General features: G+C 42.3%; 1 protein-coding gene and 1 long non-coding RNA gene across 2 annotated transcripts in view; one reads left to right on the top strand and one right to left on the bottom strand.

The window, feature by feature from the left end:
- Positions 1 to 16,346: 16,346 nt before the first annotated feature.
- Positions 16,347 to 47,103, bottom strand: LOC129620598 (aromatase). Its single transcript, XM_055536396.1, has 9 exons — positions 46,959 to 47,103; positions 43,630 to 43,780; positions 30,384 to 30,538; positions 27,170 to 27,346; positions 24,590 to 24,704; positions 21,717 to 21,831; positions 20,898 to 21,060; positions 18,238 to 18,479; positions 16,347 to 17,061 (listed from the first exon to the last, which is right to left on the bottom strand). The coding sequence occupies exons 1-9, from the start codon at positions 47,101 to 47,103 to the stop codon at positions 16,813 to 16,815; spliced, it is 1,512 nt and encodes a 503-aa protein (XP_055392371.1). The 3' UTR covers positions 16,347 to 16,812.
- A 22,755-nt stretch (positions 47,104 to 69,858) lies between these two features.
- The window catches only part of LOC129620597 (uncharacterized), a 23,940-nt gene continuing 21,709 nt past the window's right edge, over positions 69,859 to 72,089 (top strand). The window contains exon 1 of the long non-coding RNA XR_008698589.1: positions 69,859 to 69,948. This is a non-coding gene — a long non-coding RNA (uncharacterized LOC129620597). The remainder of the gene's footprint in view (positions 69,949 to 72,089) is intronic.

The raw sequence follows: 72,089 nt of genomic DNA, 5'->3' as shown, positions 1-72,089 counted from the left end.
GCTGACATCATAAGAAGCAGTGGATTGTCTGTCCACTGAGACACCCCCAAAAGGTCATTGCCATGGTGAACTAACCATCATCCAAGTTTTAGGCTCTGCTTTATGGGCTTGCAATATGTCTCCCTCACTGTCTCAGCACCAATAAATCCACCCAGGCTAATGGAGTTTGTGAAGACAAGCTCCAAGCCTGAAAGTCAGTGTGCTGATGAAAATAAGAAATTGTAACTGCCAGATGGACTGCACATTCAGGGCTCTCTGTCTGCAGGTACACAGAAAGGCAGATGAGAATCAGAGTATCTATTGCTGAGCTTAAGAACGGGGAGAGAGGATTTAATTATAGGATATGGGTTCATTTAATGGCACCAGATCTCAGCAACCCTCTGTCCCCAGGAGGGAAGCATCCTTCCAGGTGGAACAGAGCTGGTGAGGCCTTAACAAGGCTTCTTCTCTACAGAGCTTGGGTGAACCTTTCCAGGCTTTCCGTGGCTGACCAACTTCCTTCAGATCAGTACGGTCTTTCTGAAACTATTTTAATACCATCTGGTTTGTTTGCATTGGAACCAAGTCACCTAGGGCATCTGTTGTGGATCAGGAAAGCAGACTCACAGGCAGAGATGTACGTGCACTGGGTTACTCTTGGGATGAACACCTATGGTGGTATGAAGACAGCAGGGTGGGGAGAGGGAGTTGAAGTGCCATGCAGATGTGACAGAGGTCAGCCAATCCCACGGGAGGCCCTGGAGCTGGAACAGTCCCTTCAAGTTGTTCTGTATAAAGGTGGGAGGCCCAGGCTTTGTTCCCTGCATCCATCCCTGGATGTGGGTTATCTGTGGGAAGGGGTCATGACTTTGAATGAGGCTGTTCTCTTCAATGGAGAGCAAATCCTAGAGGAAAACTCATCTGAGCCATCAGATGGCAGTACTCCTGCAGCTGGTCATCGGTGCCTCAGTCTAGTACGTACACCACCTCAGTCCACACTATGACTTGTGAATATGAGCCTTGATCCCAGAGCCCGATTCTCAGTGACTGCTGAGCCCCATACAAGCCCAGCCATATCAGTGCAGTGGTGTGTGAAATGAGTCAGAAGCGGCTGCATGAGATTTCATTCATTTGAAACCTTATTATTAGTTGTTATTGCCTCAGGCACCCTCCGGAATGATAAATCTACCCGGTGGAGGGAACATATGGCCATCACGACCATTCTGAGGTGGTCAGAATCTGGGTCATTACCCCACTAACTGTGCACCTCCTCTCCCACCATGGAGACGGACTGCAGTTACAGACTCCTCCGTTTGTTCTGTGTGTTTCCACTTGCAGCTCCCTTTGCCTGGGATGCTCTCTGCCTAGCCTTCCCCCACATCCAGCTGATACCCTTCTCATCTTTCAGGGTCCAGTGTGAATGTCACCTTCTCTTGGAAAACAATGCTCCCTGCTCCCCCCGCCCCCGCCCCCCCACCAGTCCAGCTCTTTCCAGACCAGTGCCTAGCAGAACTTCTTATGCCCTCTCTGGACCCCTAGAGCACCTGTTATCCCTGCCTCAGGCAGCTCCATACTTGTGGTTCTGTTGGTCTTTCTCCTTCTGAACTCCTTAAAGCCAGGAACTAGATTTCAACCCATCTGTATCTCTGAGCACAGAGCGAGACAGATTCGGTGGATAGCTGCCTGGATGAAGAGGGAACTTGAAACCTTTGACTCAAGAATGAAAGAGAGCAGTCAGGCTGAAGAGAAGTTATGGTGGATTGAATTAGAAAGAGTTCGTGTCAAGAGGCCCAGCAGGGAAGCTCCTCATCCTTCTCGACTTGCACAGTTTCACTTGAAATCCTCTGTGAATAAGCCCTCTCCCTGGTCCGCAGGTGGTGTTGCCTCATGTCTCTACCGCCTGCCCAGTGTGTGGCTGAATATACCAGCAGTCAGTGCACGGTCAAAATGTGTTGAATAAATGAGAGAATCCAGAATTCAAGGATAAAGGCCAGGATTGGGATGTTGCAGTAGGAGGGAAGGGTTAATTTAAAAATAGTTTGAATGTAGAAACGATAGCCTTGGATGACAGGCTGTAGCATCTGGAGAACAGGGAGGGCTCGTGCCAGAGGAGAAGGCAGTTTTGAAGGTGGAAGAGTCAAGTAAGTCAGGTTTGAACGTTGAGTTATGGTCAGCTCACATGGTCCATCCACTGAATATGAATACTTAAGTCAACAAAGCAGGACTCCGGGTAAGAGGAAATGTGAATATTATATTGTATAGCAGAAGAGAAGCATGGTACATAGGTCTCAGAGCTCCTGTTCTATTTGTGATGCTTCACTTTAAATACTTCGAGCAGTTTTTCAAGATTTTTCCATTCAGAAATGACAACTATGGGTTTCCTGTCTAGACTTCTCTATCCTCTCAGTGGCTGTCAAATGGAACCTTCCTTTGCTGTTTCCCATTCAGAAATGTTTCCTAAGTCGCAAGAGAGACTCACTTGCCTCCTGGCAGTTGTTCTTGAGTCCCTCAGTCAGTCTTTGTGACCCCATGGACTGCAGCACACCAGGCTTCCCTGTTCTTCACCATCTTCTGGAGTTTGCTCAGACTCACGTCCACTGAGTTGGCGATGCCATCCAACCACCTCATGCTCTGTCATCCCCTTTTCCTCCTGCCCTCAATCTTCCCCAGCATCAGGGTCTTTTCCAATGAGTTAGCTCTTCGCATCAGGTGGCCAAAGTATTGGAGCTTCAGCTTCAGCATCAGTCCTTCCGATGAATATTCAGGGTTGATTTCCTTTAGGAGTGATCCTGACCTCCTTGCTGTCCAAAGGACTCCCTGCAGAACACTTGCTTTTTGATAAACTACAAAATTAGCCTCATGGTATTTCAGCTCCATAAAAGCAAATTTCTCTTTGTAAAATACCACTCAAATCTTCATTATATACAACAGTTGAAAATTTACCAAAGATGTATTTAAGGATTGTAAAACCATTCAGAATAAACCTACAAACAAATGTAATGACCATTTTTCTCTAACCAGGCATTATCCACTATCCTGCCTGACTTTCCTGAGGAACTCATTCATATAGGAGTCCTGCTGCTACTGCTACTGCTAAGTCGCTTCAGTCGTGTCCGACTCTGTGTGACCCCATAGACAGCAGCCCACCAGGCTCCCCCATCCCTGGGATTCTCCAGGCAAGAATACTGGAGTGGGTTGCCATTTCCTTCTCCAATGCATGAAGGTGAAAAGTGAAAGTGAAGTTGCTCAGTCCTGTCTGACTCTGAGCGACCCCATGGACTTCAGCCTACCGGGCTCCTCCATCCATGAGATTTTCCAGGCAAGAGTACTGGAGTGGGGTGCCATCTGAGTTCTGCCCATCTATCTCAGCTTCTTTTCTAGGATTTTATGAAGTTTATCTCTGCCTCTTCTAAGGCTTGTTTCCACACACAGTAGGGACAAAGCCTTGTGATAGGGGTTACTTGATGAACCAGCTGGAGACAGACAGAGAAAGTTGTTGAAGCTGGCTGAGCAGAAGCATTGACTTTGTAGAGGTCAAGGAAGCCATACAACTGTGCTGATTTTATATTTCTTGAAAAATTAGAGTTATCGTAACATCTCCCTCCCCATGAGGTCATTTGAAGAATGGATAAGAAGAGGACAAAATACTGGTCTTTTGCCTTTGTGTGGAGCCCTAGATTCGTTTCCTACTTAGTGTGTTGGTGATTGATGTTGAAAGAAATAACATGCTCTTCCATTAGTGATATAAACTTATGGAATGTATAAACTCTTGAAGTACTTATAAACACTTAACTATATAGAAGCTGCAATTGCTTCTCACATACAACAGTGAGAAGCAGATAAAATATTCCCCAAATAAATGTTATCATGAAAGTAATATATTTCTGGATTAATTTAGGGAGACTTTACATCTTTTCACACAGATGTATCAGTATCAAAGTCTTTTCAAATCTGTAGAAGTTCAAACATATCAGACCTTTCCACTGCTCAAGACTTTTTTGGTATCCTCCTTGGTGTGGCTTAACATAGCATTCTAAACATGTTTTTGATGTGTATCTGTTTATATGATTAAACTCATATTTTTATGCATATAACCTGAATCTAAGTTCACATGAAAAAGAAGCATATTCTTAGAAAAATTATAATGAAAAGATACTGGTCAGACCAAATATTAAAATATTATAAATCTATGATAATTAAAACATGACTATATCACTAATATAGACTAAAAAGCAAGGCAAATATATGCTGGAATTTATTACATTATAAAAGTTGTATCAGGTAGGGAAAAGGTAAATTATTCATTTAATGATGTTCAGACAACTATTAAATACATCATTATATGAAAAGAAAAGTTGGATCTCTAACTCACTTTTAACAACAAATTCCAGATAGACCCAAAAAAATTCATAAAGAATAAAATTATAAATGTAATATGTGAAAATATGAGTGATTTGACTAATAATAGCAGAATGTGAAATAATCTTTTAACAAACCACATACACACAAATTAGTACTCTTGCCTGGAAAATCCCATGGACAGAGGAGCCTGGTAGGCTGCAGTCCATGCGGTTGCTAAGAGTCCGACGCAACTGAGCAACTTCACTTTCACTTTTCACTTTCAAGCATTGGAGAAGGAAATGGCAACCCACTCCAGTGTTCTTGCCTGGAGAATCCCAGGGACGGGGGAGCCTGGTGGGCTGCCGTCTATGGGGTCGCACAGAGTCGGACACAACTGAAGTGACTTAGCAGCAACTACATAGAAATAACAAAAACAAGTGTGCATGAGAAAGAATTTTCAAGCAAAATTAAAAGAGAAAGGGCAAACACAAAGCTGAGAAAAATACTTGCTACCTGTGTAACTGATAAAGAGCTATTTTATACAATAATTACTTCTGCATATATAAAAGTGAGTGCAAGTCACTCAGTAGTGACTGACTCTTTGCAACCCCATGGACTGTATAGTCCATGGAATTCTCCAGGCCAGAATACTGGAATGGGTAGCCTTTCCCTTCTCCAGGGGATCTTCCCAACCCAGGGATCAAACCCAGGTCTCCCGCATTGCAGGCAGATTCTTTATTAGCTGAGCCACAACAGAAGCCCAAGAATACTAGCGTGGGTAACCTATCCCTTCTCCAGCGGATCTTCCTGATCCAGCTACTGAACTGGGGTCTCCTGCATTGCAGGTGGATTCTTTACCAACTGAGCTATCAGGAAAGCCCATATATAAAAAGCATCCTGCAAGTAAATGTGAAATGGAAAAATGATATGAACAGTTATCAAAAAGGAAATGTAAATGGTTCAAAAATGAAAAGATGCTCAACTTCGGTGTATAATAATAGAAGTGTAATTAAATGTATAATGAGATATCATTTTTGGTAGCCTATTGGATTAACAAAGATTGTTAAACTAGAAAAACAAGAGGCTTTATCAATGATGAAGTTTTGTGAGCAAGAGGGATTCTATGTCTCCGAGATTTAACCTGTAATCTGTTTGGATTTTGAACTTCTTGAAGAAATGTAGTTGTCTGTGAAGTAAACTGGCATTTAAAAATAGAGTTTGCAACAATAGTACATGAATTGCTGTAGGCAAAAATTATCAGTAGATGCTAAAAGTAGTGAAAAAGTTATGATTGAGATACAGAGTTTTTATTCAGCCTCATACTATCTCTCTATAAGCTACTTAGTAATAACAAAGTGAGAAGAAGTGACTGTACAGTAGTTAACCCAGGCAGCCACCATCCTGTAAGGAAGCCCAACTGGCCACGTGTATGGGATCTGAGGCTCCCGGGGCAGATGTATGTGACGTACGTGAGTAAAGGAGCCTTCAGAAGATTCTAGCCTTTGGGCTTCAAGTTTTCCAGCTACCTCCAACAACATCATGGAGCAGAAGCAAGCCATTCTTGAAGTACCTTGTCTAAATTCCTAAATCCCAGAATCCGTGAGCATAATAAATGACTGATTAATGGTGGTGAGTTTGGGGATAATTTGCACAATAAAGGACGGAGATGGTATGGACCTACAGAAGTAGAGAGATTAGGAAGAGGTGGCAAAAATACACAGAAGAGCTGTTTTAAAAAAAAGTCTTTATGAGCCAGATTACCACAATAATGTGGTTGCTCACCTGGAGCCAGACATTCTGGAGTGTGAAGTCAAGTGGGCCATATGGAAGCATTACCATGAACAAAGTTAATGAAGGTGATGGAATCCAGCTAACCTATTTAAAATCCTAAAAGATAATGCTGTTAAAGTGCTGTGCTCAATATGCTAGCAAATTCAGAAAACTCATCAGTGGCCACAGGACTGGAAAGGGTCAGTTTTTCATTCCATTCTCAAAGAAAGACATTGCCAAAGTATGTTCAAACTACCATACAATTGCACTCATTTCACATGGTAACAAGATTACACTCAAAATCCTTCAAGCTAGGCTTGCACAGTACATGAACTGAGAACTTCCAGATGTACAAGGTGGATTTAGGAAAGTCAGAGGAACCAAACATCAACTTGTTTTACTGATTTCACTAAAGTCTTTGACTGTGTGGATCATAGCAAACTGTGAAAAATTCTTAAAGATATAGAAATAACAGACCAATGTCAAGGCTGTATTTTGTCACCCTGCTTATTTAACTTATATGCAGAGTACATAATGAGAAATGCCAGGCTGAATCACATCCTGATTCCAGGATGAATCACAAACTGGAATCAAGGTTGCCAGGACAAATATCAACAACCTCAGATACACAGATAATACCACCCTAGTGGCAGAAAGTGAAGAGGAACTAAAGAGCCTCTTCAGGAAGGTGAAAGAGGAGAGTGAAAAAGCTGGCTTAAAACTCAACATTCAGAAAACTAAGATCATGGCATCTGGTCCCATCATGGCAAATAGATGGGGGGAAAATGGAAACCGTTGAGAGACTTTATTTTCCTGGGCTCCAAAATCACTGTGGATGGTGACCACAGCCATGAAATTAAAAAATGCTTGCTCCTTGGAAGAAAAGCTATGACAAACCTAGACAGCATTTAAAAAGCAGAGGCATAACTTTGCAACAATGGTCAAAGCTATGATTTTTTCAGTAGTCATGTATGGATGTGAGAGTTGGACCATAAAGAAGGCTGAGCACTGAAGTATTGGTGGTTTTGAACTGTGGTGTTGGAGAAGACTCTTGAGAGTCCCTTGGACTGTAAGGAGATTAAACGAGTCAATCCTAAAGGAAATCAATCCTGAATATTCATTGGAAGGACTGATACTGATGCTGAAGCTCCAATACTTTGGCCACCTGATGCAAAAAGCCAAATCATTGGAAAAGACCATGATGCTGGGAAAGATTGAGGGCAGCAAGAGAAGGGGACAACAGAAGATGAGATGGTTGGGTGGCATCACCGACTCAATGGACACGAGTTTGAGCAAACTCCAGGAATAGTGAAGATCAGGGAAGCCTGGTGTGCTGCAGTCCATGGGGTTGCAAAGAGTCGGATACGACTTAACTGATTGAACAACAACAACGAGTAGTAAATGCATTCAGCTATGTTTGTGAAAGGTGGTAAACTTGCCTGAGGGAAAGTGTTGATGGTCAGGGAAAGTGTTAATTTCCCATGGGAAGGGAGGTACTAGTGAGCCAGTCCAGCTCATGGATGACTTGGTTTGGTTGACACTGTATTTCGGAACGTTGAACCTGTGTTTGGTGCCTACAGGTGAGACATGCTCCTTTTTTCCCACAAGCTCTACTTACAGATCATAAGTGCCTTGCTCCTCTAGACATTCTGACTAGGGAACCCTTGTAACCTAGACACCACTGTACAGGTAGGAACAGTCTCATCTTTAGGTAAAGAAAATGCTGTTGTTTTGGGGGTATCTGGAAGGCAGAACCTCCTTTCCTTCCACAAGTCCTGCTTGCTGATGCTTATAATTTTCTTAAGCAATTCTTTGGGAAAATAGCTATGTTTGAAGGGAGGAAAAGATTTTGGATTTATGTATGTTTTATAACTGAGGTAGATAAGTTCAGCAGATCAATAAAAACTGGAGGGGGCAGGTGTTGATAAGAGAACCTGAGACACGGAGCATGTATGCTGAAGTTTGTATGGGGAGGTTTGAGAAACTCTACGAAGCAAGCATCTCAACTGGTAAAGAATCTGCCTGCAGTGCAGAAGACCCCATTTCAATTCCTGGGTCGGGAAGTTCCCCTGGAGAAGAGATAGGCTACTCACTCCAGTATTCTTGGGCTTCCCTGGTGGCTCAGACAGTGAAGAATCTGCCTGCAATGCAGGAGACCTGGGTTCGATCCCTGGTTTGGGAAGATCCCCTGTGGAAGGGCAAGGCAATCCATTCCAATATTCTTGCCTGGATAATCCACATGGACAGAGGAGCCTGGCGGCGTCCTGTCTATGGCATCACAAAAAGTCAGACACAACTGAGTGCCTAAGCACAGTGAACAGCTAACAAAGCTAGTAGCAAGAATTTAATGGCTGAAAGGGCAGAATTAATCTGTAAAATGGGGGAGATATCTGCTTTGTAGTATTGTTGGAAGAATTAAATGAAATAATTTTGTAAAGGGCTGAATACAATAAGAAAGTGCCTACAGTTATGATTGCTTTCTTGGTGTGAAAGAATGAACACACTTCACAATAAATTGAAATAAAGGCTGAAGAATGAAGTGTTCTCAGCTCCTAATCTATCCAAGCTGAACTAGGCTAGAAGAGAATACCCCCATGCCTATGTCTGGCTGGATTAAATATCTGGATATTTGGAAATAACCAGATAAGGAACTATTTCATTCATATCTGACATCTTTGCCAAAAGAAGAGTTGTCTTATATCTGTCTCCATCATAATGGGTTTCTTCAGTTCAGTTCAGTCACTCAGTCGTGTCCAACTCTTTGTTGGTTGAATCATGAATCACATGAATCACAGCACGCCAGGCCTCCCTGTTCATCACCAAATCCCAGAGTCCACCCAAACTCATGTGCATCAAGTTCGTGGTGCCATCTAGCCATCTCATCCTCTGTTGTCTCCTTCTCCTCCTGCCCCCAATCCCTCCCAGCATCAGAGTCTTTTCTAATGAGGTGGCCAAAGTATTGGAGTTTCATCCTCAGCATCAGTCCTTCTGATGAACACCCAGGACTGGTCTCCTTTAGAATGGACTGGTTGGATCTCCTTGCAGTCCAAGGGACTCTCAAGAGTCTTCTCCAACACCACAGTTCAAAAGCATCAATTCTTTGGTGCTCAGCTTTCTTCACAGCCCAACTCTCACATCCATACATGACCGCTGGAAAAACCATAGCCGTTACTAGATGGACCTTTGTTGGCAAAGTAATATCTCTGCTTTTAAATATGCTATCTAGGTTGGTCATAACTTTCCTTCCAAGGAGTAAGCGTCTTTTAATTTCATGGCTGCAGTCACCATCTTCAGTGATTTTGGAGCCCCAAAAAATAAAGTCTGACACTGTTTCCACTGTTTCCCCATCTATTTCCCGTGAAGTGATGGGACCTGATGCCATGATCTTTGTTTTCTGAATGTTGAGCTTTAAGCCAACTTTTTCACTCTCCTCTTTCACTTTCATCAAGAGGCTTTTGAGTTCCTCTTCACTTTCTGCCATAGGGTGGTGTCATCTGCATATCTGAGGTTATTGATATTTCTCCCAGCAATCTTGATTCCAGCTTGTGCTTCCTCCATCCCAGCGTTTCTCATGATGTACTCTGCATATAAGTTAAATAAGCAGGATGACAATATACACTTTGACTTACTCCTTTTCCTATTTGGCACCAGTCTGTTGTTCCATGTCCAGTTCTAACTGTTGCTTCCTGACCTGCATATAGGTTTCTCAAGAGGCAGGTCAGGTGGTCTGGTATTCCCATCTCTCAGAATTTTCCACAGTTTATTGTGATCCACACAGTCAAAGGCTTTGGCATAGTCAATAAAGCAGAAATAGATGTTTTTCTGGAACTCTCTTGCTTTTTCGATGATCCAGTGGATGTTGGCAATTTGATCTCCGGTTCCTCTGCCTTTTCTAAAACCAGCTTGAAATGTGGAAGTTCATGGTTCATGTATTGCTGAAGCCTGGCTTGGAGAATTTTGAGCATTACTTTACTAGAGTGTGTTATGAGTGCAATTGTGCAGTGGTTTGAGCATTCTTTGGCATTGCCTTTCTTTGGGATTCGAATGAAAGCTGACCTTTTCCAGTCCTGTGGCCACTGCTGAGTTTTCCACATTTGCTGGCATATTGAGTGCAGCACTTTCACAGCATCATCTTTCAGGAGTTGAAATAGCTCCACTGAAATTCCATCACCTCCACTAGCTTTGTTTGTAGTGATGTTTTCTAAGACCCAGTTGACTCACATGGGTTTCTTAGCATTTCTCAATTTGGCCAAAATGGAGAGGATTTTATGGCCATCATGAGGTCTGGTTTGCCCTCAAGTTGGTTTTAGAAAAGGCAGAGGAACCGGAGATCAAATTGCCAACATCCACTGGATCATCGAAAAAGCAAGAGAGTTCCAGAAAAACATCTATTTCTGCTTTATTGACTATGCCAAAGCCTTTGACTGTGTGGATCACAATAAACTGTGGAAAATTCTGAAAGAGATGGGAATACCAGACCACCTGATCTGCCTCTTGAGAAATCTGTATGCAGGTCAGGAAGCAACAGTTAGAACTGGACATGGAACAACAGACTGGTGCCAAATAGGAAAAGGAGTACATCAAGGCTGTATATTGTCATCCTGCTTATTTAACTTATATGCAGAATACATCATGAGAAACGCTGGACTGGAAGAAACACAAGCTGGAATCAAGATTGCCAGGAGAAATATCAATAACCTCAGATATGCAGATGACACCACCCTATGGCAGAAAGTGAGGAGGAACTCAAAAGGCTCTTGATGAAAGTGAAAGAGGAGAGTGGAAAAGTTGGCTTTAAAGCTCAACATTCAGAAAATGAAGATCATGGCATCAGGTCCCATCACTTCACGGGAAATAGATGGGGAAACAGTGGAAACAGTGTCAGACTTTATTTTTTGGGGCTCCAAAATCACTGCAGATGGTGACTGCAGCCATGAAATTAAAAGATGCTTACTCCTTGGAAGGAAAGTTATGACTAACCTAGATAGCATATTCAAAAGCAGAGACATTACTTTGCCAACAAAGGTCTGTCTAGTCAAGGCTATGGTTTTTCCTGTGGTCATGCATGGATGTGAGAGTTGGACTGTGAAGAAGGCTGAGCGCCGAAGAATTGATGCTTTTGAACTGTGGTGTTGGAGAAGACTCTTGAGAGTCCCTTGGACTGCAAGGAGATCCAACCAGTCCATTCTGAAGGAGATCAGCCCTGGGATTTCTTTGGAAGGAATGATGCTAAAGCTGAAACTCCAGTACTTTGGCCACCTCATGCGAAGAGTTGACTCATTGGAAAAGACTCTGATGCTGGGAGGGATTGGGGGCAGGAGGAGAAGGGGACGACAGAGGATGAGATGGCTGGATGGCATCACTGACTCGATGGACATGAGTCTGAGTGAACTCTGGGAGTTGGTGATGGACAGGGAAGCCTGGTGTGCTGCGATTCATGGGGTCGCAAAGAGTAGGACACAACTGAGCGACTGAACTGAACTGAACTGAACTGAATAGTAAATTAATAGCCAGGACATGGAAGCAACCTAGATGTCCATCAGCAGATGAATGGATAAGCAAGCTGTGGTACATATACACAATGGAGTATTATTCAGCCATTAAAAAGAATACATTTGAATGAGTTCTAATGAGGTGGATGAAACTGGAGCCTATTATACAGAGTGAAGTAAGCCAGAAAGAAAAACACCAATACAGTATACTAACGCATATATATGGAATTTAGAAAGATGGTAACAATAACCCTGTGTATGAGACAGCAAAAGAGACACTGATGTATAGAACAGTCTTACGGACTCTGTGGGAGAGGGAGAGGGTAGGAAGAATTGGGAGAATGGCATTGAAACATGTAAAATATCATGTATGAAACGAGTTGCCAGTCCAGGTTCGATGCACGATACTGGATGCTTGGGGCTGGTGCACTGGGACGACCCAGAGGGATGGTATGGGGAGGGAGGAGGGAGGAGGGTTCAGGATGGGGAACACATGTATACCTGTGGCGGACTCATTTTGATATTTGGCAAAACTAATACAATTATGTAAAATTTAAAAATAAAATAAAATTTAAAAAAAATAGTAAATTATTACTTTTTTCCTCCACTCTTTTTTTTCTTGCAGTACCACATGAATTGAAATTATGCAAAACTAAGAATGTTCCTAATGGTTAGGTAATAGCTTAATGGAATCTGATAATTTCCAGTTGAGGCAGCTGGTGCAATCCACATGTTAATACCATCACCTTATACTAAGTGAAGTTTTACAGCACTTTCCCATGAAACACCTATCTTGAGCATGAGCCTCCAAGCACTCATGGGAAGTGGGTAAGGCAGGTAGAATCATCCAAATTTTATGGATGAAGAAACCAAGATATTTCCTGACTTATTTTCTTTGGGTAATGAGATGAACATGAGGTGAAGTGAGACTTGAAAAGGGTTTACCCAGCATCACATGGGTGAGAGCCCAGAACCTGGGACTAGACTCCTCAGCCTTCCAGCAGTGAGTCCTGCTGCAGAGAGGCAGCATGATGGAGGGGCTGAGGGTTTGGAATGAGAAATGGGCAAGAATCGAACTCCTTTACTGGCTGAGTCCTTATGGGCAAGTCTCCTTTGTCTTATCATCTATACAGTGTGGGCCTTCCCAGGCAATCATACTAATGTGAGAGTTGTCAGGAAATTTAATGTGAGATCATGAATGCAGAAGCATCTGGCACATCTTCTGCTCCTCCAGCACATGAAAAGAGGTTGCAGAGTGTCATCATCAGCCTAATTACTGAGCATCGCCATTATCAGGTGCAAGGCTTACTGAGAGGTTGCCCTATACCAGACACTGTGCTGAGAGCGGCACCTAAATTATCCCTTGTAATTGCCACATCAACCTTCTGAGGAATTTATTATTCCTATTGGATTGATGAGAAAACTGAGATATGAGAAAGTAAATAAACATTTGACCCAAGTATACATTTGTAAAAAGACTGGGCCCAGAGTCAAGACTTTACTGCCTTCTTATTTGTAGATTTGTAGGTGAAAGAAACATTAAAAACACCTGGCATGCAGGCTCAGCTTCCAGGTCTTGCAACTTACAATTTTTATTACAAGAAATGTTTTATCAATACGTTAAAATGCTAAAGTCTGTGAAAAATTTGCTTTAGGCTGTAAGTACAGTGCATTTAAGATTATTCTTACAGTAATCATTCATAAGAACTTTAACTTTAATTAACTTTAACATAAAAACTCGCATAAGAATTTTAATTTGTTTTGTAGTCTGTAATGTTTGTTTCTTTTTATTTTATTTAAGAATAATTGCTTTACAGAATTTTGTTGTTTTCTGTCAAACATCAACATGAATCAGTGTCAAAATCAACATAGGTATACATATATCCCCTCCCTTTTGAACCTCCCTCCCATTTCCCTCCCCATCCCACCCCTCTAGGTTGATACAGAGCTCCTGTTTGGGTTTCCTGTAATGCTTTCTTGATAGAACATAAAAGAGACATGTATACCTGATGGGCTGGGTTTGATGACCAGATTGCCTTATCTATATGCATTCCTTTTGTCTTGTTGACCTGGTGGAAATGGTATGGCAGTGACTCCCTAGACATAGGTCAAAACCTGCTAAAAACTTCAGTAAGAGAATGAGTAATATCTTGAGTTGAGCCACAGAGAGTTTGTCTTTGCCCTTAGCGCTTGACTTTGTTTTTGAGCTGAGTTCAACTGAAAGTACCACAAATTCCATTCAACTCCATACTTTGACAAAGTTTAGCCAGTCTTTTTGCAAATACAGATGAGAAATTCAGTTCCAGAGACCAACTACTACAGGAGATTGAGGAGGGCCCAGCTAGCACTCTTTCCAGTGGGCCAGTGCCCCACACTTCTGTGAAATATTAGCACCATGAATGGTGAGGGGTGCTGCTTAGAAATAAAAAGTGACAGCTTCCAACTGGCATTTCCCATTATGTGGAGTCTTTCTAAATGAGATGATTTTCCATTTGGGGGAGGGAAGAGTAAGAGGTCGATGAAGATAGAGGCAGGTGTCTGGAACTTCCAAAGATGGGAGACTGCAGTTTTCCTCACAGGTTGAAAATGATAAGAGCCCTCATGTGTATGCATTTCACTAATAATTTTATACATTCCAGTTCTTTGAGAGTTGGTGAAGACAGAATACACAGCACATTCAGAGTCACAATTAAGTACTTAACAATAAGGCCAAATTCTGAAGCGAAAACAGGATTTTCAAATATACATTCATCAACCCAATGTAAAGTCAATGACATTCCATATTCCTTAAGCCAAGTCTGTACATACTTATGAGGTTTGTCAATACAGGGAAAAGAGTGACAAGCTGAACAATTACCCAGATAACTTGTTTCTGGGAGAGTTTGCTTAGATAACACTAACCAATATTTTCCCTCTCTCCTTGCCCCCACCCCACCCCAGTTTTCCCCGAGCATATTTTTGTATCTGCATTATCTATATACAACTATATTCACCTTCCATTTCACTTTGTATAGGCAGAGTATGACCTTGGCTGCATATATGCATATTAAATACAGTAGATGTTCAGGAGAATTAGACGGATGAAGTACAGGGATCCAAAGTCTGTTTTGCTCCACTATGTAGCTCCCGCCAAAGTAAACCATTAATAATCACCAAGTGAATTAATGAGGATCCGTTCTATCTAAAATCCTTTTCTTTCAAGCTTTTGAAGTGCTTGGATACTCATCTAGACCTGACTGCTTCCCTTGTGGCTCAGCTGGTAAAGAATTAGCCTGCAGTGTGGGAGATCTGGGTTCGATCCCTGGGATCCCTGGGAAGATCCCCTGGAGAAGGGAAAGACTACCCACTCCAGTATTCTGGTCTGGAGAATTCCATGGACTCTATAGTCCATGGGGTCACAAAGAGTTGGACATGACTGAGCGACTTTCATTTTCTAGACCTGACTACACAGATACATCCAGATACACAGATATATTTCTGCATATGTTTATGTCATATAGATGATCTAGATAATTTCAATTTCAAATACTTGCTGCTTTATTAATGCCCATCCTTTAATTTTTAGGATTCCTGCTTCTCCTTTACTTGATTTCTGGGTCAATTAGAATATCTCTGGGCCAGAGTGTCAATTCAGTATTGATCTTGAAAACAAATATGGGGAGTGAGAATAAGGGACAGGCATGGATTCCAAAAGAAAGAAAAGAGCTTCCACTCTCAGGAGCTTACATTCTCACTTTATACTCAGCTGTTGCCCTACTGCCAAACAGCAGGATGAGAAGAATATTCAGGTTGACTCAATGGCAAACATTTACATGTTTGTAAATGAATTTAGTGTTTTAGTTTTTATGTGGCATTCAGCAGATACACTTTTAAGGCCATATCAATAATACACAAGGAAAATACTATTAATACTTGGAAAATTCACTCATCTGTTTGATTTGGCACTAATTCCAAGATGAGCATTTTTCTACGGTTACATATAGTGATGATTCAGTAAATCAGGTTAACTGTTAAATCTCATAGGTAACTGTTAAATTGGAGCTAGGATAAAATGTGATTGTAGGGGTTCTACCCTGGCTGTGTTCTCTACTGATATGCTTGTTGCTCTTGGCTTAGGGTCATGGAAAGAAAGAAGAGGGAAGAAATGGTGAGAGAAAAGGATAATGGTACAAGGAGCACTCCTTAGAGTTTGAACCCACTGGGTTGTAGATTTAGATATACACTCCGAGTCTTACCCTCCCTTAAAATCACAGAAGCTTCAGTAAGAGTTAATAGGTGCCATTATCTAAATTTATCTCTTGGTTACTGCACTCCTGGAGCTAAGCAACTATGCAGACATGAAAAGAGGAATTTCATTTAATTTAAAATGTATTGTGTGAATTTTTTAGTATGGCAGATGAATGGTAGTAATTATATCTTATTCAGGCTATTAAAAAGTTACTTTTTTTCATATACCTGAATCTACACCTGTTGTATCAGAGGTAAGAGAGGAATAAATTGAGAAATTGGGAAAGGATAGTCTTCAATTTAACTTTTTCTGCAGACAAGTCACATGTAGAGAAACAAGAGTTAATTGAATATAGTTTGTAGGAAAAGTCAAATGCTGAATTTGTAAGCATTCTCCAAGGGTATGTAATCCCCACCCCACCAAAAAGCAAATGAAAACCGTTTTATTCACACTAGGAGATCCGAGATACATAGATGTTGGCCTGGCCTTTGTAATCAAATTGAGTGCTTCTGCCCCAGATGTTAAAAAGCTCCCAATTCAGTGTAGGACAGTAAGGAGCTGGGGTGAGTTTTGCTGGTGGCTTGTCTTTTCCAACTGAGAAGGCAATGGCAACCCACTCTAGTACTCTTGCCTGGAAAATCCCATGGACGGAGAAGCCTAGTAGGCTGCAGTCCATGAGGTTGCTAAGAGTCAGACACAACTGAGCGACTTCACTTTCACTTTTCACTTTCATGCAAAGCATGTTTTGTGGAATTGTGTCTTTAGGGCTGCAGTTTCCTGTACAAACTCTTGGCCTCTATTTTCTCTTGCAGTCTGGTGTCTGGTTTGGATCTGGTCAGATGAACCGTGTCTCCTGCCTAGCTGACAACCCACAGGAGGTAAGCCTATAAAATGGCACAGGCCATGGTTGTTCACGTGAGGAGGACTACCTGGCGAAGATGGGTGGTTCCCATGTGGAGTTCTGTTGAGCAGTGCTCTGGGGCAGGGACTGACCAAACTTCTTTAGCACTCGAGGCACTTGTCTGAATTTCTTGGGGTGAAAATCATTTCTAGCCGGTCGCTGGTCTCATCTGGATGCAAGGATAAGTCATTTTTCTTCTGCATCTTCTCAACGCACCGATCTTGCAAAGTCTGCACGTGGAAGCGTCTCAGAAGGGTGACCAGGATGACCTTCATCATCACCATGGCGATGTACTTTCCCGCACAGGCCCGGGGCCCAAAGCCAAATGGCTGAAAGTACCTGTAAGGAACCTGGGAAAGAGATCAGACAATTAGCCAGGGTAGTAAAGGCTAGAGTCATGCATCTCCGTTTGATTCGCCCTGAAACCACAGTCAGTCAGAATGCTCGGTTTTAGTGATATGGCCATACTGCTTCTTCACAGACAGGAATGACTATGACTCAGATAAGACTCTTTCTCCTTCCAGTTTGATTCACCCTTTGTGATACAGATACAACCTCAATAATCCCCAGTTACATTTTCATGTAAAGTACTCAGCTATCTCTGGGGGAAGGCCACATCTTTACTGCTGTTCTGCCAGTCACTGAGGCAAAGCCTGTTGTTGTCCCAGGCCATATAACCTGATGCCAAGGACAGATTTAGGCACTCCTAAAGTGTGCGCTCCTGTCCTATTAATGCCAAGAATCTAAATATTTTTTGTTATACAAATATTTAAAGGGACACACCTCTCTGTCTTCTCCCCATTTGGATTCTGGCATCTAATAGATGCTTAGTTATTTTAGACCAATTGGCAACATGGCATGGGTTGCTTACATACAAGCAAAATGAATTAGAGAACTGGTTTAACTTAGATCATATTTCTTCCCCATATGGCAATGGGAAAAGGGGCACAGAGGGAACTATATGGATAATTCAGATTTTTTTTTTAATTGCCTAGAATTTGATGTAACAGAGGCAGAATCTCCAGTACACCTTAATTAAGAACAAGATGGGAGTGCTTCTAATTACCACGTCCTGTTTAGAATAGAGACTAGTACTTGTGGGGCCATTTGGAGAACCAAAGGCAGACTGCAAAAAACAAATCATTTCTTCTCATTTGATTTCCATCTAATCATCATTGATGATGCTTCAGCTGAATCTACATGATGACAATGTGATAAGTTTAAATGGAAAAGTGGGTTGGTTAATCAAACTTCATCTCATTTTAGGCAAATTAAGGGCCTGAATTGTTCACACTTTGATCTCTCATGTGCCCTCCATGAAGACATTTCCAAGAGCTGGAAAGCCAGCCTCCTTGGCTCGAGGACAGAACTGATGGGTATGTTCTAGTCAGGGGAAATGTGTTCTCTCCTGGTGAGGCTGGAGGGGATGAGTGAATAGAATGAAATGTACAAACACAAATACAGAGGGGATTTAACAGTTGATGCTTTCAAGGGTGGCACGCTCAGTTTTAAGGAAGGACTCTTACATTCTTGGCAAAGTTTTCAAGAGTAAACTCATTAGGCTTTGGGAAAAACTCGAGTCTATGCATTCTTCCAAGATTCAGGATAATGTTAGTCCCCTTTTTCACCGGGTAGCCATCGATGACGTCATCCTCTAAGGCTTTGCGCATGACCAGGTCCACAACGGGCTGGTACCGCATGCTCTCATTAATAAAGTTTTCCACCACTTTTAGCTTTTGCATATCATCAATCCTTATGTCTCTTTCACCTGTAGAATAAGATTAAAAAGACACAGCTCATGTTAGTTTCAATATATGGTCAGTGTTTAAAATCATACATTTTCCACCGAACAGTTTGCCCTTAGTTGAAAAAATGTATATCTATAATTCTAATGTAAACCAGTAACTGGAGTAAAATATCCTGTGCTTGTTCTGTAGAATGTCTTATGAAAATTTTGATTTGAATTTTATTATCTTAACATCTAGGGGTTTCATAGTTAAGTCTAAATTTCTAGAAAATAACAAAAGCGAAAAACATTGGATCCACATCCCCACATGGCCGCAGCTGGCTGAGGCTGGGTGTCTGAGGAGCCCTATAGAAAAACTCTCTGCAGCATGATGTAGACCTACACAGTTTGCTTCAAACATTTATCTGCCACTACTGTGGTTCTTGAGTTTGGTTCCCTACTCTAAATTCTAGAAGATGTTAATTTCTTCTTTAGTCAAAGTGAGATGGTGAGTTTAATCATGTTCAAGGAAATGTTCTCTTCTGGTATCCTGTGCAGTCATCTGTCAGAAAATGTCTTTGATCATCCCTCCTCCCCATCTCATCCAGGACAACCTGGTGTGTTAAGGTGCCAAGAACTCCCTCTCCCCACCACACAAAAGGGGGTCCTGAGATAAGCCCTAGGTGAGCTGGGGATTGGTGGACACCTCTACAGTCTCAGTATGGCCCAACACTGGTCAGACAGGCTCAGATAACTCTAAAGCATTCTCAAATGGAGTATCAGTTCTGTAGAATGAAATTCAACCCAGAGTTCCAAGGCAGGTCTGTCTCCTGTATAACTATGCTATCCAGGAGAGGTCTACTTGGTCAGAGAACTCTACTGACCCAGCCCTTCATGTACTGCTCTTTGTGTTTAGCTGGGGTGGGGAGGTAGAGGGCAGATGATGGGGGAGGTAATCCAAGTCATTTCCTAGGAATGACCAGGTGTGTGGGGGTCTAGAGGGAGCACGTGCACATGCACGAGTGTTTGTCCCGGTTTTGTGTTTCAAGAGGACTGTTTTGTCAGGGAGACATCATGGAGCACAAGCCCTTTTCACCTCTCAAGGAAATTGTATTAAAGGCTTATGATGTCAAGAGCAATTTCCTCCTTGTTGCCTGCAGTCTGTCATTCTATGACTCTCCTTCTCACTCCGGTGAGCCTGCTTGTTGAGTTCTTTTCCTCATGATACTGAGAGCCCCAGGACTGCAGAGATGGCTCTGGCTCCTTCACCATGGTGACCCCGTACCTGGCACAGAACCCATAACCTGAAATGGGTGCTCGAGAAAACATTCCAGAACCAAAGCCTGGAGGTTATTGTGGTTCCTCGTTATCTACCTTCCCAGGCAGCTTTACTCCCACAACAGCACGTCTGCAGAAACCTTCTTTCACATATTTAATACTTGTATGAAATTTCACCTTATTGTCAACTATTTCAAGCAGCTCTCAATTGTTTTAAAGGTAAATAAGATAAAATTTTTTTTAAATGTATTGGCTTTTGTCAAAGAAATAGGTTGTTTCGTAGAGACTCTTTAAAGTCAACAAAGAAAAATCTATCATTATAGATATCTCTTCACATGTGTCTGAAATGTACTCCTAAAGAGATTACTTATGTGAAGCATGTTCCAAATAAAGCATTTCATTTTCTCCCAGAAAGCAATTCTGACTTGAATGTGGCAGTATTTTTAGGGGAAGGTGGGGATATCAGAAGCAATGCGAGAATGATGTGAAGCAGAGGCAGAGCAGGAGGAGATGGAGTTGGGAAGACCTGAGCAGGGACCTGGGGGCTCCCCTGCAGAGGAGGAGAGGTAGGGGAGGAAGGGCCAGCAGTCCAGGACCGTGGGGGAGGGAAACTGATTGTTACCTGCCTTTGCTATCACCCTCTCTTCCTGCCTCTGCTCCCAGCTGGAAGAAAGGATTGCTGGAAACCTGGAAACGCTGCCTTAAATGATAGCCATTTCCCTAAGTGGACCTTCAAAAGCCTTTGGTACTGACAAGGTAGCAAATCCTTGTGGATGATCTCATGTGTTTTAAACACAGACATATAAAACCACATGTATGTGCTTATGTCACCCTTTAAAAAGACCTTGAAGAATACACAAAATAATAACAGTGATTCCCTCTGGGAATTGGGATGAGGCTGAAGAGAAGAGTGGTTGGGTTCAGGTGACATTATTTTCTGCTTTATACATCTCTGCATTATTTGGATTTTTTCAATGAGTATGTGCTATTTTAAAATTAGGAAAACACAGGAAGAACTATCATTTTAACCTGTCTGGCATAATGAAAATACGACCCAATGACTTGCCTTATTGTTCTCTGAGCAGATTTTAACAAAGTTTTTGACATAAAAATTTTAGGACATAGAAGCTAATATCAAGAAATTATTTTCTGAGCTCTAGTGTTTGTTTGATAAATTCTTACCAACAACAGTCTGGATTTCCCTCATTATTGCCTCTTCAACCTGGGGATGCTTTGCAATGAGAAACAGCATGAAGAACACAGAAACAGACATGGTGTCTGGCGCTGCGATCAGCATTTCCAATATGCACTGGTTTACATTCTCTCTTGTAAGTTCACCACGTTTCTGAAGAATGGGAAGGGAGAGAAATATTGGGAAAGTGAGTGAGGTTCAGAACAGGAAGGGAGGTGGCACTCAAGGATCATTCACCTCAACAAAATGAAATCGTAGGAATTACAAGTCTCTGGAATTGACAATGGACAGTTTTATTAATAATCTTCAGCTCAAAGCCAAACAGTTTAGACATTTATCTATGTATTTCATGTCTTTGCACTCCCTGGTTTTCATGTTTTGTATTGTACAGACACAGAGATGTTTAAATCTTAAGGGTCAGTCCAATCAGATTATCTAATACTGAGCTATTTAGTTTGGGTATTATATAAACACTAAAGCAAACATTTAAAAGCAGAAACATGCAGCAATTGACAAGGGGGAATTTTTAGACACCTATATACAATCATACATGCTTTCCAGGTGGCTCAGCGGTAAGGAACCTGTCTGTAATGCAGGAGACCTGGGTTCAGTCCCTGGGTCAGGAAGATCCTCTGGAGGAGCAAATGGCAAGCCACTCCAGTATCCTTGCCCGGAAAATGGACAGAGGAACCTGGTGGGCTACAGTCCATAGGGTTACAAAGAGTAGGACATGACTGAACAACTGAGTACGCTTGCATACAGTCATACACATATGTTGTGTGGGAATTATGGTCAGTGTAAATCTGTACCTCAGCAAAAATCAACTCAGTGGCGAAATCTATGCTGTCTTCCAGCTTCTCTGCTATTGAAATCCTGTGTCTTTTTTCTTCTATGAGAATTTCCATGGCATCTTTCAAGTCCTTGCTGGAAATAAAAGTGAAAATATAATCTACCTGTTGTACTCAGTTAAGACACCAAAAAATGGATTTATTTGCCGTTTAAATAAAATGAAATGCTGTAGATGAAGCTATTAGTACTCATGAATAACCAAATTTATGCTTAATTATTTGCAAATATCCTTAAATTATGTATACATTACAATTCATATTAAGGAACCAGAGTTAGCCACATATCTAGCTACTGGTAGCAAAATCAAGGCTATAACCTATAGTTAAATGTTGAGAATTGTTACCAAAAGGCTAAATCCAATGTATTTTCTTAAGTATTGGCATGATAGAGAAAATACATACTGGCTTTCTCACTTGTATGTGGAATCTTTTTATTTTAATTCTATTTATTCATTTTGGCTGTGCTAGGTCTTCACTGCTGCCTGGGCTTTTCTCAGTTTGCAGTGAGTGGGGGCTACTTTCTAGTTGCGGTGTGGGCTTCTCATTGTGATGGCTTCTCTTGAGGCAGAGCACAGCCTCTGGGGCATGCAGGCTTCCGTAGTTGCAGCACTTGGACTCAGGAGTTTGGCTCCCAGGCTCTAGCGCACAGGCTCCATGGTTGTGGCCCACAGGCTTAGTTGCTCTGGCTCATGTGGAATCATTCTGGACCAGAATCGAACCTGTGCTCCTGCATTGGCAGGCAGATTCTTTACCCCTGGGCCACCAGGAGAGCCTCATGTGAAAGCTTTTTAAAAGTGGGATGGCAAAACCAATACGATATTGTAAAGTAAAATAAATAAATTAATTAATTTAGAAATAATAGAAGTGGGAGTTCATAGCCACATAGAGCAGATGGTTGTCTACCAAGGCATGAAGTTGAGGGTGGAGGCAAACTGGTGGTGGTGATTATTAAAAGATACAAACTTCAGGTTATAGTAAGTCACTGAGATGTCATGAACAGTATGTGTTCATATTACTGTGTTGTATATTTGTGAGTTGCCAAGAGGGATCTTTAAAGTTCTCATCACAAGAAAAATTTTGTAACTGTTGTATGGTGAAAGATACTAGACTTATTATGATGATAATTTTGCTGAGTATACACATATTGAATCATTATGTTGGATAACTGAAACATAATTTTATGTTATTGATATCTTAACAAAAAACAAATATTGGCATATTGCAAGGGCATATGGGGAAGAAGACTAAAAAATTTCTCTAGATCTTTACTGCTCTCGGTCATAGGAGATGTTACCTAGTTTGCTATCCATTAGCAAATTTTATATATTGAGAGAATGTTGCTGAGCCAATTTTAAAGAAAACAAAGAGGAACAGTCTCATGTGATAAGTTTCTGTGGGCCTGCTGACAATAGTGAAGATGAAATAATGACCAAATGTAGCTGCAGACCAGTATGACTCTTTAAACCACCACAAAATCTGACCAGAGTGAAGAGATGAATAATTGACCTTATTGATTCAAGTCACACTAAGCTCTGGTTGAGACAAAGAGAAGTGTTTAAAGGACCACGTGTCCAAATCATCCACCTGATACTCATCGACCAGTTGCGAACATGTAAGAGCAACATGAAGCTGAGTTCCTCCTTGGAGACTAATATTACTGAATTTCAACATGTGCAAATGGATGAAGTTAGCTCTTCAACCAAGTTTGGGAACTTTAAGAGTTGAAGAATTTAAGATAGTCTGGACATCTGAGTAAGATATGAACAGAGGTATGAAGGTAGCTAACATGTTTATTGTCGCCTATGTGTCATGCGCTGTGCTGACTGCCCTACATAGAGGATCTCATTAACTCATATCCCACCCTGGAAAGTAGGTTATATTTTATTTTTAAGAACTTCCCAAGACCATTTGGTTACTAAGTGGTAGAGACAGGATACAAATCAGGTCTGTCTACCTCTAAATCCCCTGGGTTTTCCATTAGTGGTTAGAGGTGGCATGTTTAGTGGCTGGCAACTTACACACTGGAGCTTCCGTGGTGGCTCAATGGTAAAGAATCTGCCTGCCAAGCAAAAGACACAGGTTTGATTCCTGGGTCAAGAAGATCCCCTGGAGTAGAAAATGGCAACTCACTCCAGTATTTTTGCCTGGGAAATCCCATGGACAGAGGATCCTGGTGGGCTATAATCCATGGGGTTGCAAAAGAGTTTGACATGACTTAGTGACTAAACAACAACAACACTTGCACCTGAAAACCCAATGATTATCCAGCAGGCCATTGGGCATTTGTCCAGTCTTTTGCTAGACTAGTCTGAGACCAAGGCAAAGCCATTTAATGACAATTTTAGGATCCCCCAAGACATAAGATGTATAATTAAACAAACAAAAAAAACACACCTTATAAAAGTTCATCATGAAAAAATTCTTTTGTGACTACTGTCAATTCTTACAAGTTGCATTAAATAAAATTGTTTCAATATAATACAATAAATGATTTCATGTTTCCATTTTTCTAGATATAAAAAGAAAATTTTGACAAATAATAATGATAGGTTCAGCCAACCCTTTTGTCTTCAACTCAAAACACACTGCAGTGTCCTAGTTCTAGATTTGGGGTTCTTAGCTTCCTAGATGAAAAGCATCCCTGGGCCTAAGGCTGCCTTTCTGCTGTGGTCTGGCCACATGTGCCCAAAGCACTGTAAGAAGTGCTTCACCAGCATCTTAATCAACAGCTCCCTGTGGTTCTGGGGACGAGAAAGCTTGCCAAAGAGGCCAGAAATATCTGAGACACACACAAATCAGTCTCATCAAAAATTATTCCAAAATGTGTTACTTACACAGACTTTTCATACTTTCTGCACAGCCAAGAAATCTTAAAGAAGATGTCTGGTTTGAGAAGGAGAGCTTGCCATGCATCAAAATACCCCTGGATTTTAACCACGATGGCACTTTCTGCAAAAACATCAAAGCAGATGAGCAAAAATATGAGTCCAAGAAGGGTATGCTAATGAAAGAAGATCCCCTGTAGACTCTCCTAGCATCTTGGACTCTAAGCAGGACAAAGTTCTGTCTTCAGTGGGTGCTACAGCCACATGAATGTCACCAAAGAAATCAACACTAATTCATTCTACTTTAGCACCTAAATGGCCAAGTTAACCAGAGATTTGGCAGTTTTCATGTTTATGGTAGAGATCCAGCTTAGACTCTCACATGCTTCTCTTTGGCTGAGCCTCCAACACCTTCTGTTTTCCTGACCATGGGAAATAAAAAGTAATTAATGCTATTATGGCCTCAATTTGGTACCAAAGGCAAAAAGCCTTGCCATTCTTCTGCTTATATTTCAGTTCAGAGTGTAGAATTTATGTTGTAGTCTTCAATGCCTTATCCTAAGTCTCATGAACAGTCAGTTCTTAATTGATTTTCTTGAATTACATTGAATACTAGAGATAAGAAAAAACACTGCTTTTCTCAAATTATACACAAGGGAAGGGAAGAGACATGTATTTTCAACTGCTAAACACCAGGCGCAGGGTAAGGTGCTTTACAAAGAAACTTCATTTCATCCTTAGAGTCTTGTGAAGGGAGTGAGAGTGTCCTCATTGTGCAGATGCAGAAGCTGCAGTTCATAGAAATGAAGAAGTTTGCCCAACACCATACAGCCAGTGTGGCTGGCAGCCCCTAGGCTGCAGCCCAGTCCTATCTGACCTCAGGGCCATGTCCTTTCCTCTTTGGTGCACTGTGTCCCCCAGGCCCATTGAGAGTTTAACAAGGACCCAGTGAGCAGGTGGAAATACACATAACTCTGTATGGATTATGCAGGCTCTTAGCAGCAAAATCTGCATCCATAAGTTAACAGAGAGTTGTACAATGCACTTTTCCTTACCCCTCCTATGATTCAAGGCTGTTTGGGAATCAAGGAGAAGGGGCTTCTAAAATAGGTAACTGTCAGTCCTTAGGAGTGTGTGGGACAGGCAAATAGGACTTTTACAGTGCCTCTCTGAAAGGAGTTCAGACAAGAGGCTGTGACTAAGGTCCTCAGAGTGAATGAGACACCCATCCTGATGTCAATCAGACTATAATGTCCTCTTGAAAGAAATAATTAAAGAGTGGGGACAGGAGGCGAGGAGAGTGGAGAAAAGGAAGGGAGGGCTTATCATTTGTTTGCTTGTCCAAATGTGGTCAATCAGGGAGCAGGTGTGATAGCTCAGTTGGTGTGGGCAAGAGTGAAAATCATGCCTTGTTCTTATTCCTGTGATGTTCTTCCCTCAGATCTGCAGGGGGTTCAGGGCTAAACTTCATCTGGGGCTTTGTTCAGATGTCCAATCCGCATCAGAGGATCAAGAGACCTTCCTGATCACCCTTGCTCTCCACTATAGTTTTGGCTTCTTTCCAACTGCCCCCCTTTGCTTTCTAGCCCTTTGCCCTACTTTTTTTTTTTCAAGGCACTTATTATTGCCTAAAATATTACTAGACAGTAACTTGTTTACTCTTCATATGGCCACTGGGATGTACACTCTTTGAAGGCAAGGACTTTACCTAGTTCATTGCTGTAACCCCAGAACCTAAACCTGCCATAAAATAGGCAATCAATAAATATTAGTTGAATGAATGTATGAATCAGTGAACAGTTAGAAATCAAATCGGGAGAAATTTCTTTAAGCTGACAACAGCAGAATGGAATGAATCCACATGATTAATGTTTGTTTTTTTTTGTTGGTGGTAGAGTTAAATGGATGTGTTTAATATTTGTTTCTATAATAAAATGAGGAAAGCATCTTCTTGAGTGAGAAATCTTGCCAGGATTGTTATAAATGCTACATCACAAGCTTTATGTGAAGCAATTTTTTATACTACTTGGCACATTGTAGATACTAAATTTATGGTAGTTATCATCATCACTTTAAGCAGCATCAGCTCAAAGTTTTCATACTTAGTGGCTTTGAGGGAGAGGTGTAAGTGTATATTTATGTGTGTGTGTTTGTATATATACATAGAAAGTTAAATAGATTGAATGTGGCTATGGGTTTGTATGTGTATGTGTATGTGTATGTATGCATATATATCATGTGCAAAAGAAGGTTGGTAATGGTTGAATACATAGGTTTGGTGGTAGGATGTATTTATGACCAAATGAAATGATCACATCTATTAAGTTTCAGCTGTGGGTAGAATTATCTTATTTCCTAGAGCAATGAGAAGAGATACAAAAGAAATAGAAGATGGCTCTTGCTATGAATATTTAAGAGCTTATAAATAAAGAATGCAGACATACTAGGAAAACACTTTAGAAATACTTAGAAAGATTTAAATAAGAGCAGTGTACAAAAAAGTGTATCTTTCCATGAGTTCATTATCCTTCTCATGCCCTGTTTAGTAAAGGGCTGAATGTCAAGTCATGAGAATGAAAATTTCAGTACCATCCAAGGGGATCCCCAGGAAGAGCACGTTAGAGGTGTCCAGCATGATGCGCCGCATGAGGGTCAACACGTCCACATAGCCCAAGTCATTGCAGACCTCCTCCAGCCTGTCCAGATGCTTGGTGATGGAATCAGCACAGATGGTCACCATGCGCACCAGGCCAGGGCCGGACAAAGCTGAAGGGGACAACATCAGAGTGAGCTACCTCCAACTCCAGGGCACACAGCAATCAGGCAATTTTGGCTTTTTATGTTCAGAGCTTAACTGACCACAGATTTTTATTCAATAACTGGGTGGAAATTTTCATATTCTTCTTTATGCTTTCTCTGTATTCTTTTAATTTTCTACAGCAGGTCATCACATTTATGGTTAAAAATGAAAAAATAAATATTTTAAAAACAGGCTATTCAAAATTATACTTTTCTTCATATGATAACAAATCATTTGTGAGATTGCAAATGAACTATGTAATACTTGTGGTTATAAATCACAAATCTGTGATTTTCCATGTTTATTATATACCCTTCTAAAGAAGATTTGGATTTGGTAATAGGATATTTTATGTTTCATTGGATGGCAGAATATTGCTATAGAACTATTTAAGTTGGATCTTACTGTTTTGATCTAAGGTGCTTACTGTTTAATATAGGTTGGGCTCCCCTAGTGGTTCAGATGGTAAAGTGTCTGTCAGCAATGCAGGAGACCTGGGTTTGATCCCTGGGTTGGGAAGATCCCCTGGAGAGGGAAATGGCAGCCCACTCCAGTATTCTTGCCTGGAAAATCCCATGGACCGTGGAGCCTGGTAGGCTACCGTCCATGGGGTCACAGCTAATTTTCTAAATTACCAAATGTTTTTGTTGTTGTTTAGTCGCTAGGTATGTCTGACTCTTTGCAACACCATGGACTATTGCCAACCAGGCTCCTCTGTCCCAGGCAAGAATACCGGAGTGGGTTGCCATTTCCTTCTCCAGGGGATCTTCCTGACTGAGGGGTCGAACCTGCGTCTCCTGCTTGGCAGGTGGGTTCTTTACCACTGAGTCAATTGGGAAGCCCTTACCAAATATAACCTTCTCTTAATCTTAGTTTCTCTTCAAACTACAATCATTTATTGTACTCAATCAATGTCATAACAACAAAACAAATCCTTGTTTGAGCAGTCTTTCTCATAGAACTGTGTACTCTTTCAGGGCAATGATAACCTATTAGCTTTGTACTTCAAGTCCATAGTACCTGGTGGCTCTCCAAATGTATTTGTCAAATAGAGGAATGAATGAAACCTGGTAGAGTTAACTAGCTCTATTCTCTCCCTTTGCTCTGTTTCTGACTGTCTTAGCAACTAGTGGGTCATGATGGTAGATGGTCTAACTTGAGAGTTTAACTCTTAAAATTATTTTTCTCCTTGTTTTAAGTTACTTTGAGTTTTCTTTAGGAGTAATTGCTTTTTTATATCTTTTGTTATTCAGATTTTCTGTTAAATTCAGAGTGCTCAAACAAAGCAACTCAGCTGTGCTGCAGAGCCCCTGAAGACACACTTTACAAATAAGAAAGAGACCTGTAAGTGGTTCTAGACTCTAAGCATTTCCACCCATGTATAAAAAGGAAGCTTGGGTTGGCAGCATAATTTCTAACTTAAGGAAGGAGTTGGAGATATGGAAGTTGGGGATGCTGTTTTATGGGTGACTGTCACATCCACAAGTGGGACAACTAATTCCTTCATGAATCAATCCTTTGCATGAAAGGATTGGCCTTGAATATCAGTTCCAGGCTGATGTCTGATTTTTCTCTAAGTTCAAGAGTTTTAAGCCATATTTCAAATGTATAAACAGAATGTAATATCACTGATAGGGCCATGGGCCAAAGAATGTGGTCAGCTTCTAGAAGCTGGAAAGGGCAAAGAAACATTTTCTCCATAGATCCTCCAGAAAGGAATAGTTTTCCCAGTATGTTGATTGGAGAAGGAAATGGCAACCCACTCCAGTATTCTTGCCTGGAGAATCCTATGGACGGAGGAGCCTGGTAGGCTACAGTCCATGGGGTCATTAAGAGTTGGACATGACTGAGCGACTTCATTTTCACTTTTCACTTTCATGCATTGCAGAAGGAAATGGCAACCCACTCCAGTATTCTTGCCTGGAGAATCCTAGGGACAGAGGAGCCTGGTGGGCTGCCATCTATGGGGTCGCACAGAGTCGGACACAACTGAAGCGACTCAGCAGCAGCAGCAGCAGTATCTTGATTATTGCCCTGTGAGACCCACATCAGACTTTTGACCCATAAAACTATAAGAAAGACTTCAATTCCAGTGGCAGATGGTAAAGAGGGAAAACACTAGATAAAGATGTTTGGAATCTAGCTTTTGCTATTCCATAATCTGGCTGTGTTACCTTGGGGAAAAGTCACAAGCTCTCTAGAAATGTATCTACTTAAGTAAAAAACTCAGAGCCTGGAAGAAATGACATATATAGCCACTCACAGTTTTAAAATTCTCTAAGTTATTTGCAAATTGTTTTCTGTTAAAACATACGGGATGTCAACCAATGGTTCAGCAAACACGTTGGCTATGCTAAATATGGCTGGTGGTGGTTTAGTCACTAAGTCGTGTCCGACTTTTGTGGCCCATGGACTGTAGCCCACCAAGCTCCTCTCCTCTGTCCATGGGATTTTCCAGGCAAGAATACTGGAGTGGGTTGCCATTTCCTTCTCCAGAGGATCTTCCCAACCCAGGGATCGAACCCAGGTCTCCTGCATTGCAGGCAGATTCTTTACTGACTGAGCTATGAGGGAAGCCCGAAATATGGCTGACACACTAAATTCTTAATTGAAGTGACATTAAGTGTATAGAGAGCCAATTCTTTTTTAAATCCATGAGATGGATATAGAAACAGGAAGAACCAGATCAAAGTGCTTAAATATGTAGGCTCTGGGGTTGTCTTCTGTGCTAACATTTACTAATGATGGAAATTGGGCCAAATAGTTAACCTCTTTATGCCTCAGTTTTCTCATTTGCAAAATGTAGGTGGTATTATTATTTACCACATGGGGTTGCTGTGGAATTAAGAATTAAGTGTTTAAAATAGTGCCTACTATGTAATACATGTGTAATGAATGTTAGCTGTAACCATTTTAAAACTATGAAGCAGAAGAAGTTAAAAATGATTTCAAAACAGACATGTTCATAGACAAAGCAGCAGAATGTACCCGACACCTGAATACCTTTTGTAAAGAAAGGTCGAACAACTTTCCAGAGTGCTGGATTATTGTTAAATATGATGCCTTTCTCGTGCATGCCGATGAATTGCAACCCAAGTTTACTGCCAAATCGGGATATGTAGTGACTGTGCTTCATTACATGGAACATACTTGAGGACCTGCAGCAAAAGCAAAACTTGGTGTTGATTTTCAAGGGTCAAGAACTCAAAATGATGAGTTTGACTACCTGTTGGCTCTTGTAGCAAATGCATTTGATCTAGACAAAAATGCATAATTTCTAGTGTTAGATTAAATGAGTATTTGTGTTAGCGCAAGAACCTCCTCCTCCAGTTAAAACATTTCTACCTACTAGCTCTCTGTTTGGGCATCACTAAAGATCAACAAACAACACACACAACACACACAGAGTTATTTGTTATTTGCCCTTCTTCTCTAATACCAAGTCTCTAAAATATTACCCATTAATGTGGTCAAAGCTTCAAGGCTGTAAGAAACTGCACCCTCCACATCACCACGTTTCCAAGAGCCTCCAGCCCTGAAGCAGCCTCACTCCAGATGGTGCCCTTCTCTCCCCTCCCCGGGAGGTGAATCTCAGAATTGGGAGATGCTGGAATATTTGAAGTCTCATCACTTTAGTCTGGAAGCAGCAGTTGCCTTGTACCACCTATTCCCCAGAGTCTCTAATCAGGCCTGGTCCCCCCAGGGGTATCATTCTGGGACTGAAGGATACACCTGGGTACCTCTGCCTTGCGCTTGACTGACTTGGGTGGACCTGGAAGGCTCTCTGTGGCGGTGACAGCAATTCTTTTGGGGCTCTGCATCCATCATGAATCACCAGGGTCTAGAGGGTCACAGAGTTCTCCCAAGATGTAGGATACGTTGAGCCCTTGGATAGCCCTTGATGTGGCATCCCTGGGACTTTGCCAATAGCCCAAGCTTCCTTCAACTTCCCAGTTCTTCTTCCACTACTCTGCCCTCTACCCTCACTCCTGGACCAGTTCTTACAGCCTAGTCTCAGCCTTCAGAACAAGTAGGGAGGAAGGAGGCAGCCCCCCTCCCCACAGATCTCCTCCAGGGCTTGCTTCCTACCTCCAATCCCAATAGAATTAGGGCATGACAAGACATTGAGTATTATAGAATTTTTAAAAATTCTAGCTGAACGCATCATGGGGCCTCCACACGTGAGGAGAATATTATCTTAGGACAGCGGTACAGAATTCTGCAGAGAGGCTCACTTTGGTGAGAAGCTCTTTTATGAAGGCTGCTTATAAGTTAGGCTATGGCATTGGAAGTATAAATCAATCATTTAAATTATTTAATAATTGAAAGGATAGGGTTTTCTGTGTAATATCATGTGATCTCCAAAAGTGACAGTTTTACTTCTTTTCCAATTTGAATTTCTTTTATTTCTTTTTCTTCTCTTATTGCTGTGGCTAGGACTTCCAAAACTATAGCAAATGAAAATGGCAAGTGTGGGCATCCTTGTCTTTTTCTTGATCTTAGAGAAAAAGCTTTCAGCTTTCCACCATTGAGTATGATGTTTGCTGTGGGTTTTTTATACATGGCTTTTATTATGTTGACATAGATTCCCTCTATGCCCACTTTCTGGTGAGTTTTTATTACAAATGGCTGTTAATTTTTATCAAAACCTTTTTCTGCATCTGTTGAGATGATCACATGGTTTTTACTCTTCAATGTGTTAATGTGGTATGTCACACCAATTGACTTGTGGATATTGCAAAAATACACAAACAATGAAAGATCAGAAAGAGAAATTAAGGAAACACTACCATTTACAATTACATCAATGAAAATATGATACCTAGGAATAAACTTACTTAAGGAGGCAAAAGACCTGTACTCTGAAAACTAAAGACACTGATGAACTAAATTGAAGACCACACAGATGGAAAGATATACCCATGTACTTGGATTGGAAGATTGAATATTGTTAAAATGATTATACTACCCAAGGCAATCTACAGATTCAATGTAATCTCTATCAAATTACCAATGACATTTTTCACAGAACTAAAACTAAAAATTTTTTAATTTGGAAACACAAAATACCTTGAGTAATTAAAGCAATCTAGAGAAATAAAAATGCAGCTGGAGGAAGCAGGCTTCCTGACTTCAGAGTATACTACAAAGCTGCTGCTGCTAAGTCACTTCAGTCATGTCTGACTCTGTGTGACCCCATAGACGGCAGCCCACCAGGCTCCCCCGTCCCTGGGATTCTCCAGGCAAGAACACTGGAGTGGGTTGCCATGTCCTTCTCCAATGCATGAAAGTGAAAAGTGAAAGGGAAGTCACTCAGTCGTGTCCGACTCTTAGCGACCCCATGGACTATAGCCTACCAGGCTCCTCCGTCCATGGGATTTTCCAGGCAAGAGTACTGGAGTGGGGTGCCATCACCTTCTCCGTACTACAAAGCTACAGTAGTCAAAATAGTGTGATACTGGGATAAAAGTCATATGGATCAATGGAACAGGAGAGAAAGCCCAGAAATAAACCCATACACCTATGGTCAATTAGCTTATGACAAAGGAGGCAAGAATATACAGTGGAGAAAAGACAGTCTCTTCAATTAAAGTGGTGCTGTATACCTGATACTAACAAAACATTGTAAATCAACTATACTTCAATAAAAAATTTTAGGAGGACAAGATGGCAGAGGAGTAGGTGCACATGGAGTACATCTCTCTTCACGGATACATCAGGAATACACCTTCAGACACAGAAATGCATACAGAACACCAGCTGAGAGCAGACAAGAGTACCTGACCAGCATAAAATAATGTATGCTGCTAAGTCACTTCAGTCGTGTCCGACTCTGTGCGACCCCGTAGACGGCAGCCCACCAGGCTCCCTCGTCCCTGGGATTCTCCAGGCAAGAACAGTGGAGTGGGTTGCCATTTCCTTCTCCAATGCATGAAAGTGAAAAGTGAAAGTGAAGTCGCTCAGTCGTGTCCGACCCTCAGCGACCCCATGGACTGCAGCCTTCCAGGCTCTTCCATCCATGGGATTTTCCAGGCAAGAGTAGTGGAGTGGGATGCCATTGGCTTCTAGAACCATGCAAAACTCACATCCTCAGCTGAACAATAGAGAGGCTGGCCCATCAAACACCTGATGTACTGAACTACAGAGTAGGACCCCACCCAGGGTGCCCCTTTAAGTGCTTGACATGCTGATCTACAGAGTAGAAGCCTAGCCATGTCTATGTGCCTGACGTGTGGAACAACAGAGGAGGACCCCAGGCAAGGGAGCCCTCTAAATGCCTGAACGGGCAGAGCTATGGAGAAAGACTGGCCAAAGAGGCCTTCCAATTGCCAGTTACAAGAGGCTCAAAAAAAGACTCTGATAGGGCCAGAACTCCTGCAGTGGAGGCAGTCTGTGTCCCTGCACATTTGGCGCTGCCAGGGTCCCTGCAAGCCAAGCAGCTGCGCCACCTTCACACTCAACCCTTACTGGGGCAAAGCTGCCACAGGCAAAAAAAAGTCTTGCGTCTAACCATGCAGGGTTGCTTTGGTCATGTCCAGCTCTTTGCGACCCTGTGGACTATGGCCTGCCAGACTTCTCTTTCAGGGGATTCTCCAGGCAAGAATACTGGAGCATATTGGCCAATACTGGTTGCCATACCCTTCTAGAGCTCTATATTTCCTGCTGCCCTAGCTGCCAACTCCCCTGAGTACCTGGTGCTGCCAGAACCCCTGCGACCCAAGCAGCTGCACCACCTGTGGACCTGGCCCTCACAGGGACAGACCCAAGTCCTCCAGGGAAGCCTCAGGAGCAAACCCCAATGGATGACTCACATGCAGAGGTGGATATAAAACCACAATTGAACCCAGGGGCAGTGTGACTAAGGAAGATGATCCAAAACCTTCGCACCAGCTGTACAAGCTGCAGATTAAATCCACATGATCAACTAGGCAGACTCTGTGTCTATGGAATATATAAAAGGACATTGAGAGCTCCCACAAAAGAAAACGCACTAATTCTGATAGCTGTGGACATTGGAGGAAAGAACACACAGGAACAGGACCAGATTAGAATCTGAGCTGCCCCACAGCAGGTCCAGAGATCAGCACAGTGTTAGAGGGCATCCTAGGGAGGTGACGTGGACTGTGACTCCCAGCGAGGGAAAGGACTCTGACAGCGGTGACTCAAGAAAAACATTTATTATTCTTAGGTTTTGACTTGTTCTGTAGGTTCTTTGGATTTTTTTTTATTTTTATTTTTTTCCCTTCCCACCTCCCTCTGTTGTGGTTGTTGATTTTATTGACACTATGAAATCTAATTAAGCTTTTGAGCTTTTTTTTTTCTCAGTCACATTTTTTATTGTTGTTATAAACCTCTGCCTCTCCATTGGGTTTTTGCAGTTCTGTGGAGTTTGCCTTTTTTTTTTTTTCCCCCTTCTTCCTTTTTTTTCCTCTCTTTTATTAATTTTAATTTTTTAAACCTATTATTATTTTTTCTACATTTATCCCTTTATTTGCTTTTCCTACTATTTTTTCCCCTTGCAGTTAATCTTTATGTATATAAATCTTCTTTATCTACCTCTATTTAACTTTGCATACATATTCTTTCTTTCTTTTCTTTCTTTCCTTTCTTCTCAATGTATGTGTTAGTTTTGTTTCCATTGTTTTATTCCCCACTTGGCACTGTGCTTTAGTTTTGTTTTCCAACTTGTGCTTTAGTTAGTTTTGTTCTTAACTGGTAGATATAAGTATTTCCTTTGTTCACAAGATCAATCTACTGTACTTTATTTTTGTTGGACTGTTTTGATTTTGCTTATGGGTGTATATGTGTATGTGTATATTCCATTATCATAATTATTATTTGCCTGATTTTGTAACTGCCATTTGTCTGGGGTTCCTCTTTGGTTTCTCGTTTTGGGGTATTTATTTTAATCTCACTTAATGCCACAACAAGCCACTTGTGGAGTCTTCGTTCCTGAGCAGAGACCAAGCCCTAAGCCTTTGGAGTGGGAGCACTGACTTCCAAGACCCTAGACTAAAGAGAACTAACCCTAGGGAGTATCAAATAGTGAGAACTCACACAAAGGAAACCACTTGAATACGAGACCTGGCATCACTCAACCACCAGTAGCACCTTGTGCAGTACACCTCATCTAAACGACAAACAAAGCAAAAATACAAACCCAGTCATCAGCAGACAGGATTACCACCTCACTCAGCCTTGCCCATCAGAGGAAAAAAAAAATCTCAGCATGAATCTCACCCTATACAAAGCTTACACAAACCACTGGACCAACCTTAGGTCTCATGTACCACCTTCCACCTCCCTGTGCTAGCACAGCTGTTCCAAGCTTGTTACCCAGACCCCTCTGTAGGGCAGGACAACAGGCTCTTCAGATTACAGGGTTTATGTCACAGTATTTATATGTGGACCACGTGGCCAAGTGTAAATCCATCTTAGTAACATAGAAGCATAGCAGAGTGACTTTCCTCCTTATATGTTTCTGAAACTTCAAAGAATTTCCACTTGAGTATCTTCAAATTGACAGCCATTTTTTCACAGAGATAATCAGAAAAAAGAGGCAGAGTTTGGGAATTAAAAAGAGGGACAGAGTGGTGAGCAGAGAAGGAGAGGGTTTTTGCAGTGCAGCTGCTGGAGACATGAAGAAAGTCAGTGCAGGGTGAACTGGTATTAGTCTGTGCTTCAGCAGTATTTACAAGACAGGAGCCAGAATGTGTATAAAAGATGCCCACTTTGTGTGCTCTGGTGAGGAGCTGCCATAGGCAGAGCTAAAATGATATAACCTTTAAATTCGGGGCTCAAGAGCCAACCTGTTCAAGTATGCTGCTGCTGCTGCTAAGTCACTTCAGTCGTGTCCCACTCTGTGTGACCCCATAGACGGCAGCCCACCAGGCTCCCCCAAGTCTGCTAGGGAAGTTAAAATAGACCTTCCAGAGCTTTCCCACTATTCCATGTGTCCAAGGCCAAAGTGGAGTTCAGAAGAGACACAGATCATGACATCAGAAAGGGATCAAACATTTGAGCAGAGGAATAAAGGAAAAATATGCACATTATAACAGGAAAGTAAATATATTTTTAAACAAAAAAATTTTTTTGATGTGGACCATTTTTAAAGTCCTTATTGAATTTGTTACAATATTGTATCTGTTTTAGGTCATTAGGTCCTGATTCTTTTGGCTGCAAGGTGTGTGGGATCTTCGCTCCCCCATCAAGGATGGAACCCACACCACAGGCATCGGAAGGTGAAGTTTTAACCACTGGACTGCCAGGGAAATCCCTAGGATATATTTATAAACATCTTTTTGACATTGCAAGAGAGGGAGAATCTGGGCTTTTTCTGGTGTGCAGGGGATAGAAGTTGTAAGGAATCACACAGTGCTCAATTGTGCAAATTCTAGATGCATAACATATTTCTGATGTTAGCTTTACTTTAGATGTTATTTTCTCCCTTATTTTGGTGTGCTTAATATTGTACAGATTTTCATGTATTCACTACTACTTTGGCTCCTCCTTCTTTCTATACTAAAATTCTGCTTCTCAACTGCAAATTCTCCTACTATGGCTGTTTTCTGAACAGACAACACTCAAAGACTGGGAGTGGCTACTATACCCTATGCATTTTTTCTTCCAGTGGGCTAGGGTGGTCATCTTCTCATTAGCTTCTCTCTCTCCAAGTTGCAATTGGCTCCTGAAAGGATGACTTAGCTCTAATGAGGTTGTTCAGTGAATGGCTGTGAGAACACATTGCCATAGAAGACCCTGGGCCAAAGGAGCTCAGCTCCAACTGAGTAGATTAGGTGGTGGGCTAAGTACGAGCCAAACCCACACATCTGTGATGGATTTCAAGTTCCCATTTAAACTTTAAAAGAAAGCCCCTGAAATAATGGCAGTGCTATGAAATGAAAAATAATTATCATATGAATGAATTTACTTGATATATATTTTAGGAACAAAATCATATTTTCAAACCAAAATACTCTCTAAGTCACATATATTCTTGATTTAATCCCAGATAATAGTAACTAAATTATCCTAAGTTTTGGGTAAGGTTTTCTCTTCCTAGCAACTATAAAAGCAAAAAACCAAATATCCAGATGCTTCTATTTGTGTTTCAGGGAATTAGTTTGACCAACTAGCCAAACCTTGTCCTGTGTGGAAATATCATGCTATAGAAAGGACTGAAACTCTTATTAATTAAAAGATTTTAGGCCTCTAGCTTTCTCACCTTCCCCCACCTCATTCTATAATTAAAGCAGAAAGCAAGCAATTTATCTCCTCATTATTCACAAACTAGTATACACATTTTAATTAGGAAACAGGCAGAACAGTATTTTTCTACTCTGACTCCTAGAGCTTTGGCATATTTCATAAAAGATATTGGTCTTTCCATATGTTTTGAGGAACTACCTCATCAGTTTAAAAAAAAAAATAAGAAATCCCAAATCAATCCAACTAAATGCTGGTTAATAAAGAGCTATCATTTAAAGGCAATGTGTTCTTTAAGGGGCACCAATATCTTACTTATGCTGAGACAGAGGCTCTAACTTGGCAAAGAACGCTTCCCAGGTAGTGTTAGTGGTAAATAACCCACCTGTCAATGCAGGAGATACAAGCGATCCCTGGGTTGGGAAGATCCCCTCAGGGAGGGCATGGCAACCCACTCCAGTATCCTTGCCTGGAGAATCCCATGGACCAAGGAACATGGCGGGCTACAGTCCATAGGGTCGCAAAGAGGCAGACATGACTGAGCAACTTAGCACACACACACACAGGCAAGACAGAGGGAATACACACAGCAAGGAAAGTGTGACTAAAGACAAGCAGTTTAAAACAAGGATCACTCATCAAAAGTAGGCTGGTCTTATCTAACCAGAGTAAATCAGAAGAGCGAAGAAGGGAAGGTTGGTGAGGCGCTAAGGACCTTAGCCCAGAGCTCTCCCGACATTTAGGAGGACAGAGGAGACCTCCTTCCCGTAATTGTACCGGCTGTAACACTAGGTAAGGGGTATGTTACATTGATTGACTGAGAGAGTGAGGGCCTCTCACCACTGAGAAGAGACCAGAGTCCCCAAGCTCAGAAAGGATACTGGGTAGTTTAAGATGCCTGGTCCCTGGAGTTGTTATTCTTCTCAAAACATGACTGAAGTCAAAAGCTATCTCCAAAGAAGGCAAATGTTTTGTCTCTTCAGAATGAAAAGTAGCCAGGAAGTCAGTTTAGGTGGTAAAAAAGAAGTTTAGGTGGTTAAAAAAAAAAAAAAAGACCTCCCTTCTGAGTTTAAAGAACTCACAGACCAATGGTGAGGTTCAAGACTGATGAATACTAGAAATATGGGGAGATAATCAATGGAACAACTGGTACCAAACATTCAAAAACACTTGCTTCCTGTACACCTGTTCTGTGCCTGTCACTCACACTCCATCAGTCCTATCACGTTTTCCCTGTCCTTTGCCCTCTAATAATCTTATGCAGCTCTAATACTGAGGTCACTGCAAGAGAAAATGAATATAACAGAGACCTGACTGCAACCATCCTAAGCTGATCAGATTTAGTATTCATAATATGGGACCACCTTCCCTGGGCTCCCGATTATGATGCAATATGAAGTATCTAGGACTAAACAGGAAAATATTCTTACAAAACAGTTAATCTGAATTGAACTGAGCTTATAAACCTAGTGTTCAGTTTATAAGCAATACCAGGAATAGAAGAGTATGTTCAATGACACCATAATGAGACAATGAATGAAATATGAAATGTGGGGCATCCTGTAAGACAACTGACATGGTCTCTTCAGAAGGTCAAGGTCAGGGGACAAAAAGTAGGGAGATTGTTCGGAGATTGTTCTTCTAACGTTCTTGTTCATTTGAACTTTTCTTACTAGGAAGTTGGAAAAATATTTCTTGTTTATCATTAAAGTCTCTGCGTGTCATGCATCCTCACCTCCTTGAACCTCTACTTACTTTGTCCTAGTTCACTGGTAAAATCTCAACCCTGCTAAAGCCAACTCTTAGATTACTCTGCTTGCACCTGGCAGCTGAATGGGGCCAGGGAAAAACCATACATGCACACACACACACACACACACACACAGAGGGAAGTCTCAGTTAAATTCAAATGGACCCATGGTGCAGTTGCCCATTCTAGTACATTTCCTGAGTCCAGTCATGCTCTTGTCTCCTCTATGACTGTTATATCCTGCCTCCTCTCTTCACTGTTCTACTTCCTCACCTTTAATCTCAACTACAGACTTGATTGGGTCAGGAAGATCCCCTGGAGAAGGGAATGGCTGCACATTCCAGTATTCTTGCCTGGAGAATCCCATGGACAAAGGAGCCTGGCAGGCTACAGTCTATAGGGTCGCAAAGAGTTGGACAACACTAACACACACACAGAGGCTTGATTTCCTATTTTAATGAGAAAACAGAAGCAACTAAAACCTCTGCAAGTCCAACCATCAGGATCAGTGCCCATACGTTCAACTTCACTTCTGTTACTGGGGATGAACTTCCATGTCCCTATTCAAGGCCAATTCCACATGTCACCTGAACCTCTTTGTCATCTCACCTGGCACACTCCTCCTTTCTGCTGCATCGATGGTTTTCCTCTGTGACTCATCATTACCATCAAAGCACACATGTTATAGTATCTTGTATCTTGGCAAACAAAAAGACTTGGACCAAATACCCCTTTCAACCCTTATTCTATTCCTCTGCCTCCTTTAGGACAAACTCCTTGAAGAGTTTGTACCTGGCACCTCCAATTCTTCTCTCCCCATTCTCCACGGTGGTCACATTTTGCCCCCAGAATGCCACTGAAACTCCCCTTGTCAAGGTCACCCTTAACCTCCCTGGTGCTAAATGCAATGCTCACATCTCTGTCTAGTCCTGTGGCACTATCTGGATACTTGACAGTTCCATCCTCCCTGACGTGCACTCCTCACCTTGCTTTCAGACCACCACACTCTCCTGGTTTTCCCTTTTCTGTTTGGCTCTCTTCCTCAGCTCCTTTGCTAGTTTATGACTACAGTTGAAGGTCTGGATGATCAGAACTTCCTTCTTAATATCCCATTCAGTGGTACTAGGCAAGTCAAGTCAACATATCTGAAATGGAAACCTGATTTTTCCCCATCTGAAAGATGTTCCACTCACCTCATCTTTTATACAGCACATATTTACCTGATAATAATGTGGGCTACCATCCTGGTTTGCCTGGAACTATCTGAGTTTTACCGTAAAAATCCCACAACATGGGGATAAATTTATGCACTATTAAAACAGATATATAAACACATAACAATAGTATTTAAACTGGTAGCAGATGGGCCAATTTGACCCCAGTTAGCATATTAAGTGCTACTCCCTTATTGATGCTACCCACGTTCTTCTTTTTGATATTCTTGCAAACACCAATATATACTTAGGGCACGAAGTGTCTGTGGCCCCTCATTATTTACAGCACCCCTGCCTGGGGAACTTTGCACACTCTACCTACAGATGATCAGATGCCCTCCTCCCACCACCCCCAGCTGCTCAGGCAGAAGCCCAGCAGCCCTGGTGCCTGACATCTTCCCCATCCAAAGTTCTGCAGCCCCCACCACTTCAGAACTAAGCTGAATTGAAAAGTTGGGCCATAATCTCAGCACAGTTGTAATGATGACAGATATCAAACTTTCAGAAGAGAAAAGACCTGGCATATTATTCAAAGAAAAAGCTTTCTGGGGTCCAGTGGGGTCTCTTCAAGAGGTACAGGAAGTTCTGGAAGGATCTGAAGAGCAGCAAGGGAAGGAGATGGGGACAAACACGTCCTATTCCTGTGGGGAGCTCAGCCCTTAACAACAAAATCGAGCGGCTCAGAGGCAATTATAGAGAACACAGAGACTCCAACCAGAGAAGAGCCTGTGAGGACCTGACCGGGGAAGAACGGGGAGAGCAGGGATGGAGCTGGGCGCAGGCAGAAGGCTGTTTGTGTCCTCAGTGTGAAGGAAGCATCTGACAGTTTCGAGGTCAGTAAGGTCACATTCCTGTAAGGGGCAAACTGGTCAGATGGCACGTGCTGTGACAGGGATCCTATTTCAGGAATTGCCTGTGAGGCTCCTGGGCATTTATCTGGGGGTCTGAGTATCTACTGTTTACGAGCTGTTTCTGTCCTGGTCATCTGATCCTTTCTCGGGTGCTTCATTCTTCCCTCCAGGTCTAGTCTTGCACCTCCACCACCTGACCTAGACCTTAGGGGGAGAAAATTAGGCAAATCCACTCCAACCTGCTTCAGCATTTCCCCATACTGAAGGGAAAAGCCCTGTGTCCTGGGAGCTTCTTACCTCCTCTCCTCCCTCCAGTCTGCAGCATATTGGAATTACCTAGAGGGCTCTAAACACCATCAATGCCTGGGTTCCCCCATCAAGAGACTATAAAAGTTGGGATGTAACCTGGGCACTGGGATGTTGAACAGCCCCCTGGGCGACTTTGATGTAAAGCCAGGGCAAGAAGCACTGCTCTAGATCCTGGGCTGCAGGTGTCATCCTTTTGGATAACTATCCTGTGGGTCCCTTCACCTGTATCTGAGGGACAGGCAGATGCTGACTTGAGGAGGGCTGGAAGGCAACTTGCTGCCCTGGGAGATCAAAGAGCAGGAGGCAGTGTCCCAGTCCCCCAAGCTGAATCGTCATCTGTTCCAGGACAATTTTGAGACTCAAAATTGGCTGCAAAAATGAGTGAAGTAATGATTCTGAAAATGAGAACATGTCAAATTCATTTAAATTTGGCTGAGCAGAGCTCAATACACCAAGAGGAGTAAAACCTAAGAGCACCTATATTCTCACCATTAGAGCAGTGAGTCTCAAACTGGAGTGTGCCTCAGAATGACCTGGAGGCCTTATGGACAAAGATCCCTGGGCCCCGACCCCAGATTTTCTTATTTATAGAGTGTCAGGGAGGGACCAAGGGTGGAAAGCCAGATGTGGCTACTGCTGGTCAGGGGACCACAGTCTGAGAACCACTGTACTGGGGTGTTTGACTTTAACCCAGTGAAATGACATTTCCACCCAAAATGACATTTCCGCTGAAGCTGTATAAACATGTTTAGTTATATAAACATAGTCTGTCTTAGTTACTGTTAAGACTCTTACAACAGCAAACTGAATGAAATGGGAAAACACCCAGGCAACGATTGAGGAATTAGTTTGGTTCAAAATAACATTCTTGGATAGGTAGAAATATTTGAAAGGATAACATCTTTTTCTCCCCTCCTCCCTTCTTTCAAGTATTTGGTTCAAAGTATTCAGGCTTTGTGTTTACCACGGTATTTTCAGAAATGATGTATAATATGGCATGAAAAAAGCAGTGTAGTTTCCAGAAATGCTTCACTTATTTCTGGGCAATAGTCTATGTATCTGAAGAAACAATTCTAATAAATAAGTAAAATACGCTGGTCAGTCTTAGTTTCTGAGTAAATCTTTGTCAGGGATTATAAATATAAAATCTCATTAATGAGACATTCTGGCAGTTAGCTTTGCTAAAATTCTAGCAAAGTAGCTGAACATCTATGATATGTGCTTTATTTTAAAAGCTTCATTCTCTATAATCAGTCAGTAAGAAAAGTAATATTTCACAAAGCTAGTTCTTTAGTTGATCCATATTTTGTTAACACTGGAGTGAACTCAGTCTACTAGTTATCTGGAAAATGTAATGGAGCAGGAGAATACCATTGCTTTTACCGGCACACTGACAGTCACCTTAGGATAGCAGCATTCTGTAAAGAGAAGAATGCCTTCTTCGTCTGCTGTCTACCCTCCTGTTGGCATTAGAAACACATCAGCAAATTGATGCAATCAGAATTCCGCTCCCCTCAGGTATTTCTTTTTTATTACTATTGTTTGTTCATTTGTTTTCATGCTTGCTTCTACAGTTAAGACCAAAATCTTAGGGAAGTATAAAAGATAACACCTCTCCTTCAAGTGTTTTGTCAGAACCAAATCCTCTGTATTCTAAGTTTCCACATTCCTTGCTCAGAGATATTTTGAATAATTTCCAGTCTTTCCAGAATTCATTATATATACCCCAGGTTTCAAGCAAAACCCAATTATTCTGTTTGTCTCAAGTGTTAGATTTTTAACCTGGTAATCACTCATCTTTATTTAAGTAGTAAAGACATTGGAAACAAAGATGGCAAAATATCAAAATGAGTTTGCTTTTTAATAGGAAATACCCCAACCTTGATTTTTAAAGTATTTCTCCAATTATTGAGACTTACTTGCTAATAATAAGGGTTTCCTCTCCACATACCCAGACTCTCATGAATTCTCCATACATCTTGTTGTAGTAATTGCAGGCACTGCCGATCCCCATCCAGAGGAACCTGCAGTGGGAAATGAGGGGCCCAATTCCCAGAAAGTAGCTGGGACCTAGGAAAGTCATCAGATCATAATCAGTATTTCAGCACCACTCAAAAGAGAAATTGCTTAAGATACTGCTGTTCTTGTTCCTATAAATCCAAATGTCCTTTTACATCTTCTGATCTATATGGGTGAGTCACACACGCAAAATAATTAAAACAACAACACAAGTTAATTAACATGAGGCTCTTCACAGCTCTACAAGTAAAAAGTAGTCCACACCACACCAATTCCTTTTGGTCTCAATCATTTCAGTCTGAATGGACTGGTTTAAGAAGAGAATCTTAAGCTAAACCTCATTAGACAAAATAAACCTGTGCACTTGAATGTTCATAGCAGCCTTGTTCACAATAGCCCCAAAATGAAGACACCCCAAATGTCCATTAGCAGTAGAATAGGTGACTAAACAGTGAGATGTTCATGTAACTGCATACTATATGAACTGCAGCTGCATGCCACAACCTGAATGAAACCTACAGGCAAAAATGTAAGGAAAAAAAGCAAGACAGAAGAATAAGTAATATAGGATTCCTATTGCTAAAACATCTAAGAGCAGGTAATACTGAAGGATATTGTTTAGAATATGAAATTAGGTGAAAAATCTATCAGAAAGCAAGGGAGTGATCATTATAGAATAGAAGGCTATTTACTTCTGGGGGTGACAGAGGGTATAACTGGAAAGGCACAAGAGGAGTTTCTGGGATCCTGCTAGATCCTCCTTTTTGTTCTGATCTGTGATCACGTGTTGATTTGTGCATTTTATGTAGAACAGATTTTTAACGGGCAAAAGGAAACTGTGTCACCATGCCTTTTTTCCAAGTGTTCCCATAAAGAATGTGGTGCACAGGGCAGAGAGAGGGTCTGGCGAGAGGGCCCACGTGCAAGGTTAGACATCACCCTGTAACCTTGGGGAAGGGAGAGCTGCCAGGTGCCAGGTAACAGTAGTCTTGTCAGAGATCAGCAAACTAGCGCAGTTTCTCCAAATGAAGCTTGCACATCGCCAAGTAGGAGTGATTCCTCTCCAACCCTCGTGGCCCTCCCTGGCACTATGTCCTCTGCCTATGTGGGTTACCTTTCACACTCCTGGACCCCCTTCCCCATGACCTGATAACACGGGGTCTCTCAGTAAATGTGGGTTGAGGAAGCTTCAATTTGAGTTCCAGCTTCGTTGTCTACTAGCTGTGGACATCTGGCCTCTTTATGTCTCAGCTTTTTCATCTGCAAAGTAGGGATCAACACACTTACCTCACCAGAGTGCCCAGAGGTTCACAAGAGAAAGTGGGTGTGAAACTGCTTTGAAAATTGTTGAGGGATTTGGCTCACTGTACCTTCTCAACTCTTTGGCTCCACTGACCCCGAGATTCTCCATATGCATAAAACTCAGAGCCCAGAGAGCTGATGATTGGAGGGATCTGGCCTAGAGGGTTCTAGAACTAGAGAGTTCTAACCAGACCTCACTTTCCCCAGGGAAAGCATGGAACTATTCAATAGAAGCTCCCTAGTGGCAAAATGAACATCCATCTGGGATTTAGGACTTCCTGGTGGTTTCCCTGCTCCCCCTATTCCCACTTGCCTTTCAGCTGAGATGCTGCAAGCCTTTTCTCTTCTGGGGCTTTAACCCCTCACCTATGAACAGAAGAGATTGGCTCCACCGTTACTCATACCGCCTGGACCAGGCAGAGGCTCTCTCTGGTGCTCAATTTCCCTTTCTTTCAAATGAAGGGGTTGGGCTCCATTCTGTGGCTCTCAACCCTGACTGCTCAGGAAAACCACCTGGGAAAATGAAAAGTCCACGTAAGGACCCACCTCAGGCAGGGCTGAGAATGACAGCATTGCGTGATAGTGTCATAGACTGTCAGCGTGTGACAGCCTGGTGTCCCCAGCCCAGAGGTGGTAGACAGAGGAGCTGCCCTTTTTGGGCTCCTGGTCCAGAGCTTCAGGGATGCTCATTCTGTGCTTGCCTCCCCCCACCTCCCCAAAGGTCCAAGGCAGTTCTACCATCACCTGCAATGCACACCTCTGGGGCAACTTGTTAAAAATAGCCCCTCCCTCACCTCTACCATTCATGGACCCTGACTTGGGTGCCCACTGGGGGAAGAGAATCCAGTGAGAAAGGGGCAGTGATGGAGAAGGGGTTCAATGAGCTAAAGACCGTGGAACAGTCTTCCTTCAGACCCCTATCAGGGAGTAGAGAAGAAAACCAACTAAGCATTCCATTACATTTGGGCATTTAAAGTAACCTAAAATACCAGGCTGAATCAAGCAGAGAGACAGGCCGTTCTCTCAAAAATGATAAAGAAACCAGACCCGGGGCATTTTGCAGCAGCCCTACACTCCCACTCTCCATCACTGTGCAAAGAGGCCCACACTTGAAAGTGTGTAATGAGTATGCTCTTGAAATAAAGCCTTATCAAGTATCTTATGGGACTGGAGACAGATGCTTGCTGTGAGGAATTTTCCCTGAAAATTAAAAAGCAATCTGATATTTCTGAGAATTCTTAGTATGACAGTGTAGAGTGATGGTGTTTCTACTGGAATTATCTGGATAACTATATTATGCTCTACTTTTGATTGGTCCACAGAGCTTTTTGAAGATGTTTTTAGGTTTTCAAGGCAATGATAGTGGTCCCCCATTTTTCTTCCACTATCCAGGATCCATCCAGCTCTTATGTTGGCATCAACATCACCACCTTATCCAAGAATAAAAGAAAATAAAGAATGGGATAAAGAGAAGGAATAAGTTTGAGAAGGGAGAGGGCAGAGGACATGGCTGAGGCAAAGTGGGAATGAGACAGAAAGGGGGACAGAAGGCATTCCAGAGACATTTTCACCTTTAGAGCAAAATTGGAACGAATTTGAATCAAAAGAAAAATAAGTTCCTGGAATTTTACTTTGCTGTCCCCATCTAAAACTTATTTTAAAGGATACTTGTGCCAAGTCTATTTTACCAAAGTAAAGTGTAGCCTGGAAGAGATTATCTGAGGTATTGTTTTAATGTTGTCATTAAACATGTGCAGATAATTGGCTAAACATTTTTTCACCTGAGTCCTCCTTTGCTTACATGCTGTGGACTTCAGCCAACTTCCCAGGTTTACTCTTTGTCGTTTTGTAGAATCTCCTTTACCCTCGTGGATCAAAAGCCCAAGGAAACAATCTCTTTAGATACAGAAATAGACGACTGCCTTACCTGGTATTGAGGATGTGTCCTCATAATTCCAAACCAAGAGAAGAAATCCAGTGAGCAGCAGGACTGCAATGCTAGCAATAGGCACAACTTCGGACACCATGCTGGTGACATTGTAATGCCTTGGGTTCAGCACTTCCAAAAGCATTTTGTTTTACTTGATCTCAGGGGAAGTAATTTAAAGTCCTGTGGAGATCAGAAGAGTGGAAAAATTAGAAAATCCCCAAAATGTACATTCAGGACTCCTGTTGCTTCAGAGGATGCTGTACCGTAGAGATTGGCGCTTTGTTTTATAATATGATTGGACACTTAGACAAGACAAATTTATAGTTACGAGTCAAAACAAGCAAGCCCAAGAGAGATCTTTTGGCTTGAAGTGCAGCATTTCTGACCTTGGTAGAGTCTCAGGTTCGTTTAGACGCTTGGTCTGATAGAACCTTATCACCTTGCCCTTGAGTGGGTAGAGTGACTGAGTTCTCAATTAAGAGCCAAACTTCTTACCAAAATACATGAAAATGCAGCTCATTCCAGAGGTGGAGTCATTCTGTGACTTCATCAGCAGTTTCTGTTTAGGCAATATTTTTCCCCCTGAAGTCAAATACATTTTTTTAAAGTGCAATCCCCAACTACCTTTCTTGTTTGGGATTACTTCCCCCAAAGGGTAGGCTTCTCCAGTCAGAAGGTATTTCACAGGCATCACTGAGGCATTCTCAGAGCCTCCCATAAATTATTTATTGAATTCAACATGACTCACTCAGGACAATCTTTTCCTATTGGCTTTAATAAAGCTTGAAAACCTCTTGCAGCACGTGCTGGTTGAAGCAGTACACATTGGACTATGACAGAGGTGGTAGGAAAGAAGAAAAGGAGAGAAAGAATAAAAAGAGAGGAGGAAAAAGAGAAGTGGGGAAGCAGGAAGAAAAGAGATGGCTTGGTTGATACCACCAGCAGTAAGTTCAGATGCCACCCAGCCACCAAGCTCTCCACAGCAGCTTATCTCCTGCACAGGATAATTTTCAGTTTGATTTTCTGGTTCTGATGTGGTTTTCTTTTCCTTTTTCCTCTTGGAGAGCATTTTTTTTTTTTCTGCTTTAGTGAGTTGTAATTGACATACAGCAGTATATAATTTTAAGGTGTACAATATAATGATTGGACTTGCATGCATCCTGGAATGATTATGAGTTTAGTGCTGATCTATCATCTTATACAGATACAACATTGAAGAAATAGAAAAATAATAGTTTTCCTTGTGATGAGAACACTTTGGATTTAGTCTCTCAATAATTCATATATAAGATGCACAGTGTTGGTTATCTTTATCATATTGTACTTTATCTTTCCTAGTACTTATTTACCTAGTACCTAGTACTTATTACTGGAAAGTGAAAGTCGCTTAGTCGTGTTCGACTCATTGCAACCCCATGGACTATACAGTCCATGGAATTCTCCGGGTCAGAATACTGGAGTGGGTAGCCTTTCCCTTCTCCAGGGGATCTTCCCAACCCAGGGATTGAACCCAGGTCTTCCACATTGCAGGAGGATTTTTTACCAGCTGAGCCGCAAGGGAAGCACTTATTTATCTTATTACTGGAAGTTTGTACCTTTTGACCACCTTCATTTAATTCCCGCCGCCACCCCCAGCTTCCACCCTTTGCCTTTGGCAACCACATATTTGATTTCCTTTTCTATGAGTTTGTTTTTGAGGTTTAATTGAAGTACACCACCATTTTGGCTTTTGGTACACATGGCATAGTGATTTGGTATTTCTATACATTTCAAAATAATCACCATGATAAGTCTAGTGGTTATCTGTCACCACAGAAAGATATTATGTAATTATTACTGGGTTCCAACACTGTAAAGTTCATACCCATGACTAGTTTATTTTGTGACTAAAAGTTTGTACCTCTTAATCTCCTTCAACTATTTCCCTCCCCCAAAACCCTCCCCTCTGGCAACCACCTATTTGTTCTCTGTGTTTATGACTTTGTTTACTTATGGTTGTTCATTTGTTTTGGTTTTTAAGTTCCACATATAAGTGAAATCATATAGTATTTGCCTTTCTCTGTCAGACTTAGTTCATTTAGCATAATACCCTTTAGGTCCATCTATGTTGATACAAATCATAATATTTCACTCCTCTTTATGTCTAAGTAATATTTCATTTATACACACACCCCACATCATCTTTATCCATTCATCTGTTAACAAGCTCTTAGATTGCTTCCATATCTTGGTTATTGTGAATAATTCAGCAAAAAAATAGGGGTTCATGTATCTTTTTGAATTAGTGTTTTCATTTTTTCCCGTAAATACCCAGAAGTGGAATTGCCGGATCATAGATAGTTCTATTTTTAATTTTTTGAGGAAGCTTTGTACTTTTTTCCAGAGTGGTTACAGCAATCAACATTCCCACCAATAGTGCGTAAGTGTTCCTTTTCCCCACATCCCCACCAAAACTTATTTGTTCTCTCTTTGATAATAGCCATTCTGACTGGTATAAAGTGATATCTCATTGTGATTTTGATTTGCATTTCCCTGGATAATTAGTGATGTTGAACATGTTTTTATGTGACTGTTGGCCATCTGTGTATCTTTGGAAAAATGTCTATTCAAGTCTTCTGCCCATTTTTAAATTGGGGTTTTTTTTGATATTGAAAAGAGTTCATTATATGTTTTGGACATTAACACTTTGTTGGACATATCATCCTCTCCCATTTAGTAGGTGATCATTTTGTTTTGTTGATAGTTTCCTTAGCTGTACAAAAGATTTTTTTTTTCACTGTATTCCCATTTATTTTATTTTTGTTTTCCTTGCCTGAAGAGATATATCCCCTAAAATATTGCTAAAACTGGTGTCAAAATCTGTATTTTCTTCTAAAAGTTTCAGGTCTTACACTGACATTTTTAATCTAGTTTTAATTTTCTTTCGTATATGGTCTGAGTGGTTTAGTTTGATTCTTTTGTGTGTAGCTGTCCAGTTTTCTCAGTACCATTTATTGAAGAGGTTGTCTTTTCCTCATTGTTGTAGATTACATGCCCATATCAGAAATGTGAGTCATTTCTGCATTTTCCACTCTGTTCTTTTGATCCATGTGTCTGATTTTGTGCCAGAAGTATACTATTTGGATGATTATAGCTTTGTTTCAAATCATGGAGTGTGATACCTCCTGTTCTTCTTTCTTATGATAGTCTTGGCTAATGGGGGTCTTTTTTGTTTCCATACAAATTTTAGAATTACTTGTTTAGTTCTTTGAAGAATGTTATCTTTTGATAGGTATTTTATTGAATCTGTAGATTGCCTTGGGTAGTACGATCATTTAACAATATTAGTTCTTCCAATCCACAAGAACAGTATATCATTCCATCTGTTTGTGTCATCTTCAATTTCTTTCATCAGTGTCTTTATAGTTTTCTAAGTATAGGTCTTTTACCTTCTTGGTTAGATTTATTCCAAGGTACTTTATTCTTTTTGATGTTATTGTGAATGGGATTATTTTTTAAATTTTCTCTAGTAGTGTGCCTTTTATTGTATAAAAATGCAATATTATTAAATATTAATATTAATAAATATTAATGTATAGAAAGATTTCTGCATGTTAATTTTGTCTCCTGCAACTTCATTGTATTCACTGATGAGTTCTAGTAAATTTTTTGGGTGTGTCTTTAGGATTTTCTATGTGTATTATCAAGTGATTAGCAAACAGTGACAGTCTTACTTCTTCCATTCTAATGTAGATTCCGTTTGAATCTTTTCCTTCTCTGTTGGCTGTGGCTAGGACTTCCAAAACTATGTTGAATAAAAGTGGTAACAGTGGGCATCCTTGCTCCTGAGCTTAAAGAATATTTCAGCTTTTCAACATTGAGTATGATGTTAATTGTGGGCTTGTTATATATGGCTTTAGTGTGTTATGTTCCCTCTATTCTCACTTTGTTGAGAGTATTTTTTTTTTAATCATAGATGGATATTGTATTTTGTCAAAAGATTTTCTGCCTCTATTGAGGTGATCTTATGATTTTTATTCTTCAGTTTGGTAATGTGGTGAATCACATGGACTGATTTGCAGATATGAAACCATCTTTGCATCCCTGGTATAAATCCCACTTATGATGTATGATCCTTTTAATGTATTGTCAAGTTTGGCTTTCCAATATTTTGTTGAAGATTTTTGCATCTATGTTCATCAGTGATATTGGTCTGTAATATTCTTTTTGTGTGTTATCTTTATCTGGTTTTGGTATCAGGGTGATGCTGGCCTTGTAGAATTAGTTTGGAAGTATTTCTTCCTCTGAAAAGTTTTGGAATAGTTTGAAAAGACTGTTAGATTATCTTCTGTTTGGTAGGATTCACCTATGAAGCCATCTGGTCCTGGACTTTTGTTGGGAGGTTTTTGTTTTTGTATTACTGATTCAATTATTGGTCTGTTTATATTTTCTATTTCTTATTGATTCAGTCTTGAGAGGTTGTAGACTTCTAAGAATTTGTCATTTTCCTCTAGATTGTCTACCTTATGGGCATATAACTGGTAGTAATCTTTTATGATCCTATGTATTTCTGTGGTTTCAGTTGTACCTTTTTATGATTTTATTGATTTGGGTCCTCTTTTTTTCCCTTGATGTACGGCCAAATGTTTTCCAATCTTATCTTTTCAAAGAGCCAGTGCTTAGTTTCACTGATCTTTTCTTTTTAAGTCTGTCTTTCATTTCTGCTCTTACTTTTATGATTTACTTTCATTTTGTCTCCAGATATTTAAATTTCCTCTTTGATTTCTGTAGTGATCCATTGGCTGTTTAGTATATTGTTTAGCTTCTATGTGTTTTTGTAGTTGGGTTCTAGGCTCATAACTTTGTAGCTGGAAAAGATGCATGATTTTATTTCAGTCTTCTTAAATTTACTGAGATTTGTTTTGTAGCATAGGATGTGATCTACCCTGGAGAATGCTTCACATGCACATGCATCACTTTTTGATATACCGTTGTTTACATCTATTCATTTACTCTGGTGTAATATGTCATTTAAAGCCAATATTTCCTTATCCATTTTCTGTCTAGATGGTCTGTCCTTTGATGTAAGACGGCTGTTAAAGTCCGCTACGATTTTTGTATTACTGTCAATTTCTCTCTTTATGTCTGTTAATATTTCCCTTTATGTATTTAGGTGAGAAATAGATTTAAGGGTCTAGATCTGATAGATAGAGTGCCTGATGAACTATGGAATGAGGTTCGTGACATTGTACAGGAGACAGGGATCAAGACCATCCCCATGGAAAAGAAATGCAAAAAAGCAAAATGGCTGTCTGGGGAGGCCTCACAAATAGCTGTGAAAAGAAGAGAAGCGAAAAGCAAAGGAGAAAAGGAAAGATATAAACATCTGAATGCAGAGTTCCAAAGAATACAAGGAGAGATAAGAAAGCCTTCCTCAGAGATCAATGCAAAGAAATAGAGGAAAACAACAGAATGGGAAAGACCAGGGATCTCTTCAAGAAAATTAGAGATACCAAGGGAACATTTCATGCCAAGATGGGCTCGATAAAGGACAGAAATGATATGGACCTAAAAGAAGCAGAAGATATCAAGAAGAGGTGGCAAGAATACACAGAAGAACTGTACAAAAAAGATCTTCACGACCAAGATAATCATGATGGTATGATCACTCACCTAGAGCCAGACATCTTGGAATGTGAAATCAAGTGGGCCTTAGAAAGCATCACTACGAACAAAGCTAGTGGAGGTGATGGAATTCCAGTTGAGCTATTTCAAATACTGAAAGATGATGCTGTGAAAGTGCTGCCCTCAATATGCCAGCAAATTTGGAAAACTCAGCAGTGGCCACAGGACTGGAAAAGGTCAGTTTTCATTCCAATCCCAAAGAAAGGCAATGCCAAAGGATGCTCAAACTACCACACAATTGCACTCATCTCACATGCTAGTAAAGTAATGCTCAAAATTCTCCAAGCCAGGCTTCAGCAATACATGAACCGTGAACTTCCAGATGTTCAAGCTGGTTTTAGAAAAGGCAGAGGAACCAGAGATCAAATTGCCAACATCTGCTGGATCGTGGAAAAAGCAAGAGAGTTCCAGAAAAACATCTATTTCTGCTTTATTGACTATGCCAAAGCCTTTGACTGTGTGGATCACAATAAACTGTGCAAAATTCTTCAAGAGATAGGAATACCAGACCACCTGATCTGCCTCTTGAGAAACCTATATGCAGGTCAGGAAGCAACAGTTAGGACTGGACATGAAACAACAGACTGGTGCCAAATAGGAAAAGGAGTACATCAAGGCTGTATATTGTCACCCTGCTTATTTAACTTATATGCAGAGTACATCATGAGAAACGCTGGGCTGGAAGAAGCACAAGCTGGAATCAAGATATCTGGGAGAAATATCAATAACCTCAGATATGCAGATGACACCACCCTATGGCAGAAAGTGAAGAGGAACTCAAAAGGCTCTTGATGAAAGTGAAAGAGGAGAGTGGAAAAGTTGGCTTAAAGCTCAACGTTCAGAAAATGAAGATCATGGCATCGGGTCCCATCACTTCATGGGAAATAGATGGGGAAACAGTGGAAACAGTGTCAGACTATTTTTTGGGGCTCCAAAATCACTGCAGATGGTGACTGCAGCCATGAAATTAAAAGACGCTTACTCCTTGGAAGGAAAGTTATGAGCAACCTAGATAGCTTATTGAAAAGCAAAGACATTACTTTGCCAACAAAGGTCTGTCTAGTCAAGGCTATGGTTTTTCCAGTGGTCATGTATGGATGTGAGAGTTGGACTGTGAAGAAGGCTGAGTGCCGAAGAATTGATGCTTTTGAACTGTGGTGTTGGAGAAGACTCTTGAGAGTCCCCTGAACTGCAAGGAGATCCACCCAGTCCATTCTGAAGGAGATCAGCCCTGGGATTTCTTTGGAAGGAATGATGCTAAAGCTGAAACTCCAGTACTTTGGCCACCTCATGCGAAGAGTTGACTCATTGGAAAAGGCTCTAATGCTGGGAAGGATTGGGGGCAGGAGGAGAAGGGGACAACAGAGAATGAGATGGCTGGATGGCATCACCAACGCGATGGATGTGAGTTTGAGTGAACTCTGGGAGTTGGTGATGGACAGGGAGGCCTGGCGTGCTGGGATTCATGGGGTTGCAAAGAGTCAGACATGACTGAGTGAACTGAACTGATAATGTTCATGTCAAATGCATATATGACTATAATTGTTAAACTTCTTGCTGGATTGAGCCCTTGATCATTATGTAGTTTGTTTTTTTTTTTTTGTCTCTTGTAACAGTATTTAAAGTCTATTCTGTCTGATATAAGCACTGGCATCCTGTCTTTATTCTTTCCTATTTGCATGGAATATACTTTTCTATTCCCTCACTTTGTATGTCTTTAGATCTGAAATGAGTTTCTTATAGGCAGCATATATATGGGTCTTGTTTTCATATCTATTCATCCATTCTATGTCTTTGTATGGCGCAGTTACTCCACTTACATTTAAAGTAATTATTTACTCCCTGGTGATCCATTTGTTGACTCCATGTTTCCAATGCAAAGGCCACAGGTTCAGTCCCTGATCAGGGAACTACATGGGATCAAATCCTGCATATCATGTAGCACAGCCCCCAAAAAACAGATTAAAAAAAAATTCATTGTTATATATTGCTATTTTGTTAATTCTCTTTTGTTTGGTGAAGCTTTTTATCCCTTTTCTCTTCTTTTGTAATTTGATGGCTATTTTTAGTGTTATGTGTGGAGTCCTCTTTTTTTCTGTGTATATCTACTATAGATTTTTGATTTCTGGTTACCAAAATGTTTATATATAGTAATATATATATAAGCATATATGTATGTGTGTGTATATATATATGTGTGTGTGTGTGTGTGTGTATATATATATATAGTCATTTTGAGTTGATTTTTTAAGTGTGAATGAATTTTAACAACTCTGAATTTTCTCCCTCTCCCCAACGTTTCTTTCTGACATATTTCATAGTCAAATCCTGACTTGGCTGGCTGAGAGTTGTCCTCCCAGGATGTCCTCCCAGGGTGTCCACCCAAGGTGTCCTGGAGCTACTGTAGACCTGCTGTTAGCCAGGGCCAGAGCCCAGGGAATTCCTGGGTGGTGCCAATCTCCTGGTGGATAGGTTGGGTCTTGACATAGCTGGCTCTGGGGCTACTGTGATCCTGGGTTGGTTGTTTTGCCTGCTGGTGGGTGGGCCCTGGGCCGGTGCCCAACCACCAATAAGGGCAGGTCCTGGCACTACTGCCAGTCCACTGATGGGCAGAGTCAGGTCGTGGGTTCTCTGGCTGTAGGCCTAGGGGTTCCCACTTCTGGTGCTGGCACATTGGTGAGTTCACTGGATTGTGACACAGCCAGCTGCAGGTCCTTGGTGGTCCCAGAGCTGTGTCCATCGGCCTGTGGGTAGAACCATGGCCCAGGGGGTCCTAGGGCTGTTGTCCACCCATTGGAGGGTGAAGTCAGGTCTTGAGGTTACTTCCAGCTCAGTGGTGGGAAGATCTGGTCTTCGGGGTCTTTGGCTGTAGGGCTTCAGGGGTCCCAGAGTTGATGCTGGCCTGTAGGTGGGCAGGGCTGGGGCCCAGGAGATCCCAGGGCTGGTTCCTCCCTGATGAGTGAAACTGGGTCCAGGGCTAATGTTGGTCCACTGGTGGGGGGGGGGGGGGGGCATGTTCCAGGGTGTCTAGAGGCTCAGGGGTTTGTATAGAAACAGGCCTGCTGGTAGGCTGGGATGTGTCCCCATATAGCCTAGTCACCTGACCTGGGAGTTTCCAGGACTGGTATCAATGGGCTGGTGGGGATGAGCCAGGTCCTGACACTAATAAGCTAGACGGAGGATTCCCAAATGGTGCTTACCAGCAACAATATCCTTGTGGTGGGATCCACACCCCCAAGTGGCTGCTGCTAGTGTCATCCTCAAATTGAGGTTCAGTTGCCTCCTGATTCGGCAGGAGCATCTCTAAGATCCACCAGTGGGCCTGCTAGCTTTGGAATGACTGCTTCTGCCCTTGACCCTAGAGCATGTGAGGTTTTGTGTACACTTTTTAAGAGTGGAGTCTCTATTTCCCACACCCCTCTGGGGCTCCTGAAAGCAAGCCCTGCTTCTGCTGCTGCTTCAGTCATTTCCAACTCTTTGTGACTCTATGGACTGTAGCCCACCAGGCTCCTCTGTCCACAGGATTCTCCAGGCAAGAATACTGGAGTGGGTTGCCATGCTCTCCTCCAGGGGATCTTCCTAACCAGGGATCAAACCCACATCTCTCAAGTGTCCTGCATTGTCAGGCAGATTCTTTACCACTAGTACCACCTGGGAAGCCCCAAAGCAAGCCCTACTAGCCTCCAGAGCCAAATATTCTGGAGGCTCATCTTCCCAGTGTAGAACTCCCAGACTGAGGAGTCCTGTGTGAGGCTGGACCCCTCATTTATTGGAGGCCATATCTGCAATTGTAATTATCCTCCTTTTGGTGGATTCACCTACCTGGTGGTATGGGTCTTGACTGTACTATATATATGCTCCTCCTACCCATATTATAGTTCCTTCTTTAAATCTTGAGCTATAGATCTTTTCTACTAGACTTCAAATCACTTTCATGGATAGTTGCTCTGTAAATAATCAAAATTTTGGACTGCCCACAGAAGGAGGTGAGCACAAGGTCTTCCTACTCTGCCATCTTGGCCACTCCTCTCTGCAGTGTTTTTCAACAATGTAGTGTTGTCTTTCTTTTCAATAAGGATTTCTAATACCTATACTCTCAGAAGAGAGTTTCAGGGATTGTAGTTTGTTGAAGAGACTTATATTGAATAGTCTTATGTAATGAAGAATGAGCAACCATTCCATTCAGTTCCTGGTCCCAGGTGACTACTCCAAGGATTATCTTCCCTTGAAAAGTGTTCTGAGTTTCCAAGACTTGCAGTGTTCTTGAAACAGACTTTGGCTGGGTTTTTGTTGTTGTTCAGTTGTTAAGTTATGTCTGACTCTGTGACCTCATGAACTGCAGCATGCCAGGCTTCCCTGTCCTTCACTCTCTCCCAGAGTTTGCTCAGACTCATGTCCATAGAGTCAGTGATGCCATCCAACCATCTCATCCTCTGTTGTCCCCTGCTCCTCCTGCCTTCAATGTTTCCCAGCATCAGGGTCTTTTCCAATGAGTCAGCTCTTCGCAACAGGTGGCCAAAGTATTGGAGCTTCAGCTTCAGCATCAGTCCTTCTAATGAGTATTCAGGATTGATTTCCTTTAGGATTGATTGGTTTGATCTTCTTGCTGTCCAAGAGACTCTCAAGAGTCTTCTCCAGCACCACAGTTCAAAAACGTCAGTTCTTTGGCGCTCAGCCTTCTTTATGATCCAACTGGCTGAGTTTTACCTAGCGATAAAGTTCTAGATTCTTAATGAAGTTTTTAAGTGGATATCAGGGGTTATGCAAACTCCTTGAAATACTGAATAAAATGTTATATCTGCTCTCTTATGGGGGAAAGAAGCCATAATTTTCATCAGATTCCTGAAGTATATATAATTACTTTTCTCCCCTTATCTATATGAGATCTTAGATATGCAATCAAGGACACAGTTCCGGCAAGAACAGAAATTTCATAACATAGTTGAATTCATTCAGTTGCCTGATTCACGCTATTGATTCATCCTATTATTCTACCATTTAAGTAATCATTAACAGCTAAGTGCAAGGCACTAGAACTTCTTGCACATATGTCGGGCAGTTTTTTTCCTTTTAAAAAAATATATGTAAATTGAGACTGAAAAGTCAGCCTTGTGTCTATTATCATTTGGTTCCTTTGTTAGTGAGCAGTTCCTTTGAACAGATTGAGTTTTTAGGTATTCAGTTTCCAGACTGAAATTTTACTGAGTAAGTAAAGCTCATTCTGAGTAAGCTCCTTGTGACTTCCTGACAGTCAAGACCCTCAGGGTTTCTGTCTACATTGATGAAACCTGAAACCAGTGTTAAAAGCATAAGTGAAGAAAGTGAAGGAGAATGATGTCCCAGAGGAAGTGCTGAGAGCAAAAATTTCTCATTTAAGAAACTCTCAGAGAGATATTACAATATTGGGAGCACAAAGTATAAGATATTGGAAGCTGATGCAAATTTATAAAGGAGGAATATGACAGCTTTTTTTCAGCAAGGCATAGAAAAAAATGTTCCAGTTCTACAAAAAGAAGACAGCAGGGACTGCTGACATACTCTTGCTAAATATTTTTTACAAAGAAAAAAACACTTTAAGAATTGCAATGTTTCGAATGTTTATGTTACAATGTATTAAAATATTGGTTTTTTTTTTTTACACTTCCATATATACTTAACAACTATAGTAAGAGAGTTTTTCATGTTTCAAGAAAATTTTTATACATCACAGTACAATTTTTAGAGTGCCTGATGAACTATGGAATGAGGTTCGTGACATTGTACAGGAGACAGGGATCAAGACCATCCCCATGGAAAAGAAATGCAAAAAAGCAAAATGGCTGTCTGGGGAGGCCTTACAAATAGCTGTGAAAAGAAGAGAAGCGAAAAGCAAAGGAGAAAAGGAAAGATATAAGCATCTGAATGCAGAGTTCCAAAGAATACAAGGAGAGATAAGAAAGCCTTCCTCAGAGATCAATGCAAAGAAATAGAGGAAAACAACAGAATGGGAAAGACCAGGGATCTCTTCAAGAAAATTAGAGATACCAAGGGAACATTTCATGCAAAGATGGGCTTGATAAAAGAGAGAAATGATATGGACCTAAAAGAAGCAGAAGATATCAAGAAGAGGTGGCAAGAATACACAGAAGAACTGTACAAAAAAGATCTTCATGACCCAGATAATCACGATGGTATGATCACTCACCTAGAGCCAGACATCCTGGAATGTGAAGTCAAGTGGGCCTTAGAAAGCATCACTACGAACAAAGCTAGTGGAGGTGATGGAATTCCAGTTGAGCTATTTCAAATACTGAAAGATGATGCTGTGAAAGTGCTGCCCTCAATATGCCAGCAAATTTGGAAAACTCAGCAGTGGCCACAGGACTGGAAAAGGTCAGTTTTCATTCCAATCCCAAAGAAAGGCAATGCCAAAGAATGCTCAAACTACCACACAATTGCACTCAACTCACATGCTAGTAAAGTAATGCTCAAAATTCTCCAAGCCAGGCTTCAGCAATACATGAACCGTGAACTTCCAGATGTTCAAGCTGGTTTTAGAAAAGGCAGAGGAACCAGAGATCAAATTGCCAACATCTGCTGGATCGTGGAAAAAGCAAGAGAGTTCCAGAAAAACATCTATTTCTGCTTTATTGACTATGCCAAAGCCTTTGACTGTGTGGATCACAATAAACTGTGGGAAATTCTCAAAGAGATAGGAATACCAGACCACCTGACCTGCCTCTTAAGAAACGTATATGCTGGTCAGGAAGCAACAATTAGGACTGGACATGGAACAACAGACTGGTTCCAAATAGGAAAAGGAATACGTCAAGGCTGTATATTGTCACCCTGCTTATTTAACTTATATGCAGAGTACATCATGAGAAACGCTGGACTGAAAGAAACACAAGCTGGAATCAAGATTGCCAGGAGAAATATCAATAACCTCAGATATGCAGATGACACCACCCTTATGGCAGAAAGTGAAGAGGAACTAAAAAGCCTCTTGATGAAAGTGAAAGAGGAGAGTGAAAAAGTTGGCTTAAAGCTCAACATTCAGAACACAAGATCATGGCACCTTGTCCCATCACTTCATGGGAAATAGATGGGGAAACAGTGGAAACAGTGTCAGACTATTTTTTTGGGCTCCAAAATCACTGCAGATGGTGACTGCAGCCATGAAATTGAAAGACACTTACTCCTTGGAAGGAAAGTTATGTCCAACCTAGATAGCATATTCAAAAGCAGAGACATTACTTTGCCAACAAAGGTCCGTCTAGTCAAGGCTATGGTTTTTCCAGTGGTCATGTATGGATGTGAGAGTTGGACTGTGAAGAAGGCTGAGCGCTGAAGAATTGATGCTTTTGAACTGTGGTGTTGGAGAAGCCTCTTGAGAGTCCCTTGGACTGCAAGGAGATCCAACCAGTCCATTCTGAAGGAGATCAGCCCTGGGATTTCTTTGGAAGGAATGATGCTAAAGCTGAAACTCCAGTACTTTGGCCACCTCATGCGAAAAGTTGACTCTTTGGAAAAGACTCTGATGCTGGGAGGGATTGGGGGCAGGAGGAGAAGGGGACGACAGATCAGATAGCTGGATGGCATCACTGACTCGATGGCCGTGAGTCTGAGTGATCTCCGGGAGTTGGTGATGGACGGGGAGGCCTGGTGTGCTGCAGTTCATGGGGTCGCAAAGAGTTGGACACGACTGAGCAACTGAACTGAACTGAACAATTTTTAGGATTATCTTGCATGGGTTCAGCTTGCATGGTCATTTCACTGTCCTGCACTACTGCACAATGTTAGCACTGCCTGTATGTCTAAATGTTTGCGGGGGCAAAGAAGCCTGATTCCTCATCTTCCTCAAAAATATGTCATAAAGATGCCTCAAAGGGCACTAAAGACCCAATGGATAAGAATTTTTTTAATGCTTACAAAGCATTTGCTGTGTGTCAACACAATGTTCCTAGCACTTTACAAATAGTAAGTCATTCATCCTCACAATAAGTAGGCTAAGTATGATGGTACCCATTTTATAAATGAGAAAACTGAAGTGTGGATAAGTATTTTGCCCTTGGGCACCCAGCTAGTTATTGTAGAGGTGGGATTGGAACCTGTGGAGTCTGTTTCCAGAGCCCATGCTCTGAATCATGGCATAAGCTCCCTGTTACGGGATTCATTTGGTCTCTACATTCAAGGACCTTTCAGTTATGTATATTCATTCCCAGCCTATTCAGAACAACTCCCTTTTAAAAAGTTAGCTTTTCTGACCTCTGAATGGAAAGGTCCTTAAAGATTCTCCCTGCCTTGCATATTGGTTTTCCTGTCCAGTAGAATATTCCAGTGGACCACACAGGCTGAACATAGGCCTTTGAGCTATGGTACAGGAATGGAGTAAGGTCCTAGAACTTCAGAGAGATTACTTATACATCCCTGTGCCAGGAAGAGTTTCCCCTCACCCACAAACATACATATACACACATGTGGCTACATACCTTCAAAAGCCATCTCACATACCTGGCTCTCCAGGCATTTGTTTGCAGAGTGGTCTCTTTCACTGAAGCATCCCACATTGTACCCAGCAGAGACTTTGGCCTCCTGTTGAACTAGGCCCATGCTCCCATGCTGCGTGGACCACAGGTATCCTACCTCCTTAATGCCCTACAACCTCGAGATAAAGAAATACCGGTACAGAGTCCCCGGTGTGAGCAAGGGCAAAGTCGGCTGGGGGCACAGCAGAGGCTGGGTGTACCAGTGTCTTGGGGTCAGGTCTGGGCCCCACAGTGCTGGAAGGGCCTCCCAAATCCCCTGATACAGCCCTGACCCTCTGCAAGGTACGAAGGCAGGCTCTTACCTTGCAAAAGTGCTGTCCAACTTGGCCAGACCCTATCAAATCCTACCCTGCAGCATGGCAGTGACCTGTCCAGCAGGGAGAAGACACAGCCACCTAGGATCTGAGTGCTGGGTGCCAAGCCTGCCCTCCTCATTCTCTCTAGTACACCTGGCCCATCTCTCTTTCATGCCCCCACAACCCAGTCACCTTGGTTTTCCCTGCCACACCTTCTGATCTCGGTCTCCATAGATAGAAGCCTGACTACTGGGGCTCTTGCAAGGAGGAAGACAGATGTGACCTCAGCCCCCAGGGACTGACAGAATCTTGGAGAAGTTACAGATGTTTATTGAATGGTTCCCCCAAGTGAGTGAGAACATCCAGTTGACCTATGGATCACACACAGGAAGACCTATGGCTGCAGAGGGTCCTATCTCAAGGAGGGGCTCTGGAATGAGGCTGGTGACCTTGGACCAATGGGAGCAGAGCAAGGGTGAGCATGATGTAAAGCAGAAAGAAGGATCAGCAAGGCACAGGAAGAAGGCTGGGGACCTGGGGCCCAGAGAGCAGGAGGAGTGTAGGGTGCACTGGGGTTGAGCTGAAGTGATAACATACACCTGTGCAAAATTTTGTAGGAATATTTAAAAAGTTAGAATTTGTCTTAAGAGAAATGAGGAGCCACCGAAGGGCTTTAAGCAAGGAATCAACAAAGTCATACCTGCATTTTAAAAATACAAATCTCTGACTTCAGTGGAAAGAACACAGTTTTTCAGGCAACAGAAGGCGGTATCATGGTCTTGGGAAACAGAGACGAGTGGACAGGTTTGTGAGATATTTGGTGGTTAAGTTGGCATGGTGGTCATGATATAAACACAATGATTTGAGGAAAAAGGAAAATGTTAAGTATGCCTTCTAAGTCTCCACACTTTGTATCTAGAGGGGTGGTATGCCATTTTCTGAGCCTGGACCAGTTTTGAGGTTTGGAATATCCAAGAGGTAATATACAATCTATAATTCAGGAAAGAGGTCTAAGCTGACTTATGGGCTATGGAAACTGTATAGGCTGAGAAGGGTGTCTTAAGGGACACCAAAATTTGATGACAGAATATAGAGGATAAAGCTTATAAAAAGAAGGTGGGGAGGACTGGCCCAAAGCTAACAAGAAACCAGGAGAGGCTGCTCATAGCTAAGAGCCAGCATTTTTGATGAGCAAGGAGGCGTGCCTAGGATGCTATGATAATTGAGAGAGAGGAAGATGGAAGCTGGAGAATGTTCAAAAGGCATGAATCTCCAAAAACTAATTTTTTCTATTTTTAGAAAAAGTTATAACAGCTGTTATTGCTGTTTTACAAGAGAAACAACCTGGATGTGGGTGTCAAGAGTCCCTTGAAGTGTGGACAAGACCAGATATCTGTAGCATCAGTTTCACTCTCACCTGGAATGTTTCACCAAGTGCTCTACATGTATTAGGGCTCAGTCACCACAGCAACTTTCTAGAATGAGTTCATTATACCTCCATTTTACAGATGAGGAAACTGAGCCTCAGCATGTCAAAGCAGGTGGTAAAGTGGGAGGTGAGCACCAATCTGTGAGAGCTGAAAGCCCATACTCTTAACCCAAACGCGCTTTCCGTGTCCTCTCGCTATATGCCTGGTTCTTTCCTGGCTGCCTCTCCTTGTTTTCCTTTTACATCTCTGGCCTCCTATCTTCTTTGCAGGTTAACTTCTTTTTCTTCCAAATAACCCACGTTACCATTTCCCTTAAACCCATTTCCTCATAACTTCCGGCTTCTGCTTTACCTACACTCCCATCAGTCCCCAGAGATTTTAATGCTCTTCCTACCTCCTAAACTATACCTTTTCCCCTTCCATCTTTGTTCATCTGATTTCACTCCAATGGCTTTGGACCCATTTGGCTATCTCTTCTCCTTGTATCTGTTTGCCCATGGCTGTTTTGATAGGCTTTTCCTTTTCTCCCACTGCTCCTCTGTAATAAATTCCTCTGTACCTGTTCCTAGCTCCCTGAGCATTTCCCAGCCTAAGAGCTTAGCCCTTGGCTTCATACTCCTTTTGAGAACTCATTTATTTTCCTGACTTTAGCTCTTTCTGCTGTGTGGGTACCCACCCTCAGTTCCCTTCTTGGCCCTGTCCTCTTTCTTTACCCCCATATCTGAAGCATCAAGTGCCTAGTGAACATCAGCACTTAGATGTCTCACCATCACTCCACATTTATGGCTAAAACTATATCCACTAACTTCCTCCTAAACTTCTCCTCCCACCCCAACTTTCTCATATATCATTTCCCCAGTCATTTCTCAAAATCTTTCTTTACTTACCCCTTACCCTTACTTTCCTACCCCCTAGGAATATTTGCGCCATATCCCAGTCTAAACACATTATCACAAGGTTCTAAAGATATTCCCTAAAAATGTCTTGTCTCTAACACAAGATTTCCCTTTACCTTTGGACCCATATCTTAATTTTTGAAATGGACCTTAACCCTACCCTCTGCTCCATTAATGATCAAAACGTATTCTCAGTGGTCAGTTGAATGCAAATTAATGTCTTCCTTGTAGACTTCTGCAAAATTACCTTAAAATCTAATATCCAGTGGTTTTCAAAAGCTTCTGTTGGGAAAAATCTCCCCAAATTGAAGTTTTCTGGTGGACCCTTCATTCCACTCTTGGCATTCCCAAGATCTGATGACTTTAAGGGCTACACGGATGACACAGTTGTGGAGATGGGTAGATGTTATAGAGCCCAGGACTCCTCTCAGATTTTCAAATGTGATGCCAAACATAACATCTCTCCATGGGTCCAATCCAGACTCCAGCCCATTTGCAGCCTTTGCTGAGTGTCAAGCACCACAGCCTTTGAGGCGTTGCACACTTGGACCTGGTGTGCAAATCCCTTCTGCAGCTGCCTTTGCCTAGTCATGCTGTGGCGCCAGGCCTTCAACTACGAGTGACTTTATAAGGTCTGCTGCTGCTGCTAAGTCACTTCAGTCGTGTCCGACTCTGTGCGACCCCATTGACGGAAGCCCACCAGGCTCCCCTGTCCCTGGGATTCTCCAGGCAAGAACACTGGAGTGGGCTGCCATTTCCTTCTCCAATGCATGAAACTGAAAAGTGAAAGGGAAGTCGCTCAGTCGTGTCCGACTCTTAGTGACCCCATGGACTACAGCCTGTCAGGCTCCTCCATCCATGGGATTTTCTAGGCAAGAGTACTGGAGTGGGGTGCCATTGCCTTCTCCGTTTATAAGGTCAGTCACACACAAATCATTGTTTCATCTAAAGGGATGTTAAGGACAACAGTTAAAATCATTTATATTTATCCTTCTGAATTGGATGTGTATGTTTCCTCAAATCCTTTGCTGAATAAAATGAAGTCTTCATTCTTAAGGGTTGTCTCCCTCCTGTTTGGCTCCTGGAAGATGAAGTCCCCCAAGGCTGGGGGTCTGGATCTACATCCTTTACAACTATGTCCCACAAGGGGAACAGTGTCCAGGGCTATGCATGTGCTCACTACAAATCTGTCCCCTGTGTTTGAACCATTTCCATCTCTATGCAGATTTTTATTCTCCGTTGTCACCTGACGTCCTGCTCTTCAGACCATCCCTTCCAGTTTATCCTGCACGCTGCTGCCAGATTGTTTTCCAACTCAGTTTTCATTACATCAAACCCATTAAAAACTTTTTTTGCTTCCACATAAATACAAGGCTTCCAGAATTATCCTTAGTTAGCCTTATTTCTTGGCTTTCTCTACCCAGACTCTGACGCCTCACTGAACCACACATAACCTACCTCATGTCTCCCCCATGTCACCCGAGTTCAACTGGTTCTGCCCTGTGAGCCTCCCAGGAGCGGTCTGTGTCTTCCTCTCATTCCTTGAGCCTTTTCTCACCTAGTAGAAACGTCCCTCCTCCTTTCCCTTTGATGTGGGTCATGAGAGACTCTTGCTTTTGACTGCCAAGTCATTAGAGTTGTGGAGGCTTTCCTTAAACATTTAGGGCCCTGTCTGAACAAGGCACTACATTCAGACACAGGAGGTATGTGGAAAATTTTCTGAGGAAGGTGCTGTAAACCAGGACACCATGTGAGGACCACAAGTCTGTAAGATGGGAGGCAAAACTGCCCATGAACTTCTACATCGAGGAAACACAGAGTATCAGATCTGGGATGGCAGGCGGGGTTGTGGTGGGGGGAGCAAACTCCAAGATCTTACAATAGCACAGTTCTCTCCTTTGAAAACTGAACCAACCACATGAGATCCAGAGAAGCAAGATCACTTGTCAATGGTCACTTAAAAGTGGGAAAAGTTTTCCGTATGCACATTCTGTGATCTGATTTCCATGTCCTGGCATTGGGGTCATGACACTGATGAGTAAGTCATTTTTCCTAGCAGGCATTCAAGTGAGCCCCTGGGATTTCTTGTTCTGGAGGAGAGATAATAGAAACCAACAAGAGAGATCTGGTGGGATAAAAATTGTGCGGTTGGCCTGGACTCCCCTTTAGGGCACAATAGGGAGACCTCAGCCACAAGCTTTCCTTACACATAGGAAAGACAGTTGATGGTGCCTGAAAGGCAAGTTTTCCTCTCTAGTAAATACCAGAATCCACATTTCACATGAGCACACAGACCCAAAGCTCTTGGGTGTCAGGCAGGCCTGGGGCTTTCCTACTCATCTTTGAGGTCCCATGACTCCAATGCATGCTTGTGAAACCGCTCCTTTCTCCACAGCTGCTTACTGACTGCCCTTTTACCTCAGCTTTCACCTTCACCCGTCTGAGGCTGCCCCCTTGTCCTTCCGACACCCAATCCATTGTCTTCCCAGTAGGCTGCATCTGATATCCTGCCCCAGGTGAGTTTGTCTTAAAGCATCAACATTGACCCCCTGAAGAGCCTTCTAGATGATGGCCTTTTCAGGCCATGAGACAAGTTCGGTTGGGGGGTGGTGGTGGGATTTGATGTCAAGAGACTGGAGACCCATGGCATCCTCAGAGCCTTTTGTAAGGAGCCACTTGACATCCAAACCATACTTTTTTCTTACCAGCAGGCTGAGCCTGTCTCATGGAGAGGCAGAACAGGCCAGGCTGGGCATCATTCCCATAGCAGCAGTTCAAGAGGTTTCCCACCACTTCACTTTTCAACTCAATTTTAAAAGATCTAACATGTTATCTTGAGAAGGAAATGGCAACCCACTCTGGGATTCTTGCCTGGAGAATCCCATGGATGGAGGAACCTTGTAGGCTACAGTCCATAGGGTCTCAAAGAGCCAGATGTGACTGAGCGGCTTCACAACATGTTATCTGGCCTCAAAGGGTTATTAGTAGTGGGATTTTTCAGCCCAATTTTGACTTTTTACCTGAGGTGAGGAAATGCAGAAGCGACAGCATCACAGTAGTGGGATTTGGGGTCATGGGCCCAAGTTCCAGTCTAGGCTCTGTGGTTAACTAGCCCTGTGACCTTGTTCGCGCCCCAAGCCTCCCTGGGGCCCCAGTCAAGGATGTGGATACTCTCTGCCTCAGGATTCACTGAGCCCAGGGTCAAAGTGAAACCTCTGGGACTGGGCACCAGCAGTTTCGGCTGTTGCTCCTCAAGCTTCAGAGTCTCCCTGGCACACAGAGCTGTGTGACTCCGTAACTCCAAAAGCAACCTGAAAGGTTCCTAAACAGGGGTGGGCAGCCCCGGGGCCACCAGCCAGAGGCCACTGGACCTCTTTCTTGTGGCAAGATTCATAGCCACGTCTGAGCCTTGGTGTCCAAGATTTACCACATCGAGGTCCCCAGAGGCCTTGCGTTGGCCCACCTACCTGGTTGTGATAAGTCCTTTGAAGGGCAGTAACAAAGCTGCCTCTGCAGTGGGATGTCGTTCATCATCACCACAGCGCAAGTTCCTCCAAGGCAAATCCTCACTATTCACTCCTCTCTGGGGCCTCCGATGGGGACACCGTGGGTGCCTGTACCTAATATATGCTCAGTAAATGTTGGTGAAGGGAATGAATGAACAGTTGACACGCTAAGCTTCTTACTGGGGTCATGATGCATTCACATGTGCCCAGAGGGATGTTTTCCTTATCCTATCTCTGATTCCAAATGCCAAATTCCAGCAATGAATTGGCCCGAAGCCACCACCCAAATAGTCAGATAAATGCAGCAATACCGGCCTTTACTTGTGAGCTTATCTGTTGTTTAATGAACAAACTGTGAGGCCACAGAAATGGCCTAGAGCAGGGCCAATCTCTGGTGAGGGAGCCACTAACTGACCTCAAACAGTGGGGTTACCTAACCTCTCTGGACCTCCTTCCCTTATCAAACAAGGGGATTGGGCCACATGACCTCTTTGAGCTGTGGATCTGATGCCCAGGGTTCTTACCCTTTCTCTCAGCTTCGCTTCACAGATTTCCCCATTGCGTCCTCCCTCTTCACCTTTCTTGGCTCTTTTGCACGATTACCCTCAGGCCAGCCAGTGTCACCTATAGGCTCATGTACCTGGCACTGACCTGGGATGTCAGGGAATGTGAGGTGCAAGTGGCCAGGTTTGGCCATCTCCTCTGGCTCTTCTCATTCTCTTTAGAGCCCCAGATGCATCATTCTAAGAATCTAATGAAAGCTGTGGAGAAACACTCAGTAATCAATATACTTTGAATACAATGCTGGGTTCTGGACTCCCTGCAGGATTTACAACTCCTAAGATCCTTTATCCACCTACTACTTCAGGTTTCCAATGTCCCAAAGGCTCTTTCCAGATCAGAACCACCTTTGTTGACCAGTAGAGTGTGATTTCCAGGTTGTTAAGTGAGTGAAATCTCCTTTAACTTTGATGTCATTTGACTTTTCACCGGGCCCCAACATCTTTCAGATGAGGAAGGCTTGATACAGTGGTAAATTATGCAGCCAGTGGAGCCAGTGAGAAATATTTACAGGAAGAATGAGGGACACGTCTGGGACCCACTTCATACTGACACTGTCCACAGCTGCCCTAAGCCTCAGTGGGCATCCAGACTGGTGGGATCTCTGGGTTTCTGCCATGGGGGAGCCTGTCTCATCGAGAGCAAGTGCCCATGCAGACTACTGTACTCACTCCAAAAATTTAATATCTACAATGACCCAGCCAGTGTTCTAGTCCCTGGGAATAATGCAATGAACCATATGAGGCCCTTGCCCTCAAGAAGTTAATCTGGACAAGACAGAGTCATCCATATTACCGTTAAGTGTTAGTGTTAGTCGCTCAGTCGTGCCCGACTCTTTGCGACCCCATGGGCTGCAGCCCACCAGACTCCTCTGTCCATGAGATTTTCCAGGCAAGGATACTGGAGTGGGTTGCCATTTCCTTCTTCAGGGGATCTTCCCAACACAGGGATCGAACCCAGGTCTCCTGCACTGCAGGCAGATTCTTTACTGACTGAGCTACAAGGGAAGCCCTATTCCTGTTAATATAAGCTCAGATTACAATTGTTCAACCGGAAGCATGATCAATGATAGGGTAGAGGAGAGATTATCCTGGGAAGTCTGGGTATGGCCTAATGAGCAGGACTTGAAGGAGGAGTATTGTTTTCAAGACATCAAGTTGAGGGAAAGGCATTGCAGGTTCAGAGAATGAGAAAACAATTGATGGGGGGAACTCAAAGTTCCTTCCGCACCCCTGCCAGCGCCATCTGATTTCCAGGGTTCAGATGGACTCCCTATCACTGTGTGAGTACGTTTACTGCTACAGCTCTGCTTCAGTTTCCTTATCAGAAAAACTGGGAAAATAATAGCGTTCCTTGATACGGTAACTGTGAGGAGGCAAATAGATAAAGCATGTTGAAGCCTTACCAGAGTATCTCTATGAAACACATAGAGTTCAATAAACGCTGTTACTGCCATTAATCTTCAGTCTCCCACGAGAGTATGGGTAATAAGGGATAGTATGGGAACAGTTTGTAAGAGCAGAGTCTCTAGACTGGAGTTGTGCCCTTGGGGGTGATCACTGAAGAAATGTGCCCTTGCAGGCAGATAACCGCACCTTCCTGGATACTCTGAGGGGCCTGGGAATGAGATGATCTCTACGCTCCCTGGGTGGTCCCTGTGTCAGCAGCGGTGACCCTGGTGCCATGGAGTAATTGGTGGTCGTGGGACGCTGATGTGGCATGAATACAACTCTAGAGCCACTCCCCACCACATTTCCTTGGCTGTGCTCTCTGTCTTCATTTCCTATCCACTCGCTTCCTTCTCCCTGACCAGTCAGAGGAAATCATCTCACCAAAACAATTAGTCTCCAGGGGCTAATCCTCCAGCTTATTGTCTCTCCTGAGGGTATTCTCATGTTAACAGGCACCTGAAGCAGTTTGGTGGAACAGTTCACGTGTGGCACTCTTTCCACTCTGAGGGAGCCTGCAGGCTAGGAGGAGGAAATACGAATAAGCATGATGTCGTCACAAGCATGAAGAGATACTAGCACAGAAGGCGGCCCAAGAAGCCTTTATGTGAAAGGTGGGACTTGTGCCGAGCCTTGGAACGTGGCTAGGATTTTGATGGTGAGCAGAAAAGAGGGCTTTGGCAATGCTTGGAGGTAGGACCGAGCAGTGTAGTTGGGATGATGAGACCAAAGGAGCTGGAGTCACATTGGGAAGCATTAATAATTTCCACTGGTGGAACCAGAAGTAGGGGTGAGGATGCTGAGGGAGGATGCAGGAGAGGCATTGCTCTCTTACTTGACTCCTTGGCTTCTAATTTGTGTACATACTCTTATGCTAGGAAGCTAGCATATGTATACTCCTATACAAGGAAACTAGAGGAAGTTTTAAGAAAACAGGAAATCCTACTAGCTAAACTATGTGTGGGTGCTAACAGTCGAGGCAGCAAGCATCTTCAGAACTAATTTATGAGTCTTGCAAAAATGTCTTAAATTTCCATCTAATTTAGCTTATATCTCATTGTCAATAAGAACAGAGTTTGATGCTCTCTTCCACTACATTGGGCTTAAAATGGCTTTCTGCTGCTTCCCAAATCAAGTCTGTCTACAGTGGATAAAAAACTGGCCCCACTGAGATATCTGTGACTTATTTATAGTGCTGAGTATTTAGGAGGTCCTCTTCAATTCTGGAATATCTTTAGCTCATATTTCTTTGAATATTTCCTAGATCGCCAGTTAGACAAATACTGGGTCTGACAGATTCATCCTTCTTGTTTCTTACCTGCTCTTTTATATTTCTCATCTCTTTTATCTCTTTGTGCCACATTCTAAGGTACTTCCTTGACTGAATTTCCCAGCCATCACTTCAACTGTTATGTATTTGGCTTTTCAGTCCATTCATTCAGATTTATATCTCAAAAGCCAAAGTACTAATGTCCATTATCTGTTCATCCTTTGATGGATGCAATCTCTGCTGGTGTCTTTGAGGCCGTTGATGCAACATATTCTAGAGCCCTGTTTCGTCGATTATAAACTCTTCTGTTTATAGTTCGTGAAATAAACTCCCTTCCACAGTATTGGCAGTCATCAAATATTTGATGAGTCTTAACTATATGCTCGTTTTTGTGGCTGAATTTCTTTGTCAGCTGGGCTGCTTCTGTTCCCCCACCTTTTGGGGAAGGACTAGAAGAAGCCAGATATTCTGCTGCAGATTGTACTCTCTTTTCAGGAAGAGTGAGGAAGGCATGCTACTAGTCAGAATACCTTAGCGCCGAGGCTGCAGGGCTTGGGTATATTCTGTGTCGCCAGCCCCACTCCTCCCTATCCATAGCTTCTTTGGGCAGAGCTCCACTTCAGCTGCCACTTGGTAGGAGGAGAGAAGAGGCCAGCTCTTCAATCTGCTGGTTGCCCCTGGTTCTCTCCAGCTTCCTTTATCCATGGCCTTCAGTGTGGAGCCCTACTGGGTTTTGTCCTGCTTATGGAGGGATACTCTTCTCTCCCATATGTATTTTGATTTGTTTCCTTCATTGGGTTGATCCCAACATTTTTTACAGTACCAGAATTTCTGGCCCAAGGAGGGCTACACTTCTTGTCTTATAATTCAGTTATGAAGGTAAAAACTATATTTTCTATCACTTTCAGAGACTGGGGGTGACAAGGAAAGGCTGTAGCATGTGCTTCATCCATCATCTTGAACCAGAAGCTTACTGAGGATATTAAAAATAAGGTGCCACTGATTTCTGAAAGCAGTTCCAACGAAGGTGCTCCAGTGATGTTTGTGGTATTAGACTGAGCAGTTAGGCTCTCAGGAGAATCACCTGTTTGGGCATGAATTGACTGATGTAGTAGTTAACTTAGCAGTCATGTGGCTCTGAGGCCAGACCCTGTGACACTGAAGCAGCATCGTTGATGTCGTAGGTACTCTAGACCTCACCTAAGGAAGGGTCCAGAGTTAGAAAGGGTAACATAGGAAGTATCAGGGGATGAAAAGCAAAAAAAGATACACTTGGAGACCCAGAAAAATAAACATAGGCTAGACATGGAGGTTAGTGTCCTGGCTGAAGGAAAGAGCAGAAATGCAAACACGTAAAAATGGCTTATCAAAGAATGGATGAAACACAGAACATGGGAGATTTTGGTCAGGCATAAGAATTCCAATAATAAAAATTTCCTCAAGGCAGGGTAAATGTGCAAAAAGGCAATGATTGAATCCTTGGTAAGTGATAGAGACAGTTTGAAAAAGGCTCCAAATGATCTGTGACC

Source organism: Bubalus kerabau, chromosome 10 (assembly GCF_029407905.1).
Source record: "Bubalus kerabau isolate K-KA32 ecotype Philippines breed swamp buffalo chromosome 10, PCC_UOA_SB_1v2, whole genome shotgun sequence".
Taxonomy (NCBI): Eukaryota; Metazoa; Chordata; class Mammalia; order Artiodactyla; family Bovidae; genus Bubalus; species Bubalus kerabau.
This window is presented reverse-complemented; position numbering and strand designations above follow the sequence as displayed.

Coding starts and splice junctions, on each gene's coding strand:
- LOC129620598 (XM_055536396.1), bottom strand. CDS start 47,103: ATGCTTTTGGAAGTGCTGAACCCAAGGCATTACAATGTCACCAGCATG. Junction 43,781..46,958: donor GGACACATCCTCAATACCAG/GTAAGGCAGTCG, acceptor TGACTTTCCTAG/GTCCCAGCTACTTTCTGGGA. Junction 24,705..27,169: donor CCTGGGGATCCCCTTGGATG/GTACTGAAATTT, acceptor ATGTTTTTGCAG/AAAGTGCCATCGTGGTTAAA.